The following is a 72,089-nucleotide window of genomic DNA, read 5'->3' on the forward strand; positions in this document are numbered from 1 at the left end:
AACTGATTTATTGATATTCACACAGAGCCACAGACAAAGTTGTAAACAGACCTATGTACGAAATAAAATGAATCAAACACAGTCTTTGAACATATTGCGTAATTGTCTAGGATATGTCGTATTTCTTCAGACTTACAAAGTGCAGAGCTTCGCATCAAGGTTTGTATTCAACTTGGTCACCTGTAATAATCCCGTTCATTATTCAGAGTCCCTGTGAGCACTGCAATGGGTGACATTCTCCATTGTCTCTTGACTTTGGCTATATTCCAGCTCTTCCTTTAATTCCATTCCAAATACTGATCCATAAATTCCCATATGTTGTGTTTGTAAGTGATTATTTTCTTTGTTTACTTCTACTTTTAAATAAATTTCTTATCATGTAAAAACTTCCCTTACAAAAAGTCACCACAATAAAGGAATGCTTGAGGTTGCTTCAGTGTTGAAGTCTACTTTTCTTTTTCCAAAAATATTTTTTTACTGTTTTGATTATTTAAAAGTATATACAGTATTGCCACAAAGTTGGGTTTACAAATACCTATACAATAAATCTTCCCTGGTGACTCAGATGGTAAAGAACCTGCCTGCGATGCAGAAGACCTGGGTTTGGAAGATCCCCTGAAGGGGGCATAGCAACCCACTACAGTATTCTTGCCTGGGGAATCCCCATGGATGGAGGACTCTGGTGGGCTTCAGTTCACAGGGTCACAAAGAGTCAGACATGACCGAGTGACTAAGCACAGTGCAATAAACAATAAAGCATATTTATTTGTTCAAAAATGAGAGTCATATGTACTGCTCCTGTTGCTGGATTTGAACTCAAACTTGCTAATGATCTCTTGTAAAAGATTTAAGGCACTGAGCAGATGAAGTAAATTTAAACTTGTTTCTCTGCCAGGTTTTGAAGATAAACCACTATGTCATGTTACTAACTGCAAAACTCAGTAAATAGTATGACCTAAAAACATAGCTTTTAAAATATTTTCCACATTTCCCTGTGTAGTATCTGCAGGCCTTCACGGAACTTTGGCACAGTTGAAAGGAAAGTTCAGGATAAGTGGAAAGCAGTTAATTTTGTGTGTGGCTTCATTTTCCTAATGTTACTTTATGTTAAGACATTGCTTCTATCAGGGAAGTCTTTAAAAGCAACATGATCCTGCTTGTTCACTAAAAATGAGAAAAGAAAACCAGTTTACTAAAGGCTATTACACTATACATGTAGAGATATAAGAAAGGACTAAAGATGAAAAGAAATCACTTCAAGCAAACTCTGGGGATGTGTTCAATAAGAAAAGCTTTGGGGTATTTTATCGCATCTGTTGTACAGAAAACATGCTTCTTCTCTTTTCATCTTTAGATTTCAGATGCTAGCTTCGCAGTGGGGAGGCACTTTTGAGGGAGACAAAGACAAGGCCAAGAATACCACTAACCACTGGTCCTGTGCAGCGGAAAGCAGTTTAGTTAAACCTTGTTCTTTTTCTTCACAGATGCATTGTTTCACTGAAAGCTTTAAAAATCAAATAGATATCATTCTTTTTTTTTTCCCTTTGTGTCAAAAGTTAGTAGGGACATGGTTGAAAAAGTATTAGGAAAATCTAAGCATTGAATATATACAGTTAAGCATAATGGGGTACGAGACTTGGGTATATGGTTAGGCACTGGTGACCAAGTCTTCCAGTAGACCACATTTCATGTGAGGAATTTAATTTGATTTAATTTGATTTTAAAATTTCTTCCAGCTTTATTGAGATAATTGAAATATAGCATTGTATATGTCTAAGATGTACAGTGTGTTGATATGATACACTTATATTGCAAAATGATTGCCATCATAGCATTAGCTAAGACCTCTATCACAATGCAAAATTACCATTTGTTTTTTTTGTGGCAAGAACATTTAAGATCTACTCTTTCAGTAACTTCTAAGTATATAATGCAGTATTACTTTTTAAAGTTTCAGCTTTCTTGATGCATAATTGACATACAAAGTTATGCTGTTTGATTATAATACAGTTTAATTAACTGTAATCCCCGTGCTGTGCGTTGGCTTCCCAGAACTTACTCATCAAATAACTGGAAATTTGTACCCTTTGACCAACGTCTCCCCACGTCCATTTCCCAGCCCCTGGTAACCACTATTCTAGTCTCTGTTGTCATGAGTTTGGCTGTTTTAGATTCTACATATGTGACATCATACAGTGTGTGTTTTTTGCAACAATGTGCTATGGTATTACTAGCTCTATGGATTGACTTTTCACAGAAAAATTTGTGATAAACTTCTTGTCACACTGTCAGTTTGACAATATTCAATGTATTGGTTAAAAACAATTTCTTCCAGGACAATTTCTTGAACTTTGGATGTTTACAGGTTTAATCTCAGCTGTTTTTCAAGGCCTTATTTAAATATTCTTAATATTATACTAACTAGGGACAGGTGACTGCAAAGTGTGGGGTGAATGAATTTTGGGGGGATGTGGCACAGCAGATGAGGTGGTGGACCTGTGGCTATTAAGGCTTCTTGTATTTGATGATATATGTTTGCTTGAAGTATTTGACTAAGAATTAGATGTAAGAAGAGTTTGAAATCTGCTGAATCTGTTGAGGGTACGTGGGTTTAAACTGGGATACCTACCAAGATGCTGTTGTATCTGTTGAGCTGCAAGCTAATGAGCTAATGTAAGGCCTAATTTAGACAGACTTTCTCTGAACTATTCAGAACCAGATGGAAGCTCACTGTCTATCTAAAAAGATATAGGAGTATTATTACCAGTGTGGATGCGAAGACTAAATGTGGGATTACATCTGGGAAAGATTAGGTGTACATGGTGGCTCAGATGATTAAGAATTTGCCCTCAATGAAGGAGACCTGGGTTTGATACCTGAGTCGGGGAGATTCCCTGGAGGAGGGCATGGCAACCCACTATGGTATTTTTGCCTGAAGAATCGGCATGGACAGAAGAGCCTGGCAGGCTACAGTCCATGGGGTCACAAAGAGTCGGACACAACTGAGCGACTAAGAGCTGCACGTTTTCTGCTGAAGTGAAATCCAAAATATGGTACCAGATATACTGGAAAGTTAAACATGTGAGATATTAATCTGATTTTTGAGACAAGGAAACAGAATTCAGCTTGTTTGTCTGTAGGTCACATGATCAGCATTGGTATGATCAGGATTTGAATCCAGAGTGTTTCCTATTTGAAAGTCTTTTTTTTCCTACTAGGAAATAAATTATTCATGCACTAAATATTTGCTGACTTAAATGAGATGTGTTATGGTAGATGACACAGTCTTATTCAGTTTTCTTTTTAGAAAAAAATACTGCTGTTTCTAAGCTTCCTCTTTGGTGAAAAAGTCAACAAAGAATCTGTCATCTGTTATCTGTGACTTGAACTATTTGGCTTATGGGAACTGAATTCTGAGATCAGTTACTTGTTTTTAAAATTTATCCTGATATCTGTCACTGTCAAAAGCACTTTCAGTAGAAAGGGTTTATAGACTGAAAAGGTGGAAGCTGTAAAATATAAGCAAAATAGACATGCTCTGTGGGTAACTTTGGCATATTTCATATGAGATTTTCAATATAAATAGTGCTGTAGAGTGGCAAACTATGACTGGCACATTATATGTTTTTAATGATTAAAAAACCAGAGGTTTTGATCTCAGACAAATTACCATTGGAAGAAGATGCATTGAGCCTGATACTGTACATTTTGAATAAAGTAGGAGATCAGGGCTGAGAAAAGCCTGACCTGGAGAAACTGTATTCTCCTTTCCTCTTTGGGAGAGATGTGTTCTGACAGCAGAAAAGAAGGTAATTTTGGAGGCTGTATTGCTGCTGCTTAAACATACCATATTTGTGTGGAAGGTTAATTGTTGCACCAAAGTCTGAAATACAAAATTATGACTTATGGGTGCTCACTTGTGAAGTATGGATGGGGAGGAGGGCAGTGCCTGCTATGAGCCAGATGTTAGTGTTCTATGTACAGCTTCTCATATTACTTAATGGAGTTCAGTTTTTTGCTTTATTTTTGACTGGCATATGCTTACCCTACAATGTTGTTAGTTTCTGCTGTACACAAACGTGAGTCAGCTATAGAAATACACATATCCCCTCCATCCTGGTCTCCCTCCTACTGCCCACCCCACTCATCCTACTCCTTTAGGTCGTCTCAGAGTATGCTGCTGAGCTCCCCGTGCTATACGTGAGCTTCTTAAGGGGAGTTTTAAACAAATGAGTCTGATGCTTCAAATTACTTTTTATGATTATGCAAACTTAGTAACTCAGCATCTTCAAGGTTCTGGAAAAACCTGCTGAATGTTGATAAGTTTAAGAAAGTTGAGGGGAGTTTCTATGCAATTGAATCAAATGTCAAAAAAAGAGTCTTTGGGAAGGAAAAATGGGGCAATCATGGTTGCTGTGACTCTTCCAAGCCAGCAAGCAGAAGAGATTTATAGTTTTGGAATTAACTGACCTGTTGAGAATGGAGCCCCTGATTTTCAAGTGTTTATATAGCCATTTATTTACAAAAAAATCTTTGCCAGTGTTCTCCCCTTAAATGATTATTTTTCGTGATAATTTTGCAATCCCATTGCTTCCTTCAATTCTTTAGACTGGTCACAGCAGAGGAATCCTGTCAATAAAAGAACAATTTGTCTTTTGAACCAAACTTCCATTATAGCTCCTTTTGCTGCCACTAGCTATTGATTGTGGCCTGAAGTGTTCACCCCTTCTTTTCTAAGTTCTTGCAGTCCTTGCTTTCTGCTGTTATTGAGGCTGAATTCCATTTTGTTCCTTGAGCACAGTGCTCAGTGACATACTACTGTGAACAATGAATTTTTCTTCATGATGTTGTGTTATGAAATTCCCTGAGCTGTACGGTTTAGTCATTAGAAGATTACCCATGTGGAGAAATGTTCATTATGGATTATTTCTTTTAATTGAAATCTAGCTGATTTGCAATATTATTTCAGGTGTAAGACTTAGTGATGCAGTGTGGCTCAGCTGGTAAAGAATCTGCCTGCAATGCGGGAAACCTGGGTTCAAGCCCTGGGTTGGGAGGATCCCCTGAAGAAGGGCATGGCAACCCACTCCAGTGTTCTGGCCTAGAGAACTCCATGGACTGTATAGTCCATGGGGCCGCAAAGAGTCGGACACGACTGAGCAACTTTCACTTTCTTTTACACAATATAAAACTGTTAAAGTATTATGACTATATTCCCTGTTTTATACTTACTTTATAACTGATATTTATGCCTTTTAACCCTCTTAACCTACTTTGCATATCCTCTCTTCCCCTACATCTGGCAGTGACTAGTTCTCTGTATCTGTGAGTCTTTTTCTGTTATGTTTATTTGCTCGCTTTGTTTTTTAGGTTCCACATATAAGTGAAAACATACAGTGTTGTCTTTGTCTGACTTAGTTCAGGTAATATCTTCTAGGTTCATCCATGTTGCAATACTTTTTCATGCTTATGAATGTGCATGTAAATACGTATCTCCCTATATCATCTTAATCCATTTATCTGTCAGTGGAATTAGACTAGACACTTCTATATCATAGCCATATTGTAAATAATGCTGCAGTGACCATTGGGCTGCTTATATCATTTGTCAATTTTTGCATAAAAACATGCTAGGAATATGGTAGGGATTTTGTTGACTCTCAAGATTGGTTTGGAGAGAATTGATATCTAAACAATACCGGATGTTTTGATCCATGGACATGGTTTAGCTTTTCACTCATTTAAATTCTATTTAATCTCATCTAGGTGGTAACGTGTTTGGTTGGTCTCAAACTATAGCTCTGACTCTTCAACAGTGGCTTAGTTATTTGTTCAGTTTCTTTAGCTACTTGAGATCTGCCCATGCGTGGATTATTTAGAGGTCCACCAGAGAATGGGCAAAATTTATACATAGAGTTTTGGGCAGTCAACCTCTGGCTCTCTTTTCCAGTTTGCCTCGCTCACTTTTAAACATTGGCTGTCATGCTCTCAATTTCTTCCTCTGGTTCTAGAATGATGGTGGGTTTTGTATTGGGATTTTAGCTCCCATGAATGGTGTTGACAGGGCCTGTTCTTGACTAAAAACTCTAAAAGCAGGAAACTGGCCCAGAGCTAGTCCCCCCCCCCCCCCCCAAATATCAGCTTTCCTACAAGATGTGTATACTTTTATTAGCTTTGCAGTATGCTCATGTAATTTTTCTTTTTTGTCTAGAGTTTATAGTTGTTACCTGTGAGAGTGTCAGCCCTAGGAGTTTACTCCACCATTGCTGAGAGGGTAACTCAGTTAGTTTAGTGTGGATGTCTGATTTTTAGCAATACATGAGAGATACTTTGTAACCTTAACATAAAAAAGGATTATTAGTGAATCATTAAAGAAAATTATATAATAAGAACTGTGCATAGTTTACTGAATATATTAATTTTAGTAGATACATGCATACACTCATAATATGCATTTCAGCCCTTAACTTCATAACCCAGTGAAACTCTTACAGCTGAGGGTGGCTGTAGGAAAGACCTCTTTGTCTTTGTTCATTTGCCTGAATCTTTGTTTAATATATATTGCCTCTCTTCTATAGTCCTCATCTTTACTATTATATATACTCTCTCAAGAATATTAGCATTAATTTAAAAATTCCTTTGTTTCTCCATATGCTGTATTCAAAGTTTACTTAGGTGTCAAGGCTTAAGAAACAATTTTTATGGAGAGTATTGCCTTTTTAAAAATTAATTGGATTTTAAGATTTTTGAAACTAGCACATATTCAAATACTCTTATTGTCTTTTCCCTGTACATTTTCTCTCCTTTGTATTTTTTCCTTCTCTTTATTCCTCTCTGACTCCATAACAGTCTTTGATGTACTGGTAGAAAGAAATAAGAATTTCGTTTGAAAATTATGTCAGAATGATTCCTATCATATTCCTTTGATCAGAGGCTCAGATACTTTGTGTTGTAAAATCAAACATGTTTCCTGATTGCACACATTTCAAGAATTAATTGTATGTTAGTTGTATATTTGTATTGATTGTATAGTCTCTATTATGAATAGACTTCATTTATTTCTAAACTAATGCTGCTTTTCTAGTTTAAGAAATCTCTAGAACTTTAGAAGTACTCTATTAACTTAATAGATCATTTCCTGGACCCTCTATACCAGAAATTCTGATGCAGTAGATCTTGGATGAGGCCCTGATGTCTGGGTTTTCATTAGTAAGTTTCTACAGATTGTCATGATGTCTCTTATGTCAAATTATCTGATGTATTTACTCTAGCAAATGAATAGGTGGTGGGCATGTGCTACTGTGTTCCTGGTGTAGATGGAAAAAATCAAGACGGGCACAATGAAGAGTTAAAGAACTTATAATTAGGAAGTTCCATGTAAAACCTTCACAAATTGAGTAATGGGTTTTTAACAACTGGGTGCTACCTGCAATTTCATAGTGATTAGCAGAAGTGGATGATATTTATACATGCAATGTATCATGGAATTGTGGAGGGACTTTCTCACATAATAACATGTGAGATTTTTTTGGAAATCTTAATACACAGAATGAAGCTTGCACTTAGGCTTTTAAATCACACCTCCTGGGTACTTCTCCTAAAATAGTGGCCTCTGTTTTCAGGCCCCCAAACACTATAGACAATATTATGCCTCTGATTAACTCTAATTTCACTCTTATACAATTCCTCTTACCTGTTTAAATGCCAAGGGACAAATCTTAGCATCAAGACAAGTCCCACAGTCTTGATTTCTTGTTCCTTGCTCTACCTTTTCCTGAGTCTTGATTTTTTCATGCTATTCCCCAGCTTAAGAGCCACTAATAAATGCATTATTTATTGAACACTTTGCTCTGTACCAGACACTGTGCTCAGTGCTTCCCATTGCCTCATTTAAAGCTCTCAACTTATGAGGTAGATTCTATTATCTTCATATAATACAAAGACTATTATTTTGGAATGACCTTTTGAGGTAGTGCTGTGTGTAGTCATTTTCTGATAGTGGAGACAGTTTCTGTGGAAAACAGTTGAGGGGAACCTAATAAGTAGTGACAGTCAAAATCCTGTTTTTTTTTTGTGTGAATTGTCTAATACATCAGTAATGAAGTGTATAGACCAGCATGAAGGCTATTACCTACATGAGCCAGTGGCAGCCTTATTTGTTTCATTTGGGGAAAATTGACAAAGTAGGAGACAAGCTGGCTGTATAATGTGGCATTAACTCAGAAACTGCAATGACTTTGTATCACCTGTTCCTTTTTATAATAGTCGATGGAAAATGGGCTGTCATTTCTGATATATGGACATTATCACTGTGCTGTACAATGGTTGTGTGATTCACAATAATGTAATTTACTTCTCAATAGTTTTATAAAGAATCGTTTGACTTCAGGCAGGTGCTAATTAGAATGGGGCTCATTGGAAATTATTTTGCAGACAATTTGTGTATTGTGTGTCAAAATGGTGTTACAGATTCTGAAAAAAATTTCCAATATTACTCCTTTAAGAGAGTTTTCTGAGAAACGTTGTCAGTGGTGTAATTTTAGTGGCAAGAATATTTATGCATGTTTTAAAGGAGTTTATGTTTTAAGGGCATTACAACATATGAAAATCTTTGATACTTTACATTTCTTCATTTTGTTTCATGGGCCTCTTACTAGTTTCCTGAGAAAAGTGCACAGGAAATTTATCACTTAAGCCAATGAATCTCTGAAATACCTTTATTCTGTTCTCTTACTTAAAGTATAGTTATGCCGGATATAGAATAGTTTGGTTGTCAAGGTGTTTATTTATTTTTGGTTTTCAATTTTGCTCCTGAGAAGTTTGGTCTCATTCTTAGTCCTGGAGTCAAACAATTATTTTTTTTTCTTCTGAAGTTGTAGTATTTTCATTTTTATTCCTGGAGTTCTGAAATTTCATAATAATGATCATTGATGCAGATAGAATTCTGAGTCATTATTCTGGGCTCATAGTTGGTCATTTAAATCTGGAAACTCATTGATGTTGAATTTTGTGAATCAGTTATACGATTATACACACTTTCCCCATTTCTTTGTAATATTTGCCTTTTTATGTACCCTTAGAGCAAATATTTTAGAATACTTGGTGCTTTTGCTGTGATGATTAAGCATTTTGAAAATCATCTCTTCTTATCACTATTCTGCCATCCAACTTGTACTTTACTTTTCAGTGAAGGAATTTTATTCCTAATACATAGATATGATAGGTTCAAATTTCTTGACTATTTCTCTAACTGGAGTACTTTCAGTTCAGTTCAGTCTCTCAGTTGTGTCTGACTCCTTGTGACCCCATGGACTGCAGCATGCCAGGCCTCCTGGTTCATCACCAACTCTTGGAGTTTACTCAAACTCATGTCTATTGACTGGTGATGCCATACAACCATCTCATTCTCTGTCTTCCCCTTATCCTCCCGCCTTCAATCTTTCCCAGCATCAGGGTATTTTACAATGAGTCAGCTCTTCGCATCAGGTGGCCAGAGTATTGGAGTTTCAGCTTCAACATCAGTCCTTCCAAGAACACCCAGGACTGATCTTCTTTAGGATGGACTGGTTGGATCTCCTTGTAGTCCAAGGGACTCTCAAGAGTCTTCTCCAACACCACAGTTCAAAAGCATCAATTCTTCGGTGCTCAGCTTTCTTGATAGTCCAACTCTCACATCCATACATGATCACTGGAAACACCATAGCCTTGACTAGACAGACCTTTGTTGGCAAAGTAATGTCTCTGCTTTTTAATATGCAGTCTAGATTGGTCATAATTTTTCTTCCAAGGGGTAAGCATCTTTTAATTTCATGTCTGCAGTCACCATCTGCAGTGATTTTGGAGCCCAAGAAAATAAAGTCAGCCACTGTTTCCACTGTTCCCCCATCTATTTGGCATAACGTAATGGGGACATGATCTTAGATTTCTGAATGTTGAGCTGTAGGCAAACTTTTTCACTCTCCTCTTCCAGTTTCATCAAGAGGCTCTTTAGTTCTTCTTCGATTTCTGCCATAAGGGTGGTGTCATCTGCATATCTGAGGTTAGTGATATTTCTCCCGACAGTCTTGATCCCACCTTGTGCTTTATCCAGCCAAGTGTTTCTCATGATGTACTCTGCATATAAGTTAAATAAGCAGGGTGACAATATACAGCCTTGTCATACTCCTTTCCCATTTTGGAATCTGTTTTTTGTTCCATGTCCAGTTCTAACTGTTGCTTCCTGACCTGCATACAGATTTCTCAGGAGGCAGGTCAGGTGATCTGGTATTCCCATCTCTAAGAATTTTCAACAGTTTGTTGTGATCCACACAGTCGAAGGCTTTGGCATAGTCAATAAAGCAGAAATGAATGTTTTTCTGGAACTCCCTTGCTTTTCTGATGATCCAGCAGATGTTGGCAATTTGATCTCTGGTTCCTCTGCCTTTTCTAAAACCAGCTTGAACATCTGGAAGTTCACAGTTCACATATTGTTGAAGCCAGACTTGGAGAATTTTAAGCATTACTTTACTAGCGTGTGAGTGAGTGAGTGAGTGAAGTCGCTCAGTTGTGTCTGACTCTTTGCGACCCATGGACTGTAGCCTACCAGGCTCCTCCCTCCGTGGGATTCTCCAGACAAGAATACTGGAGTGGGTTGCCATGTGAGATGAGTGCAATTATGTGGTAATTTGAGCATTCTTTGGCATTGCCTTTCTTTGGGATTGGAACGAAAACTGACATTTTCCAGTCCTGTGGCCACTGCTGAGTTTTCCAAATTTGCTGACATATTGAGTGCAGCACTTTCACAGCAGCATCTTTCAGGATTTGAAATGGCTCAACTGGAATTCCATCACCTCCACTAGCTTTGTTCATAGTGATGCTTCCTAAGGCCCACTTGACTTCACATTCCAGGACGTCTAGCTCTAGGTGAGTGATCACACCATCATGACATTCTGGGTTGTGGAGATCTTTTGTGTATAGTTCTTCTGTGTGTTCTTGCCACCTCTTCTTAATATCTTATGCTTCTGTTAGGTCCATACCATTTCTGTCCTTTATTGAGCCCATCTTTGCATGAAATGTTCCCTTGGTTTCTCTAATTTTCTTGAAGAGATCTCTGGTTTTTCCCATTCTATTGTTTCCTTGATTTCTTTGCGTTGATCACTGAGGGAGGCTTTCTTATCTCTCCTTGCTATTCTTTGGAACTCTGCATTCAAATGGGTATATCTTTAATTTTTTCCTTTGCCTTTTGCTTCTTTTCTATACATAACTTCTCTTCTATACATAACTTGTATAGAACATAACATAACATGTATAGAAGCTTCTCTTCTATACATAACTATAACCATATTATATATGAAAGTTGTACATTTCAACCCTAGAGTTTCGAACATAAAACCTAGTTACTCTTTTACTGGGCTTCCCTTGTGGCTCAGCTGGTAAAGAATCTGCCCACAATGCAGGAGACTTGGGTTTGATCTCTGGGTTGGCAAGATACCCTGGAGAAAGGAAAGGCTACCCACTCCAGTATTCTGGCATGGAAAATTCCGTGGACTGTATAGTCCATGGGGTTGCAAAGAGTCAGAAAAGACTGAGTGACTTTCCCCTTCACCCTTCGACTGTTGTGGTTTCCGGACCTTTCCAAAGGAATGTTTTTCCCCTTAATCATTTCAGCACCTTGCTGCCTTGGTCTGTATTTAGTCTATTTCTTTCTTTATCTCTTGGGTAACAGGCTCTATTTATTTTGCTCTTTTGACAGGTGATAGATAATCTAATTATGCACTTGAATTTCTTATGGATCACACAAAGATAAATTGTTTGTGTCTCATTATGTATCGATTCATGTACCATTTGCAAAGCAATTGGCCCAGAGAAATAGTTACTGCTGTTACAGTTCATTTAAAAGAGTTTTCAGCAGTGTAAAGATGTTATCATTTCAGAACTGATAGTTTTTTAGAGAGATAGACTCACACACACACACACACACACACACACACACGCCAGCCAGGCCTAACAATACTAAAAAAGTGAATCATACTTAACATAGTTTCCTATAAAATATTTTTAGCTTTTCTTGATAAGATGAACAAATCTCATTCTCATTGTTCACAGTTTGACAGTTTAGAAAATAAAATCTGTTTCTTTATATCACTGAGTTTTGTTGACTTCATATAAAGTTCAATAGATTATATAATATGAAGTGTACAAAGAGGATCTGTTAAGTGATTTTTCCACTGTCATAATTTACTTTGAAAACTTCTCCTCTGACCGTAGAAGGCTCCTGAAATAATTTATTCAGAACCACATAAAAAGATTAACCGTTGATAGCAATGGCTAATGGAGATTTTATTTATATTTTTACCAATATATTGTTTACAAAACAATGGCAGAATTTTAGTTTCAATCTTTATGTCTTGAGGGAACAAATTTGTGTGTCCTTTACTTTTTATAAATTTTCTCATGGACATCACCATATTATTAACATTTTTTTCTTTTTTTATGAGTGTTAATTTTTATTAAAGACTAAGATGACATAGATGTATTGGAAGTGTATACAATATTTGTTATATTCATTTCCAGGTGGAGCTAGTGGTAAAGAACCCACTTCCCAATGCAGGAGAAATAGACATGGATTCGATCCCTGGCTCAGGAAGATGCCCTGGAGAAGGGCATGGCAACCCACTCTAGTATTCTTGCCTGGAGAATCCCATGGTCAGAGGAGCCTGGTGGGCTATAGTCCAGAGGATCGCAAAGAATTGGACATGACTGAAGCGACTTAGCACTTAGCATGCACTTGAGAAAACCTTCACATATCTATTTCAACCAACTTCCCAAACTTTTTAGTTAACATTGAGTTTCCTCTTCCCTGAAAAAAGAACTTCAAACCACCTTTCTAAATGTTTCTCAACTAGTTTAGTACTTCATTATATACTGTAATTTTTTAGCTCCTAGTTGTTATTTGAAGGAGATGGCAACCCACTCCAGTATTCTTGCCTGGAGAATTCCATGGACAGAGAAGCCTGGCAGCCTACAGTCCATGGGGTCGCAAAGAGTTGGACACAATTAGCGGCTAACACATATAAGGTCCCTGAGAGAAATAATTGCCAACTCCATCCAGTATATTTTCTGTAAGAGGGTTAGAGTGGTCAAATAGCAAACGTGAATATGGGGGCCAGGTAAGTTCCTTTGACAGAGACACACTTGGTTGGCATTTTAGATAGAACTGCTGTAAGGAAATGTATGCATCCCCATTTCTCAAAAACATTCTTGACTTCATTGTTTGCTTTTTCATCGCTTTGGGTATAAGAAATACTTCATGGTCTGGCTTACTGCTAAAATGAGAATAATACAACTGATTCTTGGCTTCGGTGTAAGGGCAACACTAGGGAGCAGTAGAGACTGTGGCTGTGTGGAGAATACCACTTGAGAGTGAAGCTCAGTATGCCAAATGGGCAAATTATTTAAGCAAAGAAAGAAATATAGAATTATTTGGGAGTTCTCCCAAGTTTTATATCTTCACAAATAATTAAAAAAATAAAGATAGTGCAGGCCAAGACTGTGTGGTCCATATAAAATAGGTGTACCATCAATTTGCCACCTGTGGTCTATAGTACATAACAATGAAAAGTGCTCACCAGCACTGTTTACACAATATGTTCATGATGTGGAACCAACTTTTCTTTTATAGTTAGAGGCTAAGCTTGCTCTTCAGCTATAAAGAGCTGGCTAAGCAGATTTCATTCATCAGAACATTGTTAATTGCTTAGTTCCTAAGTCATGTCCGGCTCTTGTGACCCCAGGGACTGTAGCCCCACCCTTGCCAGCTTCTCTGTCCATGAGATTTCCTAAGCAACAATGCTGGAGAGGATTGCCATCTCCTTCTCTGTAGAATCTTTCCGACCCAAGTATCTAATCTGCATATCCTGCATTGGCAGACAGATTCTTTACCACTGCACTACCAGGGAAGCCCCTTATCAGAGTATATGTTAAATTAGTTGTTATCAGTGCAGTGGGACTTTGAAATGACCATGTGATAATTACTTTAAACTGATTATAACTTTACCTGTAGTTCCTTAATTTAAATATCTCAGCTACATGAGACGTGTATGTTGAAAAAATGTGTGTTAATCTTAATGAAAGATGACTAACAATGATGTTTCCAGGTTTCAGTTCAGTTGAGTTGCTCAGTCATGTCCAACTCTTTGCGATTTCCAGGTTTAGTCCATCAATAAGCTATCTATAGCATAGAGTAGAAGCTTAGGGATTGACCACAGGTTGAGTCGTCAAGGAGAGTGTTTTGTTCTACATTTACCATACTCTTTGTATTGAGATATAGTTTATATATGATCAATTCACACATTTAGATGTTTAGGTCAATGTCTGTGTTACCACCAAGGCACTTAATATGTAAGACAGTTCCGTTTCCCCAGAAAGTTTTGTGGGTCCTTTCAAAGTCAATATTCTCCATTTCCACTCACTTCAGGAAATCACTGATCTGAATTCTCTCACTGTATATTAATTTTGCATTTTCTATATTATCATATAATTGGAATCCTTGCCTTGTACTTAAAATAATCCTTCACTTGGCTTTGTGTCTGTGAAATATCCATGTTGTTGCTTTTATTAGTAGCTCATTCCTTTTATTGCAGATTGATATTCATTGTACAGATCTACCAGAATATATTAACTTTTGTTCCATTAGCATTTTTCCAATTACTGGGTATGATAAACAAGATTGCTATGAATATCTGTGTAGAAGTTTTTGTATGAACATATATTTTAATTCATTTAAAGTAGATGTAGGAATACCTTGGAGATACTGAAGGTATGGTTCCAGAACAGTGCAACTAAGGAATATGACAATAAAGCAAGTCACATGAATTTTTTGGTTTTCTAGTGCATTATAGAAGTTACATTTACAATATAGTCTATTAATTATGCATCCAGGTCAGTCACTCAATCGTGTCTGACTCTTTGTGGCCCCATGAACCAGAGCACGCCAGGCCTCCCTGTCCATCACCAACTCCTGGAGTCCACCCAGACCCGTGTCCATTGAGTCGGTGATGCCATCCAACCATCTCATCCTCTGTCTTCCCCTTCTCCTCCTGCCCTCAATCTTTCCCAGCATCAGGGTCTTTTCAAATGAGTTAGCTCTTTGCATCAGGTGGCCAGAGTATTGGAGTTTCAGCTTCAACATTAGTCCTTGAAATGAACACCCAGGACTGATCTCCTTTAGGAGGACTGGTTGTATCTCCTTGCAGTCCAAGGGACTCTCAAGAGTCTTCTCCAACACCACAGTTCAAAAGCATCAGTTCTTCGGTGCTCAGCTTTCTTTATAGTCCAACTCTCACATCCATACATGATCACCGGAAAAACCATAGCCTTGACTAGACAGACCTTTGTTGGCAAAGTAATGTCTCTGCTTTTTAATATGCTGTCTAAGTTGGTCATAACTTTCCTTGCAAGGAGTAAACATCTTTTAATTTCATGTCTGCAGTCACCATCTGCAGTAATCTTGGAGTCCCCAAAAATAAAGTCAGCGATTGTTTCCACTGTTTCCCATCTATTTGCCATGAAGTGATGGGACCGGATGCCATGATCTTAGTTTTCTGAATGTTGAGCTTTAAGCCAACTCTCTCACTCTCCTCTTTGACTTTCATCGAGAGGCTCTTTAGTTGTTCTTCACTTTCTGCCATAAGGGTGGTGTCATCTGCATATCTGAGGTTATTGATATTTCTCCTGGCAATCTTGATTCTAGCTTGTGTATGCTTCCTCCATCCCAGCATTTCTCATGATGTACTCTGCATATAAGTGAAATAAGCAGAGTGACAATATACAATCAAGACTGTATATTGTATCAAGACCTTTTCCTATCTGGAACCAGTCCAGTTCTAACTGTTCCTTCCTGACCTGCATACAGGTTTCTCAAGAGGCAGGTCAGGTGGTCTGGTATTCCCATCTCTTTCAGAATTTTCCACAGTTGATTGTGATCCACTCAGTCAAAGGCTTTGGCCTAGTCAATAAAGCAGAAATAGATGTTTTTATGGAACTCTCTTGCTTTTTCAATGATCCAGCGGATGTTGGCAATTTGATCTCTGGTTCCTCTGCCTTTTCTAAAACCAGCTTGAACATCTGGAAGTTCATGGTTCACATATTGCTGATGCCTGGCTTGGAGAATTTTGAGCATTACTTTACTAGCCTGTGAGATGAGTGCAGTTGTGCGATAGTTTGAGCATTCTTTGGCATTGCCTTTCTTTGGGATTGGAATGAAAACTGACCTTTTCCAGTCCTGTGGTCACTGCTGAGTTTTCCAAATTCACTGACATATTGAGTGCAGCACTTTCACAGCATCTTCTTCTAGGATTTGAAATAGCTCAACTGGAATTCCATCGCCTCCACTATCTTTGTTCATAGTGATGCTTTCTAAGGCTCACTTGACTTCACATTCCAGGATGTCTGGCTCTAGGTGAGTGTGAATGATCACACCATTATGATTACCTGGGTTGTGAAGATCTTTTTTGTTTAGTTCTTCTGTGTATTCTTGCCACCTCTTCTTAATATCTTATGCTTCTGTTAGGTCAATACCACTTCTGTCCTTTATTGAGCCCATCTTTGCATGAAATATTCCCTTGGTATCTCTCATTTTCTTGAAGAGATCTCTAGTCTTTCCCATTCTATTATTTTTCTATATTTCTTTGCATTGTTCACTGAGGAAGGCTTGCTTATCTCTCCTTGCTATTCTTTGGAACTCTGCATTCAAATGGGTATATCTTTCCTTTTCTCCTTTGCTTTTCACTTCTCTTCTTTTCACAGCTATTTGTAAGGCCTCCTCAGACAGCCATTTTGCTTTTTGCATTTCTTTTTCTTGGGGATGTTCTTGATCCTTGTCTCCTGGACAGTGTCACAAACCTCTGTCCATAGTTCATCAGGCACTCTGTCTGTAAGATCTAGTCCCTTAAATATGTTTCTCACTTCCACTGTATAGTCAAAAGGGATTTGATTTAAGTCATACCTGAATGGTCTAGTGGTTTTCCCCATTTTCTTCCATTTAAATCTGAATTTGGCAATAAGGAGTTCATGATCTGAGCCACAGTCAGCTCCTGGTCTTGTTTTTGCTGACTTTATATAGCTTCTCAACTTTTGGCTACAAAGAATAAAATCAGTCTGATTTTGGTGTTGACCATCTGGTGATGTCCATGTGTAGAGTCTTCTGTTGTATTGTTGGAAGAGGGTGTTTGCTATCATCAGTACATTCTCTTGGCAGAACTCTATTAGCCTTTGCCCTGTTTCATCCTGTACTCCAAAGCCAAATTTACCTGTTAGTCCAGGTGTTTCTTGACTTCCTACTTTTGCATTCCAGTCCCCTATAATGAAAAGGATATCTTTTTTGGGTGTTAGGTCTAGAAGGTCTTGTAGGTCTTGATAGAACTGTTCAACTTCAGCTTCTTCAGTATTACTGGTCGGGGCATAGAATTGGCATATCTTAAAAAACAATGTAACTACCTTAATTAAAAAATGCCTTATTGCTAAAAAAGAAAAAAAAAAAACTCACCATCATCTGAACCTTCAGAGAATCTTAATCGTTTTGCAAGTGAAAGGTCTTACTTTGATGTTTGCTGACTGATCCGATTGGTGGTTGTTGAAATTTGGGGTGGTTGTGGAAATTTTTAAAAATAAAACAGCAATAAGGTTTTATGCATCAATTGGCTTTTCCTTTAACTCTGCTTTCTTCATAGTGTGCAGTGCTGTTTGATAGTGTCTTACCCACAATAGAACTTCTTTCAAAACTGGAGTCTTCTCAAACCCTGTGACTCCTTTATCAACTAAGATTATGTAATGCTCTGAATCCTTATCATTTCAACAGTTTTCACAGCATTTTCACCAGGAGTAGATTCCATTTCAGGAAACCATTTTTACTCACCCACAAGAAGCAATTCCTCATTACTTTCAATTTTACGTCAGTTCAGTTCAGTTGCTCAGTTGTGTCCGACTCTTGGCGACCCCATGAACCACAGCACACCAGGCCTCCCTGTCTGTCACTGACTCTCGGAGTCCACCCAAACCCATATCCATTGAGTCAGTGATGCCATCCAGCCATCTCATTCTGTCTTCCCCTTCTCCTCCTGCCCTCAATCTTTCCCAGCATCAGGGTCTTTTCAAATGAGTCAGCTCTTTGTATCAGGTGGCCAAAGTATTGGAGTTTCAGCTTCAACATTAGTCCTTGCAATGAACACCCAGGACTGATCTCCTTTAGGATGGACTGGTCGGATCTTCTTGCAGTTCAGGGGACTCTCAAGAATCTTCTCCAACACCACAGTCAAAAAGCATCAATTCTTTTGCACTCAGCTTTCTTTATAGTCCAACTCTCATATCCATACATGACCACTGGAAAAACCATAGCCTTGAATAGATGGACCTTTGTTGATAAAGTAATGTCTCTGCTTTTTAATATGCTGTCTAGGTTGGTCATAACTTTCCTTGCAAGGAGTAAGCGTCTTTTAATTTCAAGGCTGCAATCACCATCTGCAGTGATTTGGGAAACCAAAAAAATAAAGTCAGCGATCGTTTCCACTGTTTCTCCATTTATTTGCCATGAGGTGATGGGACTGGATGCCATGATCTTAGTTTTCTGAATGTTGAGCTTTAAGCCAACTTTTTCACTCTCTGCTTTCACTTTCATCAAGAGATTCTTTAGTTCTTCTTCACTTTCTGCCATAAGGGTGGTGTCATCTGCATATCTAAAGTTATTGATATTTCTCCCAGCCATCTTGATTCCAGCCTGTGCTTCCTCCAGCCCAGCGTTTCTCATGGTGTACTTTGCATATAAGAATCAGTAACATCTTCCAGCTCCATTTCTAAAGTTTTATTGGAATTTGCACCACATCTGCAATTACTTTCTTCAGTGAAATATTTGAGCCTTCAAAGGTCATCCATGAGGGTTGGCAACTTCCTTCAAATTCCTGTTGATGTTGATATTTTGACCTCTTTCCCTTAGTCATGAATTTTTTAAATTGCATGTAGGGTGTGAATCCTCTTCAGAACACTTTCATTTGGCTCCACCTAGATCCATAAGAGGAATTAGTACCTATAGCAGCTATAGTCTTAAGAAATGTATTTCTTAAATAATATGACTTGAATTTTGAAATAACTCCTTGATCCACGAGCTGCAGAAAGGATGCTGCTTTGGCAGGTGTGAAAACATTAATCCTGTTGTATATCTCCATCAGAGCTCTTGGGTGACCAGATCTATTATCAATGAGCAGTAACATTTTTAAAGGAATCTTTTCTCTAAGCAGCAAGTCTCAACAGTGGGCTTAAAATATTCAGTAATATTCAGTGAACTGTGTTATAAAGAAATGTGCTGTCATCCAGTCTTTATTGTTCCATTCACAGAGCATAGGCAGAGTAGATTTAGCATAATTCTAAAGGGCCCTAGGATTTTGCAAACAGTGAATGAACATTGACTTCAAGTCTCCAGCAACAGGAGCTGCTCCAAAAAAGTCAGACTATGCTTTGAAGTCAGGCATTGACTTCTCCATAACTTTGAAAGTCCTAGATGGCTTTTTCTTCCAGTATAAAGCTCTTTTGTCTACATTGAAAATCTGTTGTTTAGCATGTGTGTGTGATAAGTCATTTCAGTCATGTCTAACTCTTTGCGAAGCTATGGACTATAGCCTGCCAGGCTTCACTGTCCAGGGGATTCTCCAGACAGAAATACTGGAGTGTGTAGCCATTCCCTTCTCCAAGGGATCTTCCCAACCCAGGGATCGAACTGATGTCTCTTAAGTCTCCTACATTGGCAGGTGGGTTCTTTACCACTAGTGCAACCTGGGAAGCCATTGTTTAGCATAGTCACCTTCATTAATTATCTTAGCTACAACCTTTTGATAACTTGCTATAGCTTCTGCATCAGGACTTGCTGCTTCACCTTGCACCTTGATGTTATTGAGGCAGCTTCTTTCCCAAAGCCTCATGAACCAACTTCTGCTAGCCTCAGACTTTTCTTCTGCAGCTTCCTTACCTTTCTCAACATTCACAGAACTGAGGAGTGTTAGGGCCTTGTTCTGGAATAGGCTTTGGCTTAAGAGAATTATTGTGACTGCTTTGATCTTTTATACAAACCACTAACACATTTTCCATATCAGCTTAAGACTGTTTTGCATTCTTATCATGTGTGTATTCATGTATTCATTGGAGGAACACTCTTAATGTCCTTCAAGAACTTTAACTTTGCTTTCACAACTTGGCTAACTGTGCAGGAGTCCTCGCTTTTGGCCTGTCACAGCTTTTACTATGCCTTTACCCTAGGCTTAATCATTTCTAGCTTTTGGTTTAAAGTGAGAGACATGTGGCTCTTCCTTTAACCTGAACAGTTAGAGGCCATTGTGTGGTTATTAATTAGCTCAATTTTAATGTTGTTATGTATCAGGGAATAGGAAGGCCTGTGGAGAGGTAGAGAGAAGAGGTAATGGCTAGTTAATGGAGCAGTCAGAACACACAACATTTATCTATTAAGCTTGCTCTTTGATAAGAGCACAGTTTGTGGTGCCCTGAAACAATTACAATAGTAGCATCAAAGAGCACTGATCACAGATCACCATAAAAATATAATAATAATGAAAATGTTTAACATATTGCCAGAATTATCAGTATGACACAGACGTGAAGTGAGTAAATGCTGTTGTAAAATGTTGCTGATAATCTTGCTCAAAACATGGTTGTCATAAACCTTCAGTTTATTAAACACACACACACACACACACACTCACACACACACCCATAATATCTGTAAAGCATGACAAAGTGAAACACAGTAAAATGAGGTATGCCTATATCCAGAAGTGAAATTGCTAGATGATACAAAGCATTGTCTTAACCTTATCGTTGAGAAATTGTTAAATTGTTTCACACTTTTCACCCCATCCACAATATGAGTCAGTTTCTCTACATCTCTCTACCAATACTTGTCAGTATCATCAGTCTTTTTTTTCATTTATTTTTATTAGTTGGAGGCTAATTACTTCACAACATTTCAGTGGGTTTTGTCATACATTGACATGAATCAGCCATGGAGTTACATGTATTCCCCATCCCGATCCCCCCTCCCACCTCCCTCTCCACCCGATTCCTCTGGGTCTTCCCAGTGCACCAGGTCCGAGCACTTGTCTCATGCATCCCACCTGGGTTGGTGATCTGTTTCACTATAGATAATATACATGCTGTTCTTTCGAAACATCCAACTCTCGCCTTCTCCCACAGAGTCCAAAAGTCTGTTCTGTACATCTGTGTCTCTTTTTCTGTTTTGCATATAGGGTTATCATTACCATCTTTCTAAATTCCATATATATGTGTTAGTATGATGTAATGGTCTTTATCTTTCTGGCTTACTTCACTCTGTATAATGGGCTCCAGTTTCATCCATCTCATTAGAACTGATTTAAATGAATTCTTTTTAACGGCTGAGTAATAGTCCATGGTGTATATGTACCACAGCTTCCTTATCCATTCGTCTGCTGATGGGCATCTAGGTTAATCCCTGCCATTCTAAAAGATATGAAGTCCTGTCTCTTTGTGCTTTTACTTCAATTTTCTTGAAAGTAAAGATGTTTAGCATCTTTTCATGTACTTATTTGCAACTTTTGTGTGTTTGTGACATGAATGTTAAAATCCTTTGCCTTATTTTTATTAAATTGTTTATTTCCTCATTGTTGATCTCTTGATATATACTCTATTTAAAGTGAAAGTGAAAGTTGCTCAGTCGTGTCCGACTCTTTGCAACCCCATGGACTATACGGAATTCTAGTCCATGGAATTCTCTAGGCTAGAATACTGGAGTGGGTAGCCTTTTCCTTCTCCAGGGGATCTTCCCAACCCAGGGATCGAACCCAGGTCTCCTGCATTGCACGTGGATTCTTTACCAACTGAGCCACAATTCTATATAAGCCTTTGTTAAATACGTATGTTGAAGATTTCTTCCCAGTCTGTAGCTTAGCTTGTCTTTCCATTTCCTGATGTTATATTTTGGAGAAGAGAAAGTTTTAATTGGTTTGTTTGGAAGAAGAGACAGTTTTAATTGTTATAAATCTCTGAAAATACTGAGTCTTCCAATCCATGGACATGGTAAGTCTCTTCATTTTTTCAGACCTTTACTTTTGCTCCTCATTGTTTAATATTTATTAGTTTAATAGTTTCATGTAGAGGTATGGAACATATTCTGGTGGGGTACATATAAGGAAAAATTCTGAGTGAGTACATATCTTGTCAGATGTGACACAGACACAAAAATTAATGTGTAAAGATAAAGACGTAAAAGACTAACTAGTAGTTGGTAAAAAAGTTTATGGCAGGATTGTGAGAACTGTTCCTTAAAATAATAATGAGGGCAAATGATCCTTTTCTAATTTTTGCCTTGTAGCTGAGTATAGTGAAAAACTGAGTGGTAAGAATTTAGTAGTTGGCAAAGAAAACCACTATTTTCTGAAAAAATAGTCCTGAGTAAGAGGGTGGCGCCCGTAATCATAGGCATTGAACAACTAATAATTGTATGAGGCTGGGGAAAGAGCTTGAGAACTGCTAACAGTGATGGCTTGAGTAATTTAGACAAGCAAGGTAGGCAAGATAAATGCCTTTTCTCCCTTTGGGTTTAATCCAGTTAAGACAGTTACAGCCTGTTTCTATCTTTTCCATATCATAAGGAGTTACTTTCACCTCACTTGATCCAAGGCAGGTTTGGTGTAGCTTTTTCTGGTTTCCTTATCTCATGTTCTTGGTAAGAACACGCTTAGAAGAGACCACCAGTGTAAGTGCAAGTGTGATGTGTGACAGTTCCCGGCTGAGGCAGGAACATGTTCTTCATGGTATTTGCAATGTTTTCATAGAGTGATTGTATAAAGCAGTGAGTTCCTTTGAGAATCTTTTTATATTGTGTTCTTGCCCACTGAAGTTACTAGAAGTGGTATGGACCTAACAGAAGCAGAAGATATTAAGAAGAGGTGGCAAGAATGCACAGAAGCACGAAACAAAAAAAGAACTTCACGACCCAGATAATCACGATGGTGTGATCACTCACCTAGAGCCAGACATCCTGGAATGTGAAGTCAAGTGGGCCTTAGGAAGCATCACTATGAACAAAGCTAGTGGAGGTGATGGAATTCCAGTTGAGCTATTTCAAATCCTAGAAGAAGATGCTGTAAAAGTGCTGCGCTCAATATGTCAGCAAATTTGGAAAACTCAGCAGTGACCACAGGAGTGGAAAAGGTCAGTTTTCATTCCAATCCCAAAGAAAGGCAATGCCAAAGAATGCTCAAACTATCGCACAACTGCACTCATCTCACAGGCTAGTAAAGTAATGCTTAAAATTCTCCAAGCCAGGCATCAGCAATATATGAACCCTGAACTTCCAGATGTTCAAGCTGGTTTTCGAAAAGGCAGAGGAACCAGACATCAAATTGCCAACATCTGCTGGATCATCAGAAAAGCAAGAGAATTCCAGAAAAACATCTATTTCTGCTTTATTAACTATGCCAAAGCCTTTGACTGTGTGGATCACAATCAACTGTGGCAAATTCTGAAAGAGATGGGAATACCAGACCACCTGACCTGCCTCTTGAGAAACCTGTATGCAGGTCAGGAAGCAACAGTTAGAACTGGACATGGAACAACAGACTGGTTCCAAATAGGAAAAGGAGTACGTCAAGGCTGTATATTGTCACCCTGCTTATTTCACTTATATGCAGAGTACATCATGAAAAATGCTGGGATGGATGAAGCACAAGCTGGAATCAAGATTGCTGGGAGAAATATCAGTAACCTCAGATATGCAGATGACATCACCCTTATGGCCAAAAGTGAAGAACTAAAGAGCCTCTTGATGAAAGTGAAAGAGGAGAGTGAAAAAGTTGGCTTAAAGCTCAATATTCAGAAAACTAGGAACATGACATCCAATCCCATCACTTCATGGAAAATAAATGGGGAAACAGTGGAAACAGTGGCTGACTTTATTTTTCTGGTTTCCAAAATCACTGCAGATGGTGACTGCAGCCTTGAAATTAAAAGATGCTTACTCCTTGGAAGGAAAGTTATGACCAACCTAGACAGCATATTAAAAAGCAGAGACGTTACTTTGTCAACAAAGGTTCATCCAGTCAAGGCTATGGCTTTTCCAGTGGTCACATATGGATGTGAGAGTGGGACTATAAAGAAAGCTGAGCACTGAAGAATTGATGCTTTTGAACTGTGGTTTGGATAAGACTCTTGAGAGTCCCTTGGACTGCAAGGAGATCCAGCCAGTCCATCCTAAAGGAGCTCAGTCCTGGGTGTTCATTGCAAGGACTGATGTTGAAGCTGAGACTCAAATACTTTGGCCACCTGATGCGAAGAGCTGACTCATTTGAAAAGACCCTGATTCTGGGAAGGACTGAGAGCAGGAGGAAAAGGGCATGAGACGGTTGGATGGCATCACCGACTCACTGAACATGGGTGTGAGTGGACTCTGGGAATTGGTGATGGACAGAGTGGCCTGGCGTGCTGTGGTTCATGTGGTTGCAAACAGTCAGACATGAATGAGCACCTGCACTGACCTGAAATTACTAGGTAGATTTGCATCCTCCTTTTTTTCTTTTATTTCATGTTTTCTTTCTGTCTTGGCACTCTAGCTATCCATGTGCAATCAGAGATACAGTGCTGAATCACAGAGATGAAAGAGCAGCATATTTTTCCTTAAATAAATGACCAAAATAAATGAGAAACATGATATAAAGATAAACTTGTTTTAAAAACACTCTAATTGTTTAAAATAGAAATCTTTAAATGTATAACAAGTCAAAGCTACAGTAAGACTATTTGAGACCATATTAAATTATAAAATATTAATAGCATGTTATAAGCAAGTATATGATTCCACCTTAGATTGTTTAGTTTAACATATACTTTAAACCAAGCTTGAAAGTTAAAGACACAAAGGAAATCCTAATGTAGATAATAGTGAACCTTTAGATTAAATGCTTTATAGAACAACACACATGTGAACAACTGTGATATCTAGATACTTTTGGATTATCTCTAATATTGGGCTTCCCTTGTGGCTCATCTGGTAAAGAATCTGCCTGGAATGTGGAGACCTGGGTTCGATCCCCTGGAGAAGGGAATGTCTACCCACTCCAGTATTCTGGCCTGGAGAATTCCATGGACTGTATAGTCCAGGGGGTTGCAAAGAATCTGACACAACTGAGCAATTTTCACTAATATATTACTAACAGTCCTCTTCAATTTTCTCTTGTCTACTCACATTTCAGTTTAAAAGTTATTAACAACAAGTATCCCAAGAAAGGAAAGTACATGACTGAGTGTTAAAGAGAAAGTGTGAAAGAGTGTAGCAGCAGTCATCTGTGGCCCTACTCGTATATTCTGACCTCAAGTAGGAGATTTCTCAGGAAGGAATTTTTTTTCCTCAGGATGTTTGTGACTACAGTGTATAGAACACCTTCTTGGCTTCTCTAGGGACCTTATCTTTGACTGGTTCTCATAGGAGATGTCAAAGTTAAGCAGGGTCTCAAGTAATTTTCTGAAAAATGTGTTCCCTTAAGACATGCTAAGGCATGAACCTCACTTCTGCCCCATCAGACACAGTCCAGTCTTTCCCCGACTGGTCCTTCCTCTTTAAGACTAATACTTAGACCATGAGCTTATTTCAGTACCTTTTATTTGAAAGACTCAGTCAAAGTGTTTCATAAGCTTACAAATGAAATTGTTTCTCATATGAGGTCTCACATTTCTTTGTCTCACAATATCTTTGATTCATTGTTCATTTGCAGATCCTAAGATGCTCAGTTTCAAAATCCTAAACATTACGTAATATTTTTGCTTGTTTTCTTCCAAGGGGCAAAAAAGGTAACAATTCTCTACTATAAAAATTTTTTTTATGTGGTGCTTTATTTTTATACCAACTTCCCAAATTTAGAATTTTAAGAAATATGCTCTTTATCAGAAAAAAACGCAGATATATGAAAGCTTGATTTACAAAGAGGCTTTCCTTGTGGCTCAGCTGGTAAAGAATCTGCGTGCTATGTGGGAGACCTGGGTTCAATCCCTGGGTTTGGAAGACCCCCTGGAGAAGGGAGAAGGGAAAGGCTACCCACTCCAGTATTCTTGCCTGGAGAATTCCATGGACTGTAGTCTATGGGGTCGGAAAGAGTTGGACATGACTGAGCAACTTGCACTTGATAACTGAGCAATTTAAAGCATCTCAATTCTGGATTAGACTTACAAAATGTTACTACTCAAAGGAACCTTAGAAATCTGAGGTCCAGATTTTGAAATGATTTTCCCAAGATCAACTATTAAATATTTGTGTTGGAAGAGTGATGATATTGCTTATTTCATTGATGTTAAGGTTTATTTGGGGTCATACATGTCAAGTACTTGACTGAGTGTGTGGCATATATGTACATGACATTAATTGTTAGTATCCTATTGTAGTTCATTAAATCACAATATTACCAGAAAGTCAGCATATGACAGTAATACTCTTGTACCTATATGTGTGCTGCTATAGCTACTTAGTCACTCAGTCGTGTCTGACTCCTTGCGACTCCATGAACTGTATATAGACCACCAGGCTCCTCTGTCCATGGGATTGCCCAGGAAAAATACTGGAGTGGGTTGTCATTTCCCTCTCCAATATGTATACTGACTTCCCATTAGCAATAACTAGAAATAAGTCAGGTTCTTAAATCAGGGTAATTACCTGCTATTGCAAACAGCTTCCATATCTCTGTGTTGTAACACAATGCAATTTTATTTCTCATTCACTGAATTGTCCAGTGTAGGTCTACAGTGCATTTTCCTTCACAGAGTCATGGAGGGACTGGGCTATTTTCATATAGTGTCTCCACCATCATTTAGGGCCTTGGAATTCTGCACTGGGTCCTCTGCATATGGCTGACCATGGAAGGTCATGCAGGAAGTTTTAGAGGTGTGGCCTGAAAATGGCATATCACTTTGCTCACAGTCCATTGAAGAGAGAAATCAAATTAACTTCTACAGGTTATAGCTTAGAAATTTCTAAGTTCATTAATTAAAAGTATCACTAAATTAATCCATATGAAATGTTCATTATTGCCCTTTAGGAAATTCATGCTTATGGGTACATTTGCATGGTATTCACAGTTCAATTGGAAAAATTAAAACTTGGAAAATTAAAAATGTATGCAATGTGTTTTCTTAAAATCTATCAATTTGCAAAGCTTAAGCATAGAACTGCAATTTTTGGAATGCAAACCCATGGGCAAACTGGAGAATGTAGGCCCAAGAGGAAAAGGAAATGGCATTTGATGATCATATGGCATAGACTCTGCAACAGCCAAGGTACAGAGTACAACACACTGACTCACATGGGAGAAAATAATCATATGCTTTCCAAAGCATTACGTCATTTGCACCTATGAAATCACAGTGAAATTGGTATATGCTATCATATAAAGAAACTAGATATAAATGATTTTGTCTAGATGCTATGATTTCTCTTTCATTTGGTTTAAATACTTCATGAAAAATTCTAAGTTTTTCATACTTGCAAAATGAAAAATTCTATTACACTCATGTTTTTTAGATGCTTCTTAAGAGACTTCATAAATCTGGTATTTTGTAGAATAGTCCTAACTGCCTTTGTAGATACTAATTCTTTTTTGCTTCCTGAATTAAATTTCAGTTTGGTTAGCATAGTGTCACATTTATCAAAATCTTATTACCTAAATGAAAGCTTAAAATGACTTAATGATTTTAAAATTCTGCCCTTAATTAATTTTCAATGTTTTCCTGGAGGAACCTTCCAAAAATGGCAATACTATGTTTCATCTTTTCTAGTTGATGGATTTTAGGCATATTCATTGCATAATTTTTAAATTTTCTAAATTTTAATTAAATAAAAATTATACTTTGAATAGCATGCAAATTTGGTACTCACAAATATGAATTTCCCAAATGACAGTCATGAATATATTTATGTGAATTATTTCAGTGATTCTTTTAATAAACTTGAAAACTTCTGCACAGAAACCTGTAGAATTAAATTTAAACTTTATCTCTTTTTCTTTTATTTCAAGGAATTTGATTCTATCATATATTTGTTTGCTGAGCTTTTATGAAAAACAGATATGAACTGGCTAACAATTCAGACTGACAAAGTTAACTTCTAATTAGAAATTTAAGTACACTTTTTATATCAATAGGTACATATTTGTACATTAGAAATAGCACTTATTTCTAAAGCTAATTAAAACTTTATATTGAATTCTTACTGGAAAGTTTCATTTCATATTAAACCTTTGTTTCTTTCTCCAGCCACCTGATGGTCTTTCCACGTATGTTGTTCTGAGTTCCACAGTTTGGGAATGTACTTTACAATTATGTTCCTTAAAATTTTGTTGAGGATTTTTTGCCATGTAAGTGACTTCTGTGGTTTTATGTTTCCCTGTAGGGTTGGGACCGGGCTTCCCTCATAGCTCAGTTGGTAAAAAATCTGCCTGCAATGCAGGAGACCCTGGTTCAACTCTTGGGTTGGGAAGACTTGCTGGAGAAAGGATAGGCTACCCACTCCAGTATTCTTGGGCTTCCCTTGTGGCTCAGCTGGTAGAGAATCTGCCTGCAATGCAGGAGACCTGGATTCAATCCCTAGGTTGGAAAGATCCCCTGGAGAAGGTAAAGGCTAGCCACTCCAGTATTCTGGCCTGGAGAATTCCATTGACTATATAGTCCATGGGGTCGCAAGGAACTGGACATGACTGAGCGACCTTCACTTTCACAGGATTGGGAAGAGAAAATACCTATAACAGTTAGGGATTATGGAAACACCTACTACTACTTCCTGATCCTTTCAAAATCTAGATCTGAAAGTACATCAAACTTGAAGAGACATCTACCACTTTATACAAATGGGTAAAACAGAACTACCAGATGTTAAGTTGAGGTTTTAAATAATGATGGAGAGTTTCAAAAAGAAGATAGTTGGCCTTTTCACATGTGGCAGACTGGTCTCCTAAGGTGAGGGAAGGTAAAAATGTCTTATAAATGAGAATGGCATCAGCAGTTTAAATTTACCAAAATGTACATGTTACAACTTAAATCCTAGTTCCCAAAATCTGAAAGAGGGACTTATTGGCCCCAGTTGGGATTGATTCAAGATTGGGTGCCACTGGAGAGGGTCTTGGGGAGGAGAGAAATGGTTTTGTAGGAAAGGCGAGAAGACCAGAGCAGATATATAGATAGGAGTTCATAGAACAGCAGGAATAGCCTTGGTGTGGTATTTTAAGTCCTGAGTTCTAGCTTGTGGCAGAGGCCTTATCCCACTCCTCAACTTGTGTTCTCTGAGGTAACCACCATCCTTATGATTAATATACTTTCTAATTAAGCTCCTTTAAGATGTATATATATTATTTGCAGCAAAAATCCTATATAATCTAGTACTTATCTCATTGTCAAAATCTGTAGAATAACTTTTTGCAACAGGATCTATCTGCTTGATAACAAGAGTCAGTATTTTATTTTTGCAGAAAACTTTGGAATCTACTAAAGCTCTCACTACATTGTCACTTTTATCCTCATAGTGTTTTGGGAAAAAATCTTGACTCCAGGTAAATTTGCTAAAATATTTGCATCTGAAGGAAGATCTGATAGTTCTGTTTTACCTATTTGTCACTGATAGAGGATATGACTTTCCTTTAAGCCAGTTGAAGTGTAAATCATATTTTTCTGACTACTATTGAAAGAAATACATCCAGACATAAAGAATATATTCTAAGTATATTTGGAAAACCAATATCCTTTATAATATATTGCTTGGTGTCTATTGTTGTTGTAAATCAAGAGTTTTGTGATCTCACACTTTGTGATACCACTATCTGGAATGAATTTATTGTTTTGAGCCTTACCCTGTCTTGATAATGTAGAAATTTCTTAGATCTCTCTACAGGATAAATTGTTCCCCCCAGAAATCCAGTAGCAGAAAATGCATTTTCATGGCCTCTGATGCAGATTGTAATTCACAATTGTAGAAAGGAAGGAATTTGTCCAGGCAGTCCACTTCCTCTTAAAACTCAATTATTTGTAGTCACATGCCTTAAACCTGCATACATTGTAATGCTGTTTCCATGAACAAAATATAGATACTGGGGTTTGTGTTGGTCATTATCCATCTTATAAGCATAGAGAAAAGGGAATAATCAGAATCACTGACATAGAAAAAGTGGTGTTACTTGTGTTTTATTAAGAACTAAGCCTCAGAAAATGTGATTTTAAAATTTTCATCATGATAAAATGATTATATCTTTAAATACTGTCAAGGGGTATAAAATCAGTTATTTTAATTCAAGAGGGGAGTATTAGCTGTATACTTCTCTGGGTTTTTGCTGGCAGTGATGATTCACATGTGTACTGTCTTCCATTATGTAAGACACTGCCTCACAGTGCAGTGAAAAATGACTTTATCTGAGTCTCAAATTCCAAACAGATTGCCTTCAAATGAATAGGCCTATAGTGAGTAATCTACTTTTCTTAACTCTCTTCAGACTCCTAAGAAAATGAAGAGTATAAGTTATTAATTAAAAGTTCTGAGTAGCTAAGCTGTTGGTCTTATCTTTTCCTTGCTGTTTTTAATGAGTCTTCCACTTATGACCCAAAGTCATTGGCAAATCATAATTAGGGAGGGAACTATGCACTTCATAGTTCTTACTCGTATTTTCCTATGATTCTCTTAGTTTCCTTTAGATTCTTATACACTAAAAGAAAGGATTTACACACTTCTTTGAAAGCTTTTATTATTCTACTGATTATTCTGTTATTTTAGTGGTATAATTTATTAATCATACTCCCATAGATTTTACAATTTTTTGCAATTTAAAATCCAATAATATATTTACATTTGAAGTGAAACTGAATTAAATACAACTAACTTTTAAAGAAATGATCCTGACAGCTCCTCTACAAAGCTGATCTTGGGATAAAACTTAAAGATTCAAATCGAAGGATTTTGGCATTTCTCAGCTGTTGCTTCCTGTGAAAAATTGCTGACAATTTGAGACTCTAAATGTTAACTACACCAAATGATGATAAATGTCCTGGGTGCTAGCATTTTTTCCTTCAATCTTTCTCCTCAAATATTAGATGTTTATATCTTCTCTTTGCTACTCTCACATGTTCTGAGCACACGGGTCAAGGATATAATGGATATGTGTGTGTGTGTGTGTATATGTATATATTTACAAAAACCCTTCAATTAAAAAAATTATTTTAATTGGAGGATAATGCCTTTACAATATTGTGATGGTTTTTGCCATACATCAACATGAATCAACCACAGGTATACATATGTTCCCCGCAACCATCCTGAACCCCCCTCCCTCTGCCCTTCCCACCCTATCCCTCTGGGTTGTCCCAGAGCACAGACTTTGAGTGCTGTGCTTCAGGCATCAAACTTGCACTGGTCATCTATTTTACGTATGGTAATGTACATGTTTCAATGCTATTCTCTCAAATCATTCCACTTTGCCTTCTCCCACTGAGTCCAATAGTCTGTTCTTCACATCTGTGTCGCCTTTGCTGCCCTGAATGTGGGATTGTTGGTATCATCTTTCTTAATTCCATATATATGTGTTAATCTACAGTGTTTGTCTTTCTCTTTTTGACTTACTTCACTCTGTATAATAGGCTTTAGGTTCATCCACCTTGTTAGAACTGAGTCAAATGTGTTCCTTTTTATAGCTGAGTAATACTCCATTGTGTATATGTACCAGAATCTCCTTATCCATTCACCTGTTGATGGATATTTAAGTTGCTTCCATGTCCTAGCTGTTGTAAATAGTGCTGCAATGAACATTGGGGTACATGTGTCTCTCTCAATTCTGGTTTCCTCAGGGTATACGTCCAGCAGTGGGATTGCTGGATCACATGGCAGTTTCCAGTTTTTTAAGGAATCTCCACACTGTTCTCCATAGTGGCTGTATGAGTCTGCATTCCCAGCAACAGTGTAAGAGGGTTCCCTTTTGTCTACACCCTCTCAGCATTTATTGTTTATAAACTTTTTGTTGATGCCTCATTGTGGTTTTGATGTGCATTTCTCTAATATTGAGTGATGCTGAGTATCAATTCATGTGTTTATTATCCATGTATATGTCTTCTTTGGAAAAATGTTTGTTTAGCTCTTTGCCCACTTTTGATTGGGTTGTTCATTTTTCTGGTATTGAGCTGCATGAACTACTTGTGTATTTTGGAGATTAATTCTTTGTCAGTTGTTTTGTTTGTTATTTTCTCCCATTCTGAGGGCTCTCTTTTCACTTTGCTTATAGTTTACTTCATTGTGCAAAATTCCTTCACTGTGCTTTTAAGTTTAATTAGGTCCCATTTGTTTGTTTTTGTTTTTATTTCCATTACTGTTAGGTGGGTCATAGAGATTCTTGCTGTGATTTATGTCAGAGTGTTCTGCCTATGTATTCCTCTAGGAAACATCTTCCATTTAGGTCTCTAATCCATTTTGAGTTTATTTTTGTGTATGGTGTTAGAAAGTGTTCTAGTTTCATTATTTTGCATGCAGTTGATCAGTTTTCCCAGCACCACTTGTTGAAGAGACTATCTTTTCTCCATTGTATATATTTGCCTCCTTTGTCAAAGATAAGGTGTCCAGAGGTATGTGGATTTATCTCTGGACTTTCTATTTTGTTCCATTGATCTACATTTCTGTCTTTGTGCCAGTACTATACTATCTTGATTACTGTAGTTTGTAGTACAGTCTGAAGTCAGGCAGGTTGATTCCTCCAGTTCCATTCTTCTTTCTCAAGGTTGCTTTGGCTATTCATGGTCTTTTGTGTTTCCTTACAAATTGTGAAATTATTTGTTCTAGTTCTTTGAAAAATACTGTTGGTAGTTTGATAGAAATGGCATTGAATCTATAGATTGCTTTGGTAGTACACTCATTTTTACTATACTGATTGTACCAATCCAAGAACATGGTATATTTCTCCATCTATCTGTGTCATCTTTGGTTTCTTTCATCAGTGTTTTATAGTTTTCTGTATACAAGTCTTTTGTTTCTTCAGGTAAATTTATTCCTAAGTATTTTATTCTTTTTGTTTCAATGGTGAATGGGATTATTTCCTTAATTTTCTGATTTTTCATTTGAATTTGATTTTTCATTTTTCATATGAATGCAAGGGATTTCTGTGTGTTAATTTTATCTTCTGCAACTTTACTATATTCATCTAGTAGTTTTCTGGTGGCATCTTTAAGGTTTTCTTTCTTTTTTTTTTGGCTCTTATGCTTTTAATGAATGGAGGGAGGTACAAAATGCATCAAATGCAAAAGAATGTTTTACATACTCATTAGCATAGTGATTAATGTTAATTTAGGGATACAAAATGTGTTAAACCTCAACTACAAAGTTTCCTGCAACCTAAGATAATGGAAAAGCTCTTAAGTTTTTACCCACCACCTTTAAAGTTCTAAATGGTGTCTGGAAGAACTGAAAAGTAATAGGCTCCTTTCAGCTGTGGTTAAGAACTCCAGTGAAGCTGTATGGCAATGACACTGGGACTGAAGTTTCCCCAAAAGGGCTTTCTAGATTACCACATCACAAACTTTAAAGGTATTTCCAATAACATAGGCAAGTTGAGTGGCTTAATAGTTTAAAAGTGGAAAGCAGCTAAGATGTCTCATCTTAGTGAATTTTAAAACATGGTATAAATACCATCTCTCTCCTACAGAGAAACTTTTTAAAGCATGGACATAACTTTAAGGATACTAAGGAAACATCGCTTCAACTAACACCCCAAGGCACAAGTGTTCAAAACTTCCTATTCACTCAAATGTCACTGCATTATACTTTTCAAGGTATAGGTATGCTATGCTTGCAGTGAGTGGATGTTTAATTTATGGCTAGTTAAAAGCACCAGGTGTGAAGTTCAGCTTCCATTTACACCGGATGCACCAGTAACACTTAGGATAGTGAATAGTTCAGGTACTACATTTCCAACATACTTTGCTTTTTTGATTAGTCGGCACTGGGGCTCTTCTGCCTGTAGTTCTTCAGAGTATTTTGAAAGAGGATAGAACTACCCTGAATATAGTCTTCAAGCAATATGGAGCCCTTCTGAAAGAGCTGTCTTTTTTCATAATAACATTTAGAGAAGGGAATAAAGACAGAACTGCAAAAGCTGAGTTTCTTTCAAAAGAAAAAAAATAATGTAGAATCTGGAACCTAAGCTGAAATGTTTTGTGATAAATGTCAAAAATTGCCAAGACTTTCAATACATGTTTTGGTAAGGAAAAACCACTATATTGGCAAGGTTAATTGTGTAAAATACAATAATATCTTAATTAAACAAAAGAATTCATCATTAATGGAAGAAAATGCATGATAAGGGAAGCATCCAAAGACTGGTAATCAAAAGATTGGGTAATTTTACTAGCTTTAGAATACATCAATACACTTTGATTATCAAACTATTTCATTTTTTAAAACTGCAGTGTTTTAATGTACTTCTAATAACAACCCAATCTAAGGAGCCATGGAGGCTTATGAAAAAGACCTACCCACTAAGATGCATTTCTAGTGTAGGGGTGAATTAATACTTCTGTAAGAAGGAACTGAATCACCTAAGCATCAACAAATAGCCATTTTCCTTTACACAGTAACTCATAATTTGATGACTAATTTCTCTTTAGTTCGAAATTGGGCAGGAAAGGAACTACATCAGACCCAAAAACAATGATTTCACAAGCCGCAGTCATTCAGCTCATGGATTTGTGATAATCTGTAGAAAATTTGCTTGACTAGTACTTGATTCCTTTACATCTGTAGAGGGGTTCAATACAATTACTTTTTAAAAAAATCAACTTTATGCTGCATACAGGCCAAGAGATCACAGACTGCTGGGAGGCCGTAATGGTCTAGGGGAAAGGTGTGTTCCTCCTGTAGGGGTGAATTAAGCAATACTTCCTTGGCCTTCTTTCAGAGTAGCCACTTGTCTTCTCCTGAGGATAATGGGCTAAATTTCCTGTCATCTTTCCTGGCAAGACCCAGTCAGCTGTGTTAAAGGGACACCAGGCAGTGGCCAAGGGGCTTGTAAGCTTTTGTTCGCCACCCCTGTCCTCTATAAGAGGCACTTCCTTGTTGGGACATCCTTCTTTGTGTGAGGGGGTCATGAGCCACTCTGACAAGGGACTGTTCCTGATGACTTGGAAGGAATCAGCAATTCTAGAAGAAGCCATTGCCTTTGGTGACTTAGTTTGTTCTGCTGCCTCTCTTCTGGATGGAGAGAGCCACATGTTCAGGGAATCTTTATGTTTCTCAGGTTCAGGTTTTGGTTCCACAGGCATACCATTTTTATCCTTTCCTTCTTTCTTCAGAAGCCATTTACACAGAGCTTCCTTCTCACAATTTTCATCACACATGCGCTCTGCAAAACTTGTATAGGGCTCATTGGCTTTGCAGACCACTTCCACTTTATATGGGTCTTGGTGGTTCTGGACAAGTGAATCCTCAGTAGTCAGGCTGGGAGTGGACAAGGGTTTCTTGGCCTCCAAGTGGTCATTCATGCATTTCAGATTGCCCAGGTTCTCAATCTCCACACCTTTGGGCTGGTTACCCTGACAATTGGTACAGGAATCAGACTTGACAAGGCAATCATTCACATTGTAGGACTCCGGGAACACCTGGAACAAGAGCTTAAACTTCTCACTGGAGGTTTCACAGCTGCTGTTCCCAGGTTTCTCAAGCTTATGGGATCCCTAGGGGAGTTACCAGCCAACCAGAAAGATCCATCTCATCTTGATCAAGAGGCTCTAGATAGCTAACCTTTTCAATTTCAGTGGAGTAAGAACTGGTAGTGGTATAGCTGTTAAGACTTCTTGGTAACTTGGTTTTTCAGAAACTTCTTGTTGCTGACTCTTGTGGAGTCAGTTTTCCAAACCCTTTAGGTTGCCCCAGACATTATTTAAGAAACTGCAGGCTCTATCAGATGTCTGGCTGTTCTCCAAGGTCTGCTTTTGGTTGAGCCAGTCCTGGAGATTGGTGCTGGGTAGGTAAGGAGCCTGGTGACCAACGGCAGGTTTACTTCCAAGGAGCCATTCACTGAGAGGGACAGCTGTGGTGCTGGATGCTGACTTCTGCTCTGGCAATGGGATATAGCCTCTCTTCTCTAAGAAGGACCCAATATTTGATGAACTAGCATGAGCCATCAGGTGCTCAGGAATTTGAATGGTCTTGAGAGACCCAAACGTGGTGATTGCCTGGCGTGGGGAAGTTATATCAGCTTCAGAGTAGGGCACTTGAATCTTTAGGTTTGAGGGTCAGACTGCCCAGCCTGTCCAGGCATGTTGAGACTTGATTGGCTAGGTCTTTGTTTTGGGTGTGCTCCAGTTGATGAATAAGACAATTGAACTGGCCCAGTAACCAGTAGAGCTATTGGGTCTGCTGCTGGAGCATCTTCTCTTTAAGCTGATAGATGAGATATACTTGTTCATACAATCAAACCTAACAGCTTCCAAGGCATTCCACACTTGATCTTAGCCAAAAGGCCAAGAAGCGATCCAAGGCATTCCAGGTGGTGACTTATTCAGCAATGAATCTGGGCTTTGACTTCTCGCAAGTTTTCTTTAATTTGCTGCTCAGCTGGGAGAACTCTACCAATTGCAAACTCCAAGTCCTTCTGTGGATCACAGCACCTCAAAAGGAGTTTTCTGTTAGTGGAGCAGCCACTCTGGTCCTGTGAGTGCTGGTCCTCTGGTCCTCTCTGGCTGCTCTCTGATCCAGAGAGCAGCTACTCTGGTCTTCTGCACCTTGTTCCTCCTCTCAAGCTAGGCCCCCATGTGTGAGCTGCCCAGCAAGCAGGACGCTGCTTTATCCAGGCCTGGGTAAAAAAAGTCCCTGGGCTCTCAGAGAGCGCCCTGCCCCACCAGCACATCTGGAAGTACCCTAGGGTTTTCTGTGTGGAGAATCATATCATCTAAAACAGTGAGAGTTTTGCATTTTTCTTTTCTAGTCTGAATTCCTTTTAATTCTCCTCTTATTGCTATGGCTAGCACTTCCAAACTATGCTGAACAGTAGTGGTGAAAGTGGGCACGCTTGTCTTGTCCCTGATTTTGGAGGAAATATTTTCAATTTTTTTCCATCGAGGATAATATTTGCTGGGGGTTTGTCATATATCGGTTCAGTTCAGTCGCTCAGTAATGTCTGACGCTTTGCCACCCCATGGACTGCAAAATTTCAGGCCTCCCTGTCCATCACCATCTCCTGGAGTTTACCCAGACTCATGTCCATTGAGTTGGTGATGCCATCCAACCATCTCATCCTCTGTCATCCCCTTCTCCTACTATCTTCAATCTTTCCCAGCATCAGGGTCTTTTCAAATGAGTCATTTCTTTACATCAGATGGCCAAAATATTGGAGTTTCAGCTTCAACATCAGTCCTTGCAGTGAATATTCAGGACAGATTTCCTATAGGATGAACTGATTGGATCTCCTTGCCATCCAAGGGACTCTCAAGAGTCTTCTCCAAAACCACAGTTCAAAAGCATCAATTCTTCTGCACTCAGCTTTCTTTATAGTCCAACTCTCACATACATACGTGACTACTGGAAAAGCCATAATCTTGACTAGATGGACCTTTGTTGGCAAAATAATGTCTCTGCTTTTTAATATGCTGTCTAGTTTGGTCATAACTTTCCTTCCACAGAGTAAGAGCCTTTTAATTTAATGGCTGCAGTCACCATCTGCAGTGATTTTGGAGCCCCAAAAGTAAAGTCTGTCACTGTTTCCACAGTTTCCTGATCTATTTGCCATGAAGTGATGGGACCAGATGTCATGATCTTAGTTTTCTGAATGTTGAGTTTTAAGCCAACTTTTTCACTCTTCTCTTTCACTTTCATCAAGAGGATCTTTAGTTCTTCACTTTCTACCATAAGGGTGGTGCCATCTGCATATCTGAGGTTATTGGTGTTTCTCCCGGCCATCTTGATTCCAACTTGTGCTTCATCCAGTCCAGGTTTTGCATGATGTACTCTGCATATAAGTTGAATAAGCAGGGTGACAGTATACAGCCTTGACATACCCCTTTTCCTATTTGGAGCCAGTCTGTTGTTCCATGTCCAGTTCTAACTGTTGCTTTCTGACCTGCATACAGGTTTCTAAAAAGGCAGGTCAGGTGGTCTGGTATTCCCATCTCTTTTGGAATATTCCACAGTTGATTGTGATCCACAGAGTCTCAAAGGCTTTGGCATAGTCAATAAAGCAGAAGTAGATGTTTTTCTGGAACTCTCTTGCATTTTGATGATCCAGAAGATGTTAGCAATTTGATCTGTGGTTCCTCTGCCTTTTCTAAAAGTAGCTTGAACATCTGGAAATTCACAGTTCAAGTATTGTTGAAGCCTGGCTTGGAGAATTTTGAGCATTACTTTAATGGTGTGAGATGAGTGCAATTGTGTGGTAGTTTGAGCATTCTTTGGCATTGCCTGTGTTTGGGATTGGAATGAAAACTGACCTTTTCCAGTCCTGTGGTCACTGCTGAGTTTTCCAAATTTGCTGGCTATTGAGTGCAACATTGTAACAGCATCATCTTTAAGGATTTGAAATAGCTCAACTGGAATTCCATCACCTCCACTAGCTTTGTTCATAGTGATGCTTCATAAGGCCAGCTTGGCTTCACATTCCAGGATGTCTGGCTCTAGGTGAGTGATTGCACCATCATGATTATCTGGGTCCTGAAGATGTTCTTTGTATAGTTCTTCTGTGTGTTCTTGCCACCTCTTCTTAATATCTTCTGCTTCTGTTAGGTCCATACCATTTTTGTCCTTTATTGAGCCCATCTTTGCATGAAATGTTCCCTTGGTATCTCTAATTTTCTTGAAGAGATCTCTAGTCTTTCCCATTCTGTTTTTTTCCTCTATATTTTTGCACTGATCCCTGAGGAAGCCTTTCTTATCTTTCCGTGCTATTCTTTGACACTCTGCGTTCAAATGGGTGTATCTTTCCTTTTCTCCTTTGCTTTTCACTTCTCTTCTTTTCACAGTTATTTGTAAGGCCTCCTCAGACAGCCATTTTGCTGTTTTTTGCATTTCTTTTTCTTGGGGATGGTCTTGATCCCTGCCTCCTGTACAATGTCATGAACCTCCGTCCACAGTTCATCAGGCACTCTGTCTCTAAGATCTAGTCCCTTAAATATGTTTCTCACTTCCACCATATAGTCAAAAGGGATTTGATTTAGGTCATATCTGAATGGTCCAGTGGTTTTCCCTACTTTCTTCAATTTAAATCTGAATTTGGCAGAAAGGAGTTCATGATCTGAGCCACAGTCAGCTCCTGGTCTTGTTTTTGCTGACTGTATAGAGCTTCTCCATCTTTGACTGCAAAGACTATAATCAGTCTGATTTTGGTGTTGACCATCTGGTGATGTCCATGTGTAGACTCTTCTCTTGCATTGTTGGAAGAGGGTGTTTCTCGTGGCAAAACTCTATTAGCCTTTGTCCTGGTTCATTCTTTACTCCAAGGCCAAATTTGCTTGTTACTCCAGGTGTTTCTTGACTTCCTACACTTGCATTCCAGTCCCTTATAATGATTGCAGGATTCCTGTCACCTGTTACTTTATTTTTCCTTATGTGTGGTTATTTAAGCAAATCTTTTTCCATTGAAGACATCAGGTAAGGGTTGGAAAGGTATGATTTGGGTTTTTTATTATATGGGGCTTATAACAGTTTCTATTTAGTGACTGAACATAGGTAAACATTGAATTAGATGGTGATATTTTCAAAACCAGAAAGCTAAGTTAAACCTAGCTATTTAAGGAACAAATTACTCTTGACTGGATAATCAGTCAGAACAAATGTCAGACTGCAATGAATTGACACAAAATTTGTTATTCTCATATGAACATGTTTTATAGCAGACTAATTTTTTTTATTTTAATGCCTATCTATTTAAAATAGTTGCACATGATTAAATGCCATACAGACAAAACTAGATTGTTCATGTCATATGGCTGAATTAGATATCAATCAAGTTTGGCCATTGTTATTAATGTTAAAATTAAAAAACTGAACATTAGTCACCATATTCAGCAAAATGAAGCACAGTATTCTCTCAAACTAGAAATCACTTCCTATCCAGAGAAAATTCAGCCAAAATCTATTTTTATTCATTGGTATGCTGTTATGATTTTTGGATTGTAATGCCATTTCAGTTTTCAAAACATGAACACAGAATATGAATACTATAAAGAGAGGGAAATAACCATTGCGAATGAAAATCTAGGTAAATTATGCTTGTAATGATTGTCTTTCCTTATCCTACTCAATAGAGTGTCAACTTCCTAAAGACAGAATCTTGTTCTTCAGTCAGAATCCGAACAACCCAGAGCAGTAGCTGGCAAGTATAGATGCTCAAAGAAGATTAGATAAATGAAAGTCCATTTAGAAAACTGATAATTATTCTTCATTTTACAAAGGTAATAAAGTAGCCTGTATATTGAATTCCTGAATGGTTTCAACCACCAACAAAATGCCACGTTTTGTATAGATTAAGAACTCATAAAACATCAAAATCTTCTAATTAAAATAATTATTAATAACTAAGAATTGTTAAAAGGGATTAAAATGCAATACCTATGAGTTTTGACTTACTTGAGGAAAGGCAGAAAATTAAACTTGAACCTTACAAATTGTTAAATCATGATCATGTGCTCATTTTTCTTGCTGAGTGAAAAATATATATTCAAGGCAATATAGTGACTATCTGTGTCTAATATGAATTAATCATCTGCAAACTGGCACATTCCAGCTTTATTGTTTAGTTTCTAAACCACCAAAAGTATAATTTAATCTTAATTGATGTTTCAATTAAATATATAGATAGCCAATGGGAATTTGCTGTATGTCTCAGGGAACTCAGGGGCTCTGGATCAACCTAGAGGGGTGGGATGGGGAGGAAGACGGGAGGGAAGCTTTAGAGTGAGGGGATATATGTACACCTATGGCTGATTCATGTTGAGTTTTGACAGAAAACAGCAAAATTCTGCAAAACAATTACCCCTCAATTAAAAAATAAATTAAAAAGAACAGAAACTTTTAATGAGTCAGAAATTATTACTGTCAGATTTATAATTAAAGTGTCTAAAATACATCTTTAATGTTTACTTCTAGTGAACATTAGCTAGTGAATGAACTTAGGTCTGATGTATTTGTTCATTACTTTAAACTTCATGGAATAATATTCTGTACCTGATCCTGAGTGAGTGTATATAAATGTATATAAAATAATGCCAGTTAATGAGATGGGCAGTGCTGAGTTTTAAAAATTTGCATTGGTTATAAACTTTTAAATTGGCTTTCTATATAGAATCCAAGATATGCTTGATATGGGCATAACACTGTAGTTAAAAAAAAAAAAAACCCAAACAAAAAACCCACTGGTTATCAGCTGGCAATATTTCTCCAAGGGCATAGCTAGAGCTGTCACGTAATGAGGGCTGGGAAGGTATAGACAGTCTGGAAATAAACTGGGAGGGAAAGAGGTGGGGACCTTGAGTTTGGGTTTGTCAAGAAGCAATGAGAAACCAGATGACCACTTCTGAATGATTAAGGAAAAAAATCTGCTCACTGTCATCCTTGGCAGTCACTATGTGGATGACAATTTATTTCTCTGTGTTAATCAGTGTTCTGCAGGATTGTTGCAGGGCCAGAGCTCACAGTCTGCTTTGATGGGTCATTGCAAACTTCATATTCCCTAAACCCCATGTTCATCAGTGCTCTTGTCTGGAATCAGAATTTGCCAGATTATTCCTTGTGTGAAAAGATGGGGCCATATTTGTTAAAACAATGTACACAGATTCATGAGAACATTTATTGCCAGATGGTAGAGCTGTGACAGAAGGGCAGGTGCTTCCGTGCATAGAAAAGGAACTCCAGTGAAATCTCCTCGGAATTTTCTTCATGTTCACAGGATTAACTGAGACAACAGCAAGCTCATATACTGCTTTGTGGGGACTGATGGAAGAGCAAACAGATGCTCACATTCAAAGCTATCTGGCATAAGTTCTGACTCTGGGAGTCGGGACAGGCCAAGAAAGAAAGAGCCAGAGAGCTTGTTGTGCAAGCCACAGAGAATATTCTGGTTTTCCTTCTAACAGTCCCAGGAGGAATATGTATTATTTGTGTTTTTGTTTTTATATATTTAGAATTGATTTGTTGTCTCACATTTCTCTATCAGTGGACACATTTTGGCAACAATGGTGGCAGTGATGGGAGGTTGGAAGCGTCACATTTTTCTAAGGCAATTTAAATGCATTATCTCTCTTAATCTGCAGAAATGTCTGTTTTTGGAGAAGATATTAATTTAAAATTTAATAGGTGAGCAAACTGAAGCCTGGAGAGGTAACACAAATTGCTGAAGTCAGAAGGTGGTATAGGAATCAGGAAATCATTAATGGTCACAAACCAAACACTCCTCACTACCACTAAGGAGTAATCCTACTTGGTTTCACTCTGGAATCTGAGCTCTGATCTTATGTGATCAGAAAGGTTATAAATTTCTGATTTGATATTTACTTTTAGAGAATAACTGGGAACATTGGCTTGAGGGCCAGATGATTGTGTGTTAACATTTTTGCTTTTAGATTTTAGCTCTCTGACCTTGGGCAAATTGCTTAATCTTTCTAAGCCTCAGTTTCCTCATCTGTAAAGTACTTACCTATAGTATTGTTGTAAGCATGAAAGAGTAGTGGATTAAGTGTTGATATACAAGATATACAAAGAGTGAGGCCAGTTGGCAGCTTCTGCAGTTCCAGTCTGTGTCTCTGAAAGATCACTGGAATGCCTCAGAAATATGGCATGTTAATTTGGATGGGGAAACAATGGAAATAGCAAGAGATTATTTTTTTTTGGGATCCAAAATCACTGCAGGTGGTGACTGACACCATGAAATTAAAAGATACTTGCTCCTTGGAAGAAGCTATGACAAACCTAGATAGCATATTAAAAAGCAGAGACATTACTTTGCCAACAAAGGTCCGTCTAGTTAAAGCTTTGGTTTTTCCAGTAGTCATGGATGGATGTGAGAGTTAGACTATAAAGAAAGCTGAGTGCCAAAGAATTGATGCGTTTGAACTGTGGGCTCTGGGAGTTGGTGATGGACAGGGAGGCCTGGCGTGCTGCGATTCATGGTGTCACAAAGAGTCAGACACGACTGAGCGACTGAACTGAACTGTTGGAGAAAACTCTTGGGTCTTTTGGACTGCAAGGAGATCCAACCAGTCCATCCTAAAGGAAATCAGTCTTGAATATTCACTGCAAGGACTGATGTTGAAGCTGAAACTCCAATACTTTGGCCACCTGATGTGAAGAAACGACTCACTGGAAAAGGCCCTGATGCTGGGAAAGATTGAAGGCAGGAGGAGAAGGGGAAGACAGAGGATGAGATGGTTGGATGGCATCACTGACTCAATGGACATGAGTTTGAGCAAGCTCCAGGAGTTGGTGATGGACAGGGAAGCCTGGCGTGCTGTAGTCCATGGGGTTGCAAAGAGTCGGATACGATCGAGCTAGTGAACTGAACTTAATTTGGATGCACATGTGTTGTGCCATAGTTGAATTATGATATATGAATTTGTTTTTCTCCTGTGGCATAAAGCAGAGCTATGGGGTTCTGAAAAAAAAAAAAAAAAAAAAACCAAAACAAAGATAGGCAATTGTGAAAGGAAACTCATGATCTCTGAATATTGTATGTGTTTGTGTGTGTGTATTTGTGAGAGAGAGGAGAGAGACCCTAAACCATAATTCAGAATCCAAGTACAGCCAGTGCCACATGACAGCACATGCACATATAAGCCATATTTAATTTTAATGAGCTTTTATTATGGTCATCTGTGTATCAGGTGTCTTACATGTATTCTTTCATTTGATGCTCATAACACCTATTGAATTAGATACTATGATTTGTATTTTTCTGATAGGAAATTTGGAGATTAGAGAGGTTAAGTAGCTCCTAAAATAACACATCCAGAAAGTAGCAAAGATCAAACTTGAACCTACTGTCTTCAGAGCGGCTTCCCAGGTGGTGCAGTGGTAAAGAATCTGTCTGCTAATGCAGGAGGCACAAGAGACTCAGGTTTGATCCCTGGGTTGGGATTGTTCCCTGGAGTAGGAAATGGCAACTCATTCCAGTATTCTTGCGCAGAAATTTCCATGGACAGAGGAGCCTGGTGGGCCACAATCCATGGGGTCGCAAATAGTCAGACACAGCTGAGTGACTGAGCACACTTGCACTCTGCTCAGAACCTCATTTTTGGGCTTCCATAGTGGTCTTGTGACTAAGAGTCTGCCTTGCAACACGTGTTGCCAAAGGATACGTGTTCGATCCCAGGCCTGGGAAAATAATCATGCCACAGAGCAACTAAGCCCATGTGCCACAACTACTGAGCCTGCAAGCCCCAGAGCTCCCCAACAAGGGAAGCCACCACAATGAGTAGCCTGCACACTGCAGCTAGACAGTAGCCCTTGCAAGGTGGGGAGGGGTAGGGGGTGGGGGTGTGCTGCATGGCTTGTCAGAGTGGCTTGTGGGATCTTAGTTCCTCAACCAGGGATTCAACCCAGGCCCTGGCACTGGAAGCATGGAGTCCTAATTTATTGGATCACCAGGGAATTCCCTCATGGTCTTTAACTGTGATATGTTGTGGTGCTACTTTATTTTATTACATAAATTGTAAGCCCTTCCTAAGAAGCTCTCTGCTTTAGTCTGTTGCAAACTAAAGCCAAGTATAGAAATTACAGAAAAGTGGGAATTGTTTTGTGCAATATTTTTAGTGGATTGTGTTTCAATTTACACATTCTGTATACTTTTTTGTGTTTTCATTAACATGTTTTTAAAATACACTTTAATTGTGAGGTAACTGTAGACTCACATGCAATTGTGAGAAATGACAGAAGGGAGACCCTTGGTACCCTTTACTTAGTGTCCACAGTGAAAGCATCTTGCCTCCTAGGGAAGGAGACACAAGAGGGAGCGGACGTAGGTATAACTAGGGCTGATTCATGTTAATGCTTGGCAGAAACCAACACGATATTGTAAAGCAATTATCCTTCAATTAAAAATAAATAAATTTAATTATTAAAAAGTCTCACAGGCTATATAGTACAGTATAATTATTAAAAAGTCTTACAGGCTATATAGTACAGTATCACAATCAGGATATTGACATTGATACAATCCACTGATCTTGTTTGCATTTCTTCCTTTTTACTTGTACTTACTTGTATGTGAAATGTGTGTGTTTATTCTTTTCATATGTGATTTTATCATCTGTGTGGTTTTGTGTGTCTGCTGCTACAGTTTGGATATAGGGCAATTTCATCACCACGTGTTCCCTCAGGCTGCTCTTCTGCATCCACACTCACCTCCCTCCCACAGCCTTCTTCCCCTGCCACCCCCACCTCCTGCTGATCACTGATCTGCTCTCTGTTTATAAAATATTTTGAGAGTGTCATTTGAATGGAATCCTATAATATATAATCTTTGGGGATTGTATTTTATTATTCAACATCATTCGCTTGAAATTCATCCAGGTTGTTGCATGGGTCAATAGTTTGTTCCTTTTTATTCCTGAGTAGTGTTACATGGTCAGAGAAGGCAATGGCAACCCACTCCAGTACTCTTGCCTGGAAAATCCCATGGACGGAGGAGCCTGGTGCAGTCCATGGGGTCGCGAAGAGTCGGACATGACTGAGAGACTTCACTTTCACTTTTCACTTTCATGCATCGGAGAAGGAAATGGCAGCCCACTCCAGTGTTCTTGCCTGGAGAATCCCAGGGACGGGGCCTGGCGGGATGCCGTCTATGGGGTCACACAGAGTCGGACACAACTGAAGTGACAGCAGCAGCAGCGTTACATGGTGTGGATGTACCACAGTTTGTTTAAGCATTCATTCATTGAAGGGCAGTTGTGTTATTTCTGGCTTTGGGTTATTATGAATAGCATTGATGGAACAATTGTGTACAACTTTTCATGTGGATGTAAATTCTTATTTCTCTGGGATAAATGAACAAGAGTACAATTTTGGGTGTATAATAGTTGCATGTTTAGTTTTATATAAAACTGCCTAACTGCTTTCCAGAGTGGCTGTGCCATTTTACCTTCCTGTCAGCAATGTGTGAGTGATTCAGCTTCCCCATGCCACCATTTGGTGTTGTCACTGTTTAAGTTTTAGCTATTCTGATAAGGTAGTGATAACTCTGAGATTTTAATTTGCATTTTTCTAATGACAGAAGATGTTAAACGTATTTGTATGAACTTATTTGCTATCTGTATATCCATTTTGCTGAGATACCTGCTCATAACCTTTGTCCAGTTTTTAATTGGGTTTTTTATGCGTGTGGTTGAATTTTTTTGTTTTGTGTATAAACACTCTGGATAGAAGTCCTTTGTTGGATAAATGGCTTACAAATACTTTTTATTAGTCCGTGCCTTTTAATTCTCTTCACAGGGTCTCTGCAGAGCAAACATTTTAAATTTTGATGAGGTGAAATTCATCATTTTCCTTTTATGGATCATATGTAAGTTGTCAAGATGAACTCTTTTTTTTCCATTTATTTTTATTAGTTGGAGGCTAATTACTTTACAGTATTGTAGTGGTTTTTGCTATACATTGACATGAATCAGCCATGGGTTTACATGTGTTCCCCATCCTGAACCCCCCTCCCGCCTCACTCCCCATCCCATCCCTCTGGGTCATCCCAGTGCACCAGCCCCGAGCACTTGTCTCATGCATCCAACCTGGACTGGTGATCTGTTTCATACTTAATAATATACAAGTTTCGATGCTGTTCTCTCAGATCATCCCACCCTTGCCTTCTCCCATAGAGTCCAAAAGTCTGTTCTATACATCTGTGTCTCATTTTCTGTCTTGCATATAGGGTTATTGTTACCATTTTTCTAAATTCCATATATATGCGTTAGTATACTGTATTGGTGTTTATCTTTCTGGCTTACTTCACTCTGTATAATGGGCTCCAGTGTCATCCATCTCATTAGAACTGATTCAAATGCATTCTTTTTAATGGCTGAGTAATACAAGCAACAGTTAGAACTGGACATGGAACAACAGACTGGTTCTAAATAGGAAAAGGAGTACGTCAAGGCTGCATATTGTCACCCTGCTTATTTAACTTATATGCAGAGTATATCATGAGAAACGCTGGTCTGGAAGAAGCACAAGCTGGAATCAAGATTGCCAGGAGAAATATCAATAACCTCAGATATGCAGATGACACCACCCTTATGGCAGAAAGTGAAGAAGAACTAAAAAGCCTCTTGATGAAAGTGAAAGAGGAGAGTGAAAAAGTTGGCTTAAAGCTTAACATTCAGAAAACTAAGATCATGGCATCTGGTCCCATCACCTCATGGGAAATAGATGGGGAGACAGTGGAAACAGTGTCAGACTTTATTTTTTGGGGCTCCAAAATCACTGCAGATGGTGACTGCAGCCATGAAATTAAGACACTTACTCCTTGGAAGGAAAGTTATGACCAACCTAGACAGCATATTAAAAAACAGAGATATTACTTTGCCAACAAAGGTCCATGTGGTCAAGGCTATGGTTTTTCCAGTGGTCATGTATGGATGTGAGAGTTGGACTGTGAAGAAAGCTGAGCACCAAAAAATTGATGCTTTTGAACTGTGTTGGAGAAGACTCTTAAGAGTCCCTTGGACTGCAAGGAGATTCAACCAGTCCATCCTAAAGGAGATCAGTCCTGGGTGTTCATTGGAAGGACTGATGTTGAAGCTGAAACTCCAATACTTTGGCCACCTCATGGGAAGAGTTGACTCGTTGGAAAAGACCCTGATGCTGAGAGGGATTGGGGGCAGGAGGAGAAGGGGATGACAGAGGATGAGATGGCTGGATGGCATCACTGACTCGATGAGCATGAGTTTGAACAAACTCCGGGAGTTTGTGATGGACAGGGAGGCCTGGCGTGATGCAATTCATGGGTTTGCAAAGAGTTGGACATGACTGAGCGACTGAACTGAATATTCCATTGTGTATATGTACCACAACTTTCTTATCCATTTGTCTGTTGATGGGCATCTAGGTTGCTTCCATGTCCTGGCTGTTGTAAACAGTGCTGCGATGAACATTGGGGTGCACATGTCTCAGATCTGGTTTCCTCGGTGTGTATGCCCAGGGTGGGATTGCTGGGTCATATGGCAGTTCTATTTCCAGTTTTTAAAGGAATCTCCGCACTGTTCTCCACTCTATAGTGGCTGTACTAGTTTGCATTTCCACCAACAGTGTAAGAGGGTTCCCTTTTCTCCACACCCTCTCCAGCATTTATTGCTTGTAGACTTTTGGATAGCAGCCATTCTGACTGGCGTGTAATGGTACCTCATTGTGGTTTTGATTTGCATTTCTCTGATAATGAGTGATGCTGAGCATCTTTTCATGTGTTTGTTAGTCACCTGTATGTCTTTTTTGGAGAAATGTCTGTTTAGATCTTTGGCCCATTTTTTAATTGAGTCATTTATTTTTCTGGAATTGAGCTGCAGGAGTTGCTTGTATATTTTTGAGATTAATCCTTTGTTTCTTCATTAGCTATTATTTTCTCCCATTCTGAAGGCTGTCTTTTCACCTTGCTTATAGTTTCCTTTGTTGTGCAAAAGCTTTTAAGTTTAATTAGGTCCCATTTGTTTATTTTTGCTTTTATTTCCAGTATTCTGGGAGGTGGGTCATAGAGGATCATGCTGTGATTTATGTCGGAGAGAGTTTTGCCTATGTTCTCCTCTAGGAATTTTATAGTTTCTGGTCTTACATTTAGATCTTTAATCCATTTTGAGTTTATTTTTGTGTATGGTGTTAGAAAGTGTTCTAGTTTCATTCTTTTACAAGTGATTGACCAGAAGATGAACTCTTTACATTTCTATAGGCCCCCAAATTTTCCCTTTCAGTTTTTCCCAAGTGTTCCACTGTTTTCTGTTTTACATCTAAGTCCATAATCCGTTTTGAGTTAATTTTTATATGAGGTATGAGAGTCAGGCTGTGATTTATTTAGTTCATTTGCGCCTCTGGAAGTCTGATTTCTCCAGCACCAGTTTTTGAATAGGTTATCCTCTTTCCGTTGAATTGCTTTTGCTCTTTTTTCAAAGAGCCATTAAGCATATTTGGTGGGTCTGTTTCTGGGTTCTGTATTCTGTTCTTTTGACCTATGTGTCTCTGCTGATGCCACACATTCTTGGTTACTGTTGCTATATAGAAAAACTTAATATTAGTTAGAGTGTTACCTCCTACTCTTTTTTTCCCCTTCAAGATTGTTTTAGCTAAGCCTAGCTCGTTTCCATTTAAATTTTAAAACTTACTCATCTAGATTATTTGGCAAATGAATTTTGCCAAAATTTTGATGAAATTGCATTAAAGCTGAGCAGTTTGTAGAGAATTGGCAACTTTATATTGAGTTATGGACCTAATATGTCTCACTGTTTATTTTGGTCTACTTTGATATTTTTTCATCAGCATTTTGTGTACTATACATGTTTTGTTAGGTTTAAACATAAGCGTTTTATTTTTGGGGGTCAGTAGAAAGTGAAAGTTGCTCAGTCGTGTGCTACTCTTTGGATCAGTAGTAGGTGGTTCAGTTCAGTTCAGTCGCTCAGTCATGTCCGACTCTTTGCAACCCCATGGACTGCAGCATAGTAGATGGTATTGTGTTCTTAATTTTCAGTTTCCACATGTTCATTTTTAATATATAGAAATGCAGTTGATTTTAATTGATTTTATTTTTGAAATTTTTATTGGAGTATAGTTGATTTACAATGTTGTGTTATTTTCAGATATATATGGGAAAGTGAATCAGATACACATATATGTATATCTACTTTTTTAAGACCTTTTCTCCTGTATTGAGGAGAAAATATATTTTCTACTGTATTTCTCAATATAGAGTAGAGTTCCCTCTATTTACAGTAGGTTCTTATTGTTCTCTCTCTTATATGTAGTAGGGTGTTTATGTCAATCCCAGTCTCCCAGTGTTCCCTCCTCTCCTTATCCCCTGGTAATCATAGGTTCATTTTCTACATCTGTGACTCTACTTCTGTTTTGCAAATAAGTTCATTTGTGCCCTTTTTTGGATTCCAAATACAAGTGATATGATATTTGTCTTTCTGTGTCTAACTTAGCAACTCATTCTTTTTTGTGTGTATGTTTCTTGTATCTTCAACTTGCTGAACTCATTAGTCCTAGAGGTCTTTTTGTAGATTACTTGAGATTGTCTGCGTAGACAATCATGTTGTCTGCAAATACAGTTGCATTTCTTCTTTCCAATGTGTCTTCTATTTCTTGCTTCATTGCACTGGCTAAAATTTCTAGTACCATGTTGAAAAGAGTGATGATGTATGCATTTGTTACTGTGAGAAGACCAGTTTCTTTGTCTAACAAAAAAAATAATAGTGAACAAGACCCAAGTTATTAGCTTAGCTATCATCATCCTTATGTATTTCTTTTCTGTAATTTTATTTTCTTATTGTAATTAAAAAATTAAAAAAAATTTTGGCTGCTCCAGACAGCATGTGGAATCCTAGTTCCATGATGAGGCATTGAACCTATGCCCCCTGCATTGTAAGCATGGAGTCTTAACCACCAGACTAGAAGCAAAGTCTCTTGTTTCTGTGATTTTAAAAATGACTAATAATTTAAAAGGTATTTTATCATCAAGTTGTTGTTACATCATGTTTTGGAGAGCACGAATCTCTGCTTACTTTGTTTTGGACTCATTCATAGTAGGTTATTTGTGTGTTTTAATAATACTGTATTATGAACTCATTTTTAAGTTCCCAAAATGTTCTCCCCTTGAAGAGAGTAAATATGGCAAGTTTTAGGGAAACAATTTTCTGGAATGGTTTTGAATTTGCTTTTTTCAGGTGCTGTAGATGTGTTTCTTTCTTTTCCCCAATTTTCAAAATAACTTTGTCACTTGATATTTTTTTGGTACCTCTTGTGCCTAGTAAAATCGAACTCCGAATCAGTGGAATGCAGTTCTCACAGGAGAATTGTTTTTTCCTTTCATATCTAAGACAGACCCAACCTGTCTTAGTCTGGGTTTCTCCTGAAGGAGACCCCAAGGTAAGGGTTCAAATGCAAGTAGTTTATTTGGGCTGTTATCCCAGATAACAGCAGGAGGAGACTTGCCAAAGTGAGACAAAGAGGGGAAGAAAACCAACAAAGATTGATTGACAATTGTAAATGAGACAGTACTTTTGTTTTCAGTTCCCACATTCTCACTTTTAGCATGTAGGATGAGGATACCACTGTGGGTAACTAGAGAACAATTCTGCGAGAGAGAATGTAGCACCTACCTCAGAGTTACCTCCGCAAAGGAGGGAAAATGGTGAGATGTTTATACACCCACATGTCGGCTGTCATTGGTTAGAAGACTTCTGAGAGACTTTCTCTCCAGCAGTTCGTTTGCCTTGTCTATATGCACAAAGACAAAAAACCCCACAGAATTTCCTCAGACGATTACCTTTTATTGGATACTCAGGTACTTGCTGTCCACCTTGAGAGACAAGGGCAGGGTGCTGAAGACCTCTATCAGAACTCTTCTGTCGTTTCCCTGGATGAGTGAGTTGATTAAATGGAGAGTTTGCACTGGACTCACAGCCCTTTCAGGGTCCAGCTATCTACAGAGTGCTGAGTTCTAGTCCCTTTCTCATGTGGACCTGTGACCTGTCTCCTGTTCTGTGGGGATGTTAAACCCTAAACCTCTAGCCATTGCCAGCGCCAATATTTCCCCTGGGTGCTGCGCTGCTGGCGAATGTGTGCGCTGCCGTGGTTTTCAGCATTCTCCTTGCTTTCAGCACTTCTTGTTTTTTGCTGACAGGTTCATTATTTTGCTGGAATTTGAGGACATCCGACTCTTTTAAATAGCTATATAGTATAATAAGTGATGAAGTCACATTTATTCAAACTATTTACTTGGCTGTGGGCATTTATTTTTTTGTTTCTAGGTTTTTGTTTGGTTTTTTTGCACGGTAAACAGGTAGCTGATACAAGCTCCCCTTTACATGGATCTTTTGTTGTAGCGCTTTTATGTATGGGATAATGCCCCAGAAGTGATATAACATTCCAGATATTTTAATAGATTAATTATTTACTGCATTCCAGGAAAGCTACAACGATTTATATTTCTACCAGCAATGCATTCTCCTGGTAAGATTGATCAGTCTTAGAAACATCGATCAGAAATTAAAATCTTTTTCTTGGAATGTTAATACTTTAATTCCCTAGCTCCTCAAAGAAAATAATTTTGCCCTTCACTTAAACAGAAAGACTGTATAATAACAATAAAACCAAAGCATAAGGATTGAATGATAAATCTGCAATCTTTGTGGCTGGCAAACCCTGAAAGTTGAGACTATACAAACTATCATTTATACCTGGACCAGAGAAAAAGAAATAATAAATCCTCACTTCCAAGTAAAACTAACTCCATCTAAGGAAAATTATTACTTCTTAGCTCCTTGGATAATGAGGGCTGATTCAGATGCTTGATATGAGTCCTAGGGAGCTATAACCTGGGATAATGGCTGCCTGGAGACGTCAGTATAGTAATTAGAACATGGTCATGAAATCAGATGAAATAACTACTTCCTTGGAATTAAAAAAACATTGCCTTTTAAAATGTGTAGTCTCAAAGTTATCTTGGGGATGCTTGAGTTCAAAGGTTTCTGGCTCTGTTTACTAGAAAGGTTTCTCTAAAGTCAGCTTGGTTTATCTCTGTTAAAATGAGTGTCTTATTTCTGACACATTCCAGCTGATAAAGATCTCCCAAGCTCCGTGTGGCCCTGGCTTCTGCATTTGCAATATTTCTATGTGAACTGAGAAACTTCTAGAAGAAAAAGATCAACACTGAATGCAATACTATTTCATTCCATTAAAATACAATTCTCATAAAATTAATTCTACCTATAAAGATGAAAACACTGAATTTTTTTAAAAATTTATTTTCAGAGCACAGGCTTTAAGCATGCAGGCTTCAGTAGCTGTGGCACATAGGACTTGGTTACTCTGTAGTATGTGAATTCTTCCCAGACCAGGGATTGAACCCATGTCCCCTGCACTGGCAGGTGGATTCTTATTTACTGTGTGACCAGGGAAGTCCTGATTGAAATTTAACTACTATGTTATCACTATTCAAATCTTAAATTCAGAATTTATAATTTTAAAATCAGTAGTTGCACTGAAATTTATTTTTGTATTATTTTGGGTAAAATCTCAATAATATAAAGACTATAAAGGAAGAATTAAAAACTACCAGATAGTAATTTTCAAGCACTACAAGGACAATATTTAATATAACTTATGCCCCAGTGAAAAACACTGTAACATAATTGTATATCTTTTTCTACATAATACTTAGTCTTTTTCTAGTTTTTGTGAGCACATGAAAGTCTCAGAAAAAGGTTTATCTAACTTCCATTTTATTAGCTGAAAATAACTTTTCATTAACCAGTTCTACTTATTTCTATTTGTTTACTCATCATGTATTCCGAAATTGTTAGAAATGAGTTTTGGCTTTCAGAATCATATTTTATGTATGTCCAGAAAGTTAAAAATAATTGTCTTCTTCTTTTTTTGGTGCAGGGGGAAAAGGAGTTTTGTTTAGGAGAGGCTATCTTAAGTCTTCAAATGGTGTAACTTCTCTTGAAGAGGCTATGTGATTCACCTGTTTATTTATCTGATTGATTGTGGGAGACAGGTGCTCTGAAGGAAGGTTAATGATGCCTTAAGAATGTATGAGAGACCTTGATTTAATTTCAAAGGGTAGTCTAAGAGTGTTCCCTTGAGGAAACAGTGTTTGAGCCAAGATCTGAAGGACAGTGGGGTATAGAGGTTTGCAGAGAGGGTGGGGCACGTGAGTAGGGCACAGGGTTGAAGTGTGTTACAGGTGAAAAAACATCATGGGGAAAGAGACCACTGGGAATGACCTAAGACGGGGGTGGGGAGTAACTGAGAGAAGGTGGCAGGTGTGTGGAGTCCAGAGGCCAAGGGGTGAAGTGTGGTACAAAGTGAGACCCATGAGCAGTGGCTGAGGCCAAGGCAAGGCAGACTCACTGTCTTCATTGCTTCTGGTGTTAGCATCTTTAAATTGCATTCATACCTGTTTTCTTATTCTGTTTTCACTTTACCCCTGTGATATAGGTGGGCAGAATGCCTACAATTGACAGAGGGAAGGAATCTGAGATTCAGGTGATACTCTGAAGCTTCACTGTCAGTTAATGAAATTGTTGAAAACAATCGTAGATAATCTGAGTTCTGGTCCCAGAGATTTCCTCCCAGGCCATAGTGATATAGGTGGCTCAGATGGTAAAGAATCTGCCTGTAATGCAGAAGACCTAGGTTCAGTCCCTGCGTCAGGAGGAGCCCCTGGGGAAGGGAATGGCTACCTACTCCAGTATTTTTGCCTGGAGAATCCCATGGGCAGAGGAGTGTGATGGATTACAGTCCATGGGATTGCAAAGAGTCTAACATGACTGAGAGACTGACACTTTAACTCCCACAGTGAATACTCACTTTGCTTTCAGTGATTATTCCTTCTTTCCTTGTTTAGGATATGATAGTTTATTTTGCATCTAAAACATTTAGCAAATATGTGAAGTTGGAATAGTTTTGAACTGTCAGAGGATTTAAAATTCTGGTCTGTTTTTGGTCTGGTGCTTCTGGCTTAATGTTAAAATCATTAAAAGAGGACATTGTACCATGTTGCATGTTCATATATTCAAAATGCTTTGCAAAATCAGAGTTTTTATAGTACTCCATTTAAAGTTGTGATGCTATTTTTAATACAATTGTTAAAACTCATCAATGTAAATATCAGGAACTTTGTTTCTTATATTCTTTATGGCAGAATCATTCCCTTTATATTGATTTATGCAAATATATCAGTGACATTGTCTTTGATGTGTACTGCAAATTTGTAGAAATGCAAATTTTTTCAAGAACTCATAGAAAAACATGAGAAAACAGTCTACAAAAGGATTCAACAAAACCGATTTGTGTTGATCCTGTAATCTCTTTTTGCAGATAAAAACTTTCTAAGAATCTAGTTCCCTGAAATAATTTCATATTAGATTGTCAATTCCAACTTAACATAGGCATTATTTTTTGTTGTTGTTCAGTTGCTAAGTCATGTCTGACTCTTTGGGACCCCATGGACTGCAGCAGGCCAGGCTTTCCTGTCTTTCACTATCTTCCGGCATTTGCTCCATCTCATGTCCATTGAGTCGGTGATGCTGTCCAACCATCTCATCCTCTGTTGTCCCCTTCTCCTCCTGCAGTCTTTCCCAGCATCAGGGTCTCTTCTAATGAGTTGGCTATTCCCATCAGGTGGCCAAAGTATTGGAATTATCTTTATGTGGCTTGTTTAGAGGAATTTTTTTACTCCCTTAATAGCAACTAGCTATTCTGTTCAACATTGTTGAAAAATTGTGTCTTATTATATAACACAAGTACAATTGTGCCTATATTGAATTTACAGTCTCTTTTTCAAAATTTGATTAAATAATTTTTGACTACACCATCTTCATTGCTGAGCGCAGGTGTTCTCTCTGCTTACAATGTGTTTCTCTGTTTACAATGAATTTTTTCAGTAACACATTTTGTAAACATTGTATGAAAAAATAATCTGATGTATTTTGTTTTGTAATGATTTCAAAATCATATCAATTTCTCCTTTCTTACAGGTGCTGCATAAATATTTTGTATTCTCTTTTACTTTTGAATTGTGCATTTGTTCTACCACTACTGAATGGCCCTTTAATTTGATTTTTTAAACTCTGATATATAGCTCCACCACTTCTCCCAAGTGAACCCTGCCAATATTCTATAAATGTAGCTCTATTGCTCCCAACATCTTGGAATATCTGTCATTATCTATACTCTAGTTACAAATGAGTCTGTAACAAGCCTTAAGCCCAAGGAAACAAATGACTGTACACCATGAAAAAGGAGCTAAGAGGATAAAGGAAAATCCTAACAGGTGAAGACAAGAATGCAGGCCCCTGAACATTTAAAGTTCCTTTGTTCCTTAAGGAAGCTGACAAGGATAGTGGGCTGCAATTGTTTCAGTATTAGCAGAGAAATTTAGTGATACAAAGATAATTAAAACTTAAAGCAGCTGAAGGGAAAGTTGCAATCACATATCCTTTCATAGAACTGCAGAAAAAGTGTTATGGGGAATAAAGAAAGAAAAGACCAGCGTTAAATGCTGGTTTCTAGAAAGACCAATATGGAATATTTGGTGAATGACCTCAGCTCTCTCCATGGTCTTATCAGTTTAGTTCAGTTGCTCAGTCGTGTCCTGACTCTTTGTGACCCCATGAATTGCAGCACTCCAGGCCTCCCTGTCCATCACCAACTCTCGGAGTCCACCCAAACCCATGTCCATCGAGTCGGTGATGCCATCCAACCATCTCATCCTCTGTCATCCCCTTCACCTCCTGCCCTCAATCTTTCCCAGCATCAGGGTCTTTTCAAATGAGTCAGCTCTTCGCATCAGGTGGCCAAAGTATTGGAGTTTCAGCTTCAACATCAGTCCTTGCAATGAACACCCAGGACTGATCTCCTTTAGGATGGACTGGGTGGATCTCCTTGCAGTCCAAGGGACTCTCAAGAGTCTTCTTCAATGTCACAGTTCAAAAGCATCAATTCTTTGGCTCTCAGATTTCTTTATGGTCCAACTCTCACATTCACACAAGACCACTGGAAAAACCATAGCCTTGACTAGATGGACCTTTGTTGGAAAAGTAATGTCTCTACTTTTTAATATGCTATCTAGGTTGGTCATAACTTTCCTTCCAAGGAGTAAGCGTCTTTTAATTTCATGGCTGCAGTCACCATCTGCAGGGATTTTGGAGCCCAGAAAAATAAATTCAGCCATTGTTTCCCCATCTATTTGCCATGAAGTGATGGAACTGGATGCCATGATCTTAGTTTTCTGAATGTTGAGCTTTAAGCCAACTTTCTCACTCTCCTCTTTCACTTTCATCAAGAGGCTCTTTAGTTCTTATTCACTTTCTGCCATAATTGTGGTGTTATCTGCAGGGTCTTAATAGCATTGCCTATAACCTGAAAAACTTGTATTCAGTATTTTTATTTGTCTAATATTGCATCTCCTTGTTTTATGATGTCATTCTCAAAAGAGATAAGAGAACCCAGCATTTCCTGTAAGATGTTCATGTATGTCATCTGAATATGAAAAATACTTCAACTATTCTAGGGAGGCTGTCATGAGACCTTGTAAAACTGAGATGGCATTCTTCTTTATCCCAGATTACAGAAATCTAATATTACCCATCTAGCATATCTGTCCACCTAGATATTGAATCCTGTCACAGTGCACAAGTTGTAACCAAAATAAAGGCAATATTTTCCTTTAGGGCTCTCATCCAGTATCCTTATCTTCTGACCAAAAAAAAAAAAAAAAAAAACAAAAAACTGCAGAGAAGAAATAACTTTGTTCTATGATACTGTGATTTAAAAATTGTGTTTATTGGGAAATTCAACACACTTAAGGTATGTAATTATTATATTGTGAAACTGGAAAACAAGTCAGAGAAAGACAGGTATGAACCCATGGTCAAGATGCTAAGGGCAAAGTAGAATGAATTTATGGTTGTTGAGGGGAAGTTTGGAGGGAAGGGATAGTTAGGGAGTTTGGAACTGACATGTCCACACTGCTATATTTAAAATGGATAAGCAACAGGAACCTGCTATATAGCACCGGGGATTCTGCTCAGTGTTATGTGGCAGCCTGGATGGGAGGGGAGTTTAGGGGAGAATGGATACATGTGTATGTATGGCTGAGTCCCTTCACTGTTCACCTGAAACTATCACCACATTGTTAATCAGCTATAAACCTCAATCCAAACTAAAGAGTTTTTTTGTTTTTTAAATGCTAAGGACAAAGTAGGTTCAGGAATCATAGATAACTACAGAACCATAACGGCAAGTTTTTAATCATCAATAATGAGTGCTATTGATGTTCTTTCTTCAGATGTGTAATTGATTGCCTGTGTGTTATTCTTAGGGCTCAAGAATACAGAATGAACAAAGAATTGGGCTTAGAAAATGTCTCTGAGTATACACTCAAGGAAAGTAGTGTTACAGGTGGTTCTCTGGACATAGTGCCTGAGACAGAGATTTCTTTGCTAGCGCTATAAAGCAATGCTTTCAAAAGAAACCTGAAAAGGAGTGAAGAAGCCAGAGAGAGAAGCTAGGCAGAGAGGTGTCTTCAGGTGAAATCTAACCTCAATCTGATCCTGTGGCAAGTTCTCAGCTGTAAAGAGAGTTGGGCTTTACCCCTCATGCCAGTCTCTGGCTACTGGGTGTAACGGAGGGTGGTCACAACCTTACATGTGTTTCCAGGCAAGACAGCTTTCATTTTCCAAAGGTACTCCTTCAGAGAAGGTGGCAAGAGAAAGCTGTTAGTGGCGACAGATATATTAACTGAGTAAAAGGAATTCTAAGAACCTGTGCATGGCACTGACAGTGCTTGCTGTTGTAAATGACAAAGGATGGAAAAGACATTGTGGATGCATGTAAGGAAGTTTATTGTTTTGGATTTGAGAAAAGACATGGGAAATACACTTCATCTCATTAGTGCTAAGGATCCCAGGGGTGAATGAGGAGTTGAGTCTAATAATGCTTCTACCAGAGTACCCCTCACCAGTGCATGCCTAAACATAGCCTGGATGACTAGTCTTTGGACATGCTTGCCTGGAAAGGGTGTATACCTGCTGATCTATAAGGGCATTTTCAACTCTTGGGTTTTATCATCTTGCAGAGACGTAGTCCTGTGTGTTCCTGCATACCATTTAGCAAAATTTTTATATGGCAACATTTCTGGGATATTCAGTGTCCTAGAACTAATATTTAAGTATTCTAGTGAAATGAAATTCTAGTGAAATGAAAATGCTGTGTCACTGTTAGTTATTGTGAATTTTTGTGGGATCTTGATTCAACAAATTGTCCTATAACTTTGCTGGTCTCCAGTGGGAGGTAAATACTTTTAGGAACAAGCTGAGAACCATACACAGAGAGGGTATTATTAAATACAGTGGATATTGAATGAGTTTCTCAGGGTGAGTTAACTTCTTTTTGCTGTCACCAGGTACTTGTGGAAGCTATGGAATCTCTGTCTTGTGCCAACATTTTTATTTAGAAAGGAAATAACAATTTCTGATTGCTCCTATAGTATGGTTACCTTTTGGACTGGTAGCTTCCCAAGTGGAGGTGGTTGTTCTGAAATCAGCAGCTTGTGACTTTTTAATTTGGTAGGGGGCCCATTCTGATCTTGTGAGGAGTAGCAGCCCTTCGGTGGCTCAGCACTGTAATTTCTGTTGAAAAATCATCCAGAATGCATTTTATTTTCAGTGGTTGAACCCTGATGGATCAACTTTTAAACTGAAATTTAGTGATTCCTAGATGTAGAATGTAGAGGTGGTTTAGTTCTTCTAACTCAGAGTCGAGAAACATTTTTCTTCTCTTTGACAGCTAAACATGTATATATTTACATGTATATATTAGGTTTTAGACTTCAGGTACAAATGTTTTATTAAAAAGTTTACTGGCTAAAGTATGATTCAGACAATTTCCCACATTATGCAAAAGCTGAAAATGATTTGCTAAGTGACTTGATCACTTAAAATATTTATGGTTTTATCTGAATTTAAAAATAAAACTCACATGGAAGAGTCTTTGGAAAGCTAGTTGCACTTTAAGTCTGTTTTTGGTGCTCTAGCCAGCCTCTTTCTTGCCCTTACAAACCCCTTTACTTTGGAAAGACAAACTATAAATTATCCCGCTCTTGCAATGCATAATAAGCATCAACCAGTGACTTTTCACACAAGTGTACAACTATCTTTTGCTGGCTACTTTGTCAGTGACTTGGTAACTTTAAATTCTGCATAGATTCTAATGTTTAGTTTTTTTTCTTCATGAAAATTAACTTATGCTAAGGTTTTTCCCTTCCCTATAGTAGTATGCAATATCACTGCCTCTATGATTAATTCAGAAAAAGACATGTAACTTGCTAGTGAGTTATTTATTTCCACTGAGTCACCCATAACATTATAGTCTCAGTAATATGATGAAAATAATTCCAGAGAGAATACTTTTAATATGTTATAAATTTCAGTGTTGTTTTACACTGGATAATTTGATTTCCAAACAGAGCAAAGCTTTAAGCAAAGGCTTTTTGTTTTTAATGATGTAGGGCAATGGGTAGGGGGAACATTCTTCAGCTTTCTTGATTAAAGTTAAGGAATTATTTGCAGTCTTGAAATGTGACATATACTGCATGTCCTTAGAGAATGCCACATAAAATTACAATAACAAAAATGTGTCAGTGTGTTTGGTGCAATATTGCCAGTGACTTGATTTCATTTCAGTAGCTTAAGGTTTCTTATCTCTTGGGGCAATGATATGCTTATTTTTATACTGCAAATCTTCAAAACTTGACTTTCTTCCTGCTTCTGAAGGGTTGTCAACAGTCATTCACCCAACTAAGAAACCACAGAGTTGCCACTGTTCTCTGATAAATGGAAACAACTTGCCCAAGGGCAAAAATACTGTTACATAGTTAATATTATCTTGAAAATAAACATAGTGACTGAAGAGCCCAACCATAGACCAAATCTCTAGGGGTTACTGATTTAATGATTGATGTTGTGTATCACACAGCTGGCTCACTTACAGTGTTTGAAGATAGCTCATGAAAATGCACGGAATGGCTTGGTTATTTTATGATCAAAGTCAAGGCAATTATTTATCATATTTATTTGCATATCAATTTAATATTGGCTGGTAAAGGACTTAGAAAAGAGACTATTCTTGTTCTCTTTGCCTCCCTTAATAGGATCGATTTGAATTGACAGTGACTTAGCAAAAAAATGACCTTTAAATATTAAGTATTACTTGCTTGATAGTATTGGGGGTAATACTTATACTGGAGGAAATGCTATTTTAATTAAGTAGAATATTTTATACTTTTACAGGTGCGTTTGTTTTTCTTTCTTTGCTCTCTATAATACTTCTGAGATAGGCAAGGTATTATTGCCTCAATAGAGATGATAAGGAAGCTGAAATTTAGAAAGATTTATTAGACATTATGAAGTCTTGTGACAGAAAAATTGGAAGGAGAAATAATGTCAACGTATAAAGTTTTAAAGGCTACATCTCTATCTGCCACTTATTAATGTTTAACTTACTGAGTTTCACTCTAATACAGAATTTTAGATTGACTGAGAAAAACAAACAAAAGTACATATTAAAAATTATGATATTTTATATGTACAGCTAACCTCATTATTTGATAGGCATGTGTTAGGGATATTTATATGCAAGAGTGATTACCAGAGTTAAAATATGGGAAGTATGATAATTCTATGGGTATCTTTTAAAATATACTCACGTTCTGAGATTATGTATACCTGGAGCATGCCTTAGTCAGCTCTGGCTGCCTTAAAGAATACCATTGTCTGGGTGACTTAAACAACATGCCTTTATTTCTTGTAGTTCCAGAGGCTGGAAAATCCAAGATCAAGATGCTTACAGATTCAGTGTCTGGGGTTGGGGTGGGGAGCCCTCTTCCTATTTGTAGATGGCAGCCTCCTTGTTGCATCTGCAAATGACAGAAGGAGAGAGGGTTCTGGCCTCTTCTTCTTTTTATAAGAGCACTAATTGCATCATGTGGGCCCCATCTCATGACCTTATCCAAACCTAATAATCTCTCAAAAGCACTCCTCCTCCAAATACCGTTACATTAGGGGTTATGGCTGTGACACATGCATTTTGGGGGGGATTAGAGCTTCAAGTCAAGCATTCAGTTCATGGCAGGGTATATTTCAGCCATTGTGTCATTGTTGCTGAATGGAGCATATTCTTAGGTTCAGGTAAATGAGAACCAAATAAATGTTGGGCATCAGGGATATGCATCAACCAGTGAATCCTTATGGCTTCCACACCTGGCAGGTCAGCAGGAACAGGTGATTCTATGCCAGATAAATCTGGGAATACACATATGGCTGATTATCGATGCTCAGATAATGCTGTTACTGCAACATTTCAGTTAGAATGTGGTTTAAATGAGAAGACCCCCTATAGACTTCTCATAGAAGGATCAGTAGTTCAAATATCTGTAGTGGTTCAAGAATACTTCTTGAGTCTGAGTGGCATTAGGTTTCCAACATTGAGCCTTTTTGCTCTTTGAAAACTTTGGTTCTAATTCATCCTCTGGCTCTTAATATTTTTAGTCAGCTTTGATTGGACATGCCATTCTACCAGCTCAGGCCCCAGAACCAAGCTCCAGGTCTATTTGACTTGACTTGACCATGCTCAGCTTCATCATGGATGGGATTAATGATTTCAGGGACATCCTCAAGTTGTATAGGCATGGGATGGTACACACTTTCAGGTCTAGGACTTGGAACTTTCATTTGCCCACTCATGGAAAGTGGTGTCAGCCAGCGATGCAGGTATAACACATATGTTAATGGCAAGGGGCAGCAGTTCAACACAGTCATTGACATCAGGCTTGGCCATTACAGCTGAATAAAGATATATTGATATGGGCTTGGAGCATGAATAAGAGGACTGATTTAGGGAAGCCTCTCAGCAGATCATCAAGCCTTAGTCAGTCCTTAGGATAAGAACAGATAGGAGGGTAGCAGGGTTCAAGTCATAAGGCCATTAGTATATAGGGGTATGCCAAAAAAGAGGAAATGATAGAAGTTAATTGAAAAGCTTTGTTTTGAACTCTAGACTGGAAATGAACATGGCCTGCAGTCTACTGCACATACCAGTCTGTCTGTACTATTGGCATCTCAAGCTTAACATGTCATGTACCTGAGCATGTCGGCTTCCCCTGTGGCTCAGCTTGTAAAGAATCCGCCTGCCATGTGGGTGACCTGGGTTTGATTCCTGGGTTGGGAAGATCCCCTGGAGAAGGGAAAGGCTACCCACTCCAGTATTCTGGCCTGGAGAATTCCATGGATTGCATAGTCAGACACTACTGAGCAGCTTTTACTTTCACCTGAGCATGCCACTCTCATTCCTGAGGTCCTCTGCTGCAGGGGAAAAGCAGAAGCTTCTGTCCAAGTGTGAGAATTACGGGTGAAGCAGCCTTCTTAGATTTTTATACCAGCAATGACAAGCCCGCTTCATGTTTACTCATCTCTGATGAACTTCCTTTCCCCATAGTGAACCCAGAGAAGGCTGCTCTAATGATAACTTACCTAGTGCTTACCATGTGTCAGAAACTGTTCTAAGGGATTTACACATGGGACCTCATTTGATTGCCTACAACAATTTTAGGAAGCAATTTTTTTTTTTTTAATTGTCATTCCCATTTTGTAGATGAGGAAAGGAAGACACAGGAAGGTTAAGTAACTGGCCTGAGGTCAGCCAGAATTACAGCCCAGGTACTCCATCTCCATAGTCTACTATGTCATTCACCACTATACCCTGCTGCTGCTGCTAAGTCGCTTCAGTCGTGTCCGACTCTGTACGACCGCATAGACAGCAGCCCAACGGGCTCCTCCACCCCTGTTATTCTCCAGGCAAGAATACTGGAGTGGGTTGCCATTTCCTTCTCCCATGCATGCATGCATGCTAAGTTGCTTCAGTCGTGTCTGACTGTATGCGAGCCTATGGACAGCAGACCACCAGGCTCTTCTGTCTACAGGATTCTCCAGGCAAGAATACTGGAGTGGGTTGCCATTTCCTTCTCCACCACTATACCATATTGCATCCTAATTCTATTATACTGTTAAGATGTTAATAGCTATTGCCTATTAGCCTTAAAGGGTTTTGTGGGGAAGTAAGTTTAGAAGTGTTGACTTTATTATACAGATTTGTGGACTGTTAATCCGTGATCAGAGTTGGGTGAATTTGGTGGACTATCACCAGGAGCCAGGCTTATGCAAAACACATTTCAGAAAAAAACTGATATTGATTATTAAAGAGCCAGCTTTTGTATCCTGGTATATTCTTGCCAGAGAGAAGTTTCTTAGTAGGCTGAAATGTTGCTCTTTTGGGCAGAAAGTAGTTATCAAATTTAACCAATTGCTTATGCTAATGATTCAATAAGATTCTGTGGGAATCAGAGCTAGAATTGCATTCACTCAACTAGAAATTCTCTCATTTCCAACATTATCTGTGAAGATTACTTTTATCTTTCAAGAACCAACTTGAAGGCTTTCTGTCCTTAAAGCATTCCTTCATCTGAAGCCTTCACTTGTTCACATTGGAAATATAATGATTTTTGTTTAGCAGTTCACATTAAAGGCTTGTCATGTGCTACCTGACAGAGTAGTAATTTTTGTATGTTTTTCAACTCCTCTATTATGTCATAAGCTCTGCAGATCAGAAACCATGTTTATACCTCACAGTAAATTCCCGCGTTTGTGACAGTTGAAGGTCCGTATTTTGTTCTGTGAATGAAAAAAAAGTTTCTCATGATTGGAAAATTACTTTATATGATCATGTACTTTATTTCAGGTATAAATATAATTTTATTATATTTTATTATTAATGATAAAGTCAAGAAATAAAGATCTCTGAGTCCATCAATTACATGCATCAAACTGTTGGCCATTTTCTCTGATGGTGCTTGCCATTTTTGCCTATTTCACATGCACGTATAATTTTTTGTAGATTTGGTAACTATAGGGATTTAATTTTTTATACTCTTAATTTTTTAGAGCAGTTTAGGTTCACATCAAAGTTTAGAGGAAAGTGCAGAGATTTCTCACATACTCCCTGCTCTGACACATGCATAGCCTTTTTCATTATCAGCCTCACTCATTAGAGAGGTACATTTGTTACCATTGAGAAACCTGCATTGGCACATCATAACCATATTTATTAAGCTGTCTGGGGTTTCATTCAAGAAATGTTCCATAACTAAGTCTTCCCCTAATATTAGACACCCAAGTTGTGCTCTTTTTCCTATTTGACACAAAAATTAAATCTATGTGATTATAACATATACTTAAAAGATTGGAACATTCATGATGTGGGGTAGTGTGGTCAATGCTATATTAAATTATGGGAGCTCTTTTTCTAAAACTCTTTTTTAATTGGGTAAAAATATGGAAAAGAATGTTAACAGAAGAAATTCCATAATGGTAAAATATGCTGACTGAAATATGAAAAAAATCGTTTTGTAAGTGATTATTATTTTTTGGCTCAAGGTTTGAATAAAAAAATGGAAAGTTTTTAAATAAAATTTTGTTTTACGTAGAGACCTACAGATTGAGAAAAGGTCGTGGGATCTAACTGAGAGGAGCAATAAGTGAAAGGGCTGAATATATATACTGTACCCAGCCAGCAGTCAATAAATTGCTGAATAGAATAGGATGTAGACACACACACAGTCACACAGAGTGTGAACTCAGAAGCAGAGAAAATAGCTGCTCTAACAGATTGATTTTGCCTGTGTCCAGTACAGGAGACCTTCCTAGGAGAACAGCCTTGTGTTTAACACCTAAAGTGGCTCTTTCTACCTGTGAGAGCAGACAGAGTAAGGAAGGGCTCTTGGAAGCTGATGTGGCTCTGGCAATTCCAGAAGAGACTGGACTCACCTCATCCACTGCCTATTGGTTTTTCTTCCTTCTTCTCTCTTGGCTTCTTTCCCCTCTTTCTTTCTATTATTCTCTATTTAGGGCTTCTAGGACCTGAAGATGCAACAAAGAATAAAACGACATATAACTCGGCTCTTAGGGTTTTACATTCTGGTAAAGGGAGTCATAAAATAGACAAATGCATATACAAACAAATGAAATATTTCAGATCTTGGTAATGAAAATGGAGTAGGTGATCATCTCATAGTGATTGATGGAGGCTATGTGTGTGTCATCTTTGAAGTAAGGATTCTGGAAGAGGTACTTTGAAGAACTAAAGATGAGTTAAGACCTGCAGAGTGTTGGTTAATAAGACATTAATTTCCTTGCAGAGGGAATACCAAATACAAAGACTCAGGAAGGACTGGTGGTTTGTGAAGCCCAGTGTGGCAGGAACGTAGTGAATCATGCTTTTGTGCTTAGTTGTGTCCAACTCTTTGTGATGCCATGCACTGGAGCCCACCAGGCTTCTCTGTCCATGGAATTTTTAAGGCAAGAATACTGGAGTGGGTTCCCATTTTCTTCCTCCAGGGGATCTTCCTGCTCCAGGGATGGAACCCTCATCTCCTGTGTGTCTCCTGCATTGCAGGTGGATTCTTTATCCACTGAGCCATGGAGGAAGCCAACCATGCTTAGAAGCAAGTCAATAACAGCTTGTTTTCTGGGGTGTGAAAAAAAGAGAGACCTCTGGGGGAACTAGAGACTGGATCACACCACAGCTTCACAACAAGGCTCCATGGGAAGGTTTTATTTTTTAAAGAACTTAAGGTGATTAACTGAAGCATCAGAGAAAAACATGGCTTTTTTCATTCTTTAAGTGTGTATTTTGGAGACTCCTTCCCATCGGTCAAAAAGTATATTCTCAAGCTCAATTAGATTACATGTTAACAGACAGTTTATAGAAGTTTGATGCCTAAAGTGTTATATTTGTCATGCCAGAATGAACAGACAGAATAATGCTTGTAAAACTTAATTGTTCACTAGAAAATAATTCCTTGCTGGCACAGTTGATATATAATTGAACAAGTTAACTGAGGGATAACTCAGGCTTACATTTTAGAAAATCAATTTACCATCCAATTTAAGGCAAAAAAAAAAAAAGAAACTCAGGGTCTGATTATGGAATGAGAATAACATGAACAATTGAGATTATGAAAATAAGTTTCAGATATTTGGCAAAGAAAACCCAAAGGGAATATTTTCATTGTTGGTGCTGTTATAAAATTCTCAAAGTATGTGGATTAAAATGTATCATATTTTATATAAATGTTTGATCTAATTTATGAAAGAACATTAGATCTTCCAGTTCCCTCATATTTTTAAAGAAAAACAGGCTGGTGTTCATGGAAAACAAGCATATGTAGAATTACTATCCCACTGAAAAACCTTTCAGTTAAATTTCATATAATTTTAAGATTTGACATATAGTTTGAGTTGACTATAAACCATTTGTAATTTGAAACATTTGTATATTTAACTTTTCATGTATCACATTATTTGGAACTACTTGATGAGATGGAAATGTTCTTGAAGGTAGAGAGCACATTATCTGTTTCTTTTTTATGAAGTTCTGTAGAGTCTAGGCCCAAGATAATATAACAAAGTTAATAAGCCATCATGATTTTTGCTGAGTTTTATGTTGGTTTTGGTTGGGACACTGGGATGAATTAGACACGGATTGGGAAAATGGCCATGGAGCCTGGTCCTTAGCCTATTTTTGTAAATACAGTTTTTCTGGTATACAAATATAGCTTTTGTTATTTTCTGTAGGTACTTTGCTGCTACAACAACAGAGTTGAGTACATGTGACAGAAACTGTATGGTCCTCAAAATTTTAAATACTGAAAAATGCTTATTTTGCAGTATGAGGCCCAAACTATTTCCTTATTTGGTATCCCTGTTAAATAACTATGATATCTTCTCATTTTCCTTTAAAATACTTTAGTACTTCAGACAATAAAGTTACACACTGTAAAAAAAAAAGTACCTATATCTCCAACTAGGTTTAAAAACTTAATTTTTACATTTGCTTTTATTTTGGAATAAGATGTAAAAATATAACTACATTACATTCCTACATGATGGTTGCCTCCATGCCAGTTATTGGGTGACCCATCTGTTCATCGCTAAAATTAACTATCACATTTATTGTATATTCAAGACCTCAGTTAGAATATTAATATGTGTTTGGGCTTTTACTATGTGACAACTGTTAAGCATTTTTATCAATATGATTTTATCTGTTATACACAATAACTTTATGATGTGTGTACTTTCATTATCCCCATTTTACAGATGAAGAAACTGAGGTACATAGATGTACCTGTCCAAGGCCACACAGTTAAAAATTTGTGGAGAAAGGAGTTTTTATAGATTTGAAAGAGATGAAGATGGCAGTTGAATGACAGTTGACGGCATGTATAAGTTTATTATATGTATTTTCTATTTTGTTTATTTAATTACATAACAAACACATGGTAACAAGCTCTGTTCCAAGTGTGTTATAAACATCAAGCCATCTAAACCTCTAAACAACCTTATGAGGCATCCTTATGATAAAGTATTATCATAGTCAATATTTTGACAGTAAGAAATTGAGGCAGAGAGATGAAGAGTTTTCCTGAGGGTCATCCAACGAGTAAGTGTCAGAGCTGGGATTTAAATCCAGGAATATTTATTTTAGCTTCCTTGCTTATGATCCTTTGATTTTTTTCTAATAATTACACAAGTGTGTATGTCTAAATATTTTTAAAAATGAACAGTTGCTGACTTATAGGGCAGTAGCAATTCAAGACTGAGATAGAATTTTTAGCATAATTATATAAGTAGAAATCCCAAGAAAATCACCTAAATCCAGTGGTAGTAATAAAAAACCCTTGCTTTGTATTCCTCAACACACCAGAATATGAAATGCCATCTCCTTGATTTAGAGAGGCAAACTTAAGTGATAAAATCTTGTGAAAACAAAAACTGATCGTGTGAGTGGCCAAACCTGATAATAGTGTGAAACCTATAAACATAACTCCCATGTTGAAAGAGTTCAAAACTTTTTAAGGCATTAATTTGTGTGTGTGTGTGTAAAATCAGCTTTCCTTTTCTCCCTTCTTGTTCAATCTAAAACTGGTTTTGAAAGGGGCATCTGTTATTAATAGTTACCTAAACTTTTACAGAAATCTGAAACATTCCTTAAGAGGTATGAATCTTCTCCTTGTCTTCTTTATTTGAGTTTGGATGTGTCAAATATAATAAATGGAATTTTAAACCTTACCAGAAAAATCACCCATGAATTCTGCAGAAGATGGATTGATTTCAACCCTAGAGTCATGTATTTCAGACTCCTCTATCTGAGCGTAGCGGTGCCTCTTCTGGCTCTGTGCGCTTCATTGGTTATTACATTTGGAAGAGCACCACTCTGGGACTCAGAAATGCTTCCTGGGAGCAAACCAACTGAAGCAGAATGATATATATTTTATGTTTCCTAATTGGTTATACTTTTACAGTGGGGCTTGAGGTTTTCCCAGGAAGGTGCTGGTATTGGCCATATTCAAACCATATCCATAATCAGGTCAAAGTTCATGTCATATGAAGATAACTCAGGGGAAATAATGGAGGGAAATATTGGATATATTCTACCCTGGACAGCCTGCTCAGCATGGTGCCATTCATAACTTCTGACTTTCTGAGAGCCAGAACTTAAATCAGTTTTAAATGGTTGGCCTCACTTAAAATTGGGTTTGAAGGAGATAATTGACTCAGTCTCTGGCTCAGACCAGCTTGAAAAGAATTTCATTTGCTAACATTGCGCTGCTAGCTGTTGGCAGCAGTGTGTCCTGGATAGTCTGAGCCAACATCCTGATCAGATGTCAGAGCTTGAATTTCTGAAATGCTGAACCTTTCTTTGTTTCTGGAAGATGAGAATGTTATTTCAATTTTTCAGGAGAAGTTGATCAATGTTAGGTCTCCAACCAAAATGAACAATAAATGAGTGGACTATACTTACAATAATCAGATACTCATCATCCTTTGTGTTTTTTATGCCTGCTGATTTTTTTATGCCCTCTGATAATGGTAAGTAATTAGCATAAAATTATGGGACATTTTAATTAAACTTTATTTAATTTATTTATTTAATTTATGGGACGTTTTAAATTAAAAGTGCTTAAAATACTAAAATTAGGTTTATTTTTTATTTTTATGTCAATAATACATACTCATTTGATAAATGGTAAAAATTCAAATCACTATGTCAAATAATCATATTAGAGCCATAACCCTGTAGAGTTAGTGCTAACGAAACCCAAAACTCAGGGGAGAATAAGAGGAGGAAAGAAGAGTCATCAGTAAATGAATTGTTGCTTTGTAAAGTTATAAAAATATCTTTAAAATGCAGGACTTCAGTACAACTGATCTGTTCAAGGATTATTCTTCCTTTAAGTAATGACATATAATTTTTGCTCACTAGTGGAACATTTGTTTATTATGCAACCCAAGAGAGTATTTGTACCTGGGGGACTGACCAAGAGGCTGGTACCAATATGCTTATATTTTATTCAGAACCACATCAGTGCAGCAAACCTAGAGTATTCAGAAAGTTTGATAATTCCTAGTAATAATTCATAGCATTTTAGTCACCACACCAACAACAAACATTTCATGCATATTGATTAAGAAGTGATTTGTGATACAACTTTTCCCAACATTTATATACTGGATCAAGTGAACCTGAATGCCAGATCACTAACTTACCCTGGGCTTTCTTTTTTCCTTTCTGTATACATGTTCATTCGGAGGAGAAAGACATTTACTACTGACTAGCTGCTTAATAGCTGTGTGAAATTTGATAACTTGCAGAATAATAAAATCTTCTGGATAAAAGGAATCTTATCTTGCCCAGTCTACTATTAATAGGATCCCAATTCTCCTCTTCAGCATGGGCATGAAGTAGTTGTCCAGATTTTGTGCAACTCCTTCCAAAGATGGGGAACTCAAGACCACCCAAGGGAACTTGGCCACTTTCAGGCAACTCTTATAGTATATTCTCCACAGAGTTCTTTTGTTTTCAGTTATGTAAATCTAACTGGATAAAATGACTATTGCCTTTTTTTATCTCACGAAAGGATACAATGAGATAATGCTTATAGGAAAGGTAGTGTATTGAGTGACTTGAGATCTAACTGAAGGTACCATTCTTATTACTTTAGCATGCTGAACTGAATGATTATACACAATTGTTTAGTCTCCCTGGGAAAGGATTATATTTCCCTATCCTATTTAAATTAGTCTTGTCCATGTGACTTTTCTGATTAAAAAAATAGAAGGCCCATGAGTCACATCTACATAAAAAGTTTACACCCTAGCACATGGCCCAAAGCCCAGTTCCCTTTGTCATAACCATGAATATTCCAGAAGAAGGCTGCTTCAATAGCCTGGATCCTAGAGGGAAGATGACCTAGGGCAGAGCCACAGTCCATCCACAGGGGTGCTGCATGAGTCAGAAATAAAATGTATTTTGTTGTAAACCACTGAGATATTGGAATTGTTTGTAATCACAGTCCATTCTAGGTTTTACCGATTGGTGTATTCTTTCTTCCACTCTGAGTTCAGGCCTGAATTATAGGTTACATTCTTGTGGACTTCTTTCTATTATAGGGGCTGTGCTGACATTACGGAGCCTTCTATTTTATAGCAGCCACTGTAGAAGGCAGGGACATGCTTTTTCTTAGGCAGATCAGATAAGAATCGAAAACATTATGGAGTGCTATTTGGTACTTGAAGCCTTGTGACTTTAGGTACTTCCATGACAACTTCCAAGTTATCAATTGACATCTTTGTAAATTGGGAGCTGTATTTTTCTATAACTCAATGCTCCTTTACCTTTTCCCCATTATTTCTCCTTAGCCTTTTTACAGTTTTCTCCTAGTTATCCACCCTCTCCATGAAATGTCAGTACCATAGATAAGCTGTATATCTGTTTGTGTTCTCTAGTGGAACATTTGTTTTTCACTGGAACCTTTGTTCATTTATCATATAACCCAAATTATTTGTATATTTGTGCATTGTAATTTAGAAGCCTGAGATTTTTTTGTTTGCTTTCTTTGAGACTGAATACTCTAGCTAAAGAATGACAAGTTAGGAAAGGCCAGTTTCTGAACCTTCAGGCTGCTGTGGAATATCACAGGATTGGTCCCAAGGCTTCCCAGGTGACGCTAGTGGTAGCGAAGCTGCTCGCCAATGCAGGAGAATTAAGAGACACAGGTTTGATCCCTGGGTTGGGAAGATTCCCTGGAGGAAGAAATGGCAACCTACTCCAGTATTCTTGCCTGGAAAATCCCATGGACAGAAGAGCTTGGTGGGCTGTGGTCCATTATGTTACAAAGAGTTGGACACAACTGAAGTTACTTAGCACGCATGCAGAGTAGAGT

General features: G+C 38.0%; 1 pseudogene; it reads right to left on the bottom strand.

Annotated features, from left to right (window-relative positions):
* Window positions 1–34,789: 34,789 nt before the first annotated feature.
* Window positions 34,790–50,362, bottom strand: LOC110134739 (nuclear receptor coactivator 4-like; annotated as a pseudogene).
* Between the last annotated feature and the right edge of the window lie 21,727 nt (window positions 50,363–72,089).

This window comes from Odocoileus virginianus, chromosome 7, assembly GCF_023699985.2.
Source record: "Odocoileus virginianus isolate 20LAN1187 ecotype Illinois chromosome 7, Ovbor_1.2, whole genome shotgun sequence".
Lineage (NCBI taxonomy): Eukaryota > Metazoa > Chordata > Mammalia > Artiodactyla > Cervidae > Odocoileus > Odocoileus virginianus.